At 34.8% G+C, this 71,161-nt stretch overlaps 7 protein-coding genes across 8 annotated transcripts; 5 read left to right on the top strand and 2 right to left on the bottom strand.

Moving 5' to 3' along the window:
• The first annotated feature begins 3,283 nt into the window (after positions 1 to 3,283).
• LOC149400801 (E3 ubiquitin-protein ligase ATL42-like) lies at positions 3,284 to 4,363 on the top strand. Its single transcript, XM_089610510.1, has one exon. The coding sequence runs from the start codon at positions 3,479 to 3,481 to the stop codon at positions 4,361 to 4,363; it is 885 nt and encodes a 294-aa protein (XP_089466636.1). The 5' UTR covers positions 3,284 to 3,478.
• An 11,186-nt stretch (positions 4,364 to 15,549) lies between these two features.
• LOC149400802 (protein phosphatase 2C and cyclic nucleotide-binding/kinase domain-containing protein) lies at positions 15,550 to 22,578 on the bottom strand. Of its 2 annotated transcripts, none has more exons than XM_089611313.1 (16): positions 21,841 to 22,578; positions 20,546 to 21,724; positions 20,009 to 20,140; positions 19,685 to 19,915; positions 19,453 to 19,578; positions 19,098 to 19,160; positions 18,900 to 18,982; positions 18,504 to 18,735; positions 18,095 to 18,411; positions 17,905 to 17,992; positions 17,751 to 17,817; positions 17,232 to 17,506; positions 17,054 to 17,119; positions 16,821 to 16,942; positions 16,429 to 16,585; positions 15,550 to 16,335 (listed from the first exon to the last, which is right to left on the bottom strand). In XM_089611313.1, the coding sequence occupies exons 2-16, from the start codon at positions 21,590 to 21,592 to the stop codon at positions 16,090 to 16,092; spliced, it is 3,252 nt and encodes a 1,083-aa protein (XP_089467439.1). In that variant the 5' UTR covers positions 21,593 to 21,724; positions 21,841 to 22,578; the 3' UTR covers positions 15,550 to 16,089. The 2 variants fall into 2 exon arrangements, with proteins under 2 accessions (XP_089467439.1, XP_089467438.1); XM_089611312.1 differs by having other exon boundaries at positions 17,232 to 17,509; positions 21,841 to 22,575.
• A 9,871-nt stretch (positions 22,579 to 32,449) lies between these two features.
• Positions 32,450 to 38,030, top strand: LOC149400803 (LMBR1-like membrane protein). Its single transcript, XM_089612187.1, has 14 exons — positions 32,450 to 32,710; positions 32,815 to 32,891; positions 32,974 to 33,120; positions 33,216 to 33,435; positions 33,536 to 33,622; positions 33,706 to 33,845; positions 34,642 to 34,722; positions 34,845 to 34,909; positions 35,030 to 35,199; positions 35,322 to 35,452; positions 35,897 to 35,993; positions 36,381 to 36,594; positions 36,696 to 36,796; positions 37,103 to 38,030. Exons 1-14 carry the CDS (start codon positions 32,543 to 32,545, stop codon positions 37,592 to 37,594), a joined length of 2,190 nt encoding a protein of 729 aa, XP_089468313.1. The 5' UTR covers positions 32,450 to 32,542; the 3' UTR covers positions 37,595 to 38,030.
• A 1,584-nt stretch (positions 38,031 to 39,614) lies between these two features.
• Positions 39,615 to 42,703, top strand: LOC149400804 (putative lactoylglutathione lyase, chloroplastic). Its single transcript, XM_089612107.1, has 9 exons — positions 39,615 to 40,115; positions 40,631 to 40,835; positions 40,963 to 41,087; positions 41,192 to 41,256; positions 41,358 to 41,570; positions 41,660 to 41,707; positions 41,900 to 42,007; positions 42,212 to 42,352; positions 42,457 to 42,703. Exons 1-9 carry the CDS (start codon positions 39,965 to 39,967, stop codon positions 42,496 to 42,498), a joined length of 1,098 nt encoding a protein of 365 aa, XP_089468233.1. The 5' UTR covers positions 39,615 to 39,964; the 3' UTR covers positions 42,499 to 42,703.
• A 16,041-nt stretch (positions 42,704 to 58,744) lies between these two features.
• On the top strand, positions 58,745 to 61,540 carry LOC149400805 (S-adenosyl-L-methionine-dependent methyltransferases superfamily protein). Its single transcript, XM_089612328.1, has 8 exons — positions 58,745 to 58,990; positions 59,459 to 59,573; positions 59,978 to 60,025; positions 60,113 to 60,341; positions 60,425 to 60,512; positions 60,617 to 60,682; positions 60,848 to 60,916; positions 61,030 to 61,540. Exons 1-8 carry the CDS (start codon positions 58,871 to 58,873, stop codon positions 61,117 to 61,119), a joined length of 825 nt encoding a protein of 274 aa, XP_089468454.1. The 5' UTR covers positions 58,745 to 58,870; the 3' UTR covers positions 61,120 to 61,540.
• Positions 61,541 to 63,697: 2,157 nt separating this feature from the next.
• On the top strand, positions 63,698 to 65,620 carry XTH26 (xyloglucan endotransglucosylase/hydrolase 26). The gene is made up of 4 exons (XM_089611935.1): positions 63,698 to 63,911; positions 63,998 to 64,098; positions 64,301 to 64,494; positions 65,038 to 65,620. Exons 1-4 carry the CDS (start codon positions 63,746 to 63,748, stop codon positions 65,444 to 65,446), a joined length of 870 nt encoding a protein of 289 aa, XP_089468061.1. The 5' UTR covers positions 63,698 to 63,745; the 3' UTR covers positions 65,447 to 65,620.
• Positions 65,621 to 65,956: 336 nt separating this feature from the next.
• Positions 65,957 to 66,696, bottom strand: LOC149400807 (uncharacterized). The gene has a single exon (XM_089613021.1). It carries the CDS (start codon positions 66,496 to 66,498, stop codon positions 66,097 to 66,099), a length of 402 nt encoding a protein of 133 aa, XP_089469147.1. The 5' UTR covers positions 66,499 to 66,696; the 3' UTR covers positions 65,957 to 66,096.
• Between the last annotated feature and the right edge of the window lie 4,465 nt (positions 66,697 to 71,161).

Raw genomic sequence — 71,161 nt, forward strand, 5'->3', positions numbered from 1 at the left:
TAAATCCTATAACAAATAGATATTTTTAAATAACCAAATATATATATATATATATATATATATATATATATATGTCATGGAATCCAAATTATGAAAATACAAAATCAAATACTACAAAGTTCACGACAAGCACTTTCGGATCTCGGTTTGAACCTCGGGAGGAACTTTTGTGCATGTTCTCGTATTTGTATCGGGATCGTTATCACTCAAGTGTTATTTCATTTGAGTTATCCCGCCACCTTTCATTTGCCAATCACAATCACAATCACAAGTTTTGATTCGTAATTTCTAAAATCACAATTTATCTATCCTAATTTCAATATCACATATTCCCGTCCACAATCATAAATTCCAATTCACACGTCAGAATATCATAATTTCTATAATACCATAATTTCTACACTAACTTCTTTGAAATAAAGATTCTGGAAATTTTCTACTCGCCGGAAAATTCGCCGGCCGCCGTCAAAATGGGTGGCGGGTCGCCGAAAAATTGAAAAACCGCCGGAAGTTTAAAAAAGTTGGGGATCTGAAAAATAATCAAGTACTAACAAATATGGAAAAAAAATTCAACAAAACTTGAGTTAAATCAATGTAAAAATGAATAAAAAAAATTCCACAATCATTTTCAAATATCCGAACTTTATACTTATACCAGAGATATATCGGCTGATATCGGCGATATGGCATAACAATCCTTCGTCGCTTGGCGATTTTTCACGGATATATAGGGATATAACGATATATCGCCGATATTGCATAAAATTTGCACAGACCTGATCGATATAGGACTGGTTCAATTCTGACAATTTTTTTTCAAAATATATCTGATATTTTGCTATTTAATACACTGTAAATATCACGATATTTTCATAAAACGGCGATATATCGCGATATTTTGTGGATATTTTATAAAACGATAACGTTTATTGATGATATTTTATCGAGATATAAAAAAAAAAGATATCGACAATATATAGAGATATACAGTGACGGAGCCAGGATTTCAATCAAGGGGGCAAATTTGAGAAATATTTTTTAGGAGGGGCATTATTGAAAAAAAAACTTACAAATTTGGGTCAAAAACATGATTATTAGTAAAATTTAAGGGTAAAATTATAAAAAAAATATAAAATTTGGGATTAAAAAAAATCATTTTCAAAAATTGAGGGGGGGCATTGGCTCACCCTGGCCCCCACCTGGCTCCGTCACTGGAGATATATCGCCTATATTTTGATCCCTGATTTTTCCCATTATTTATAAAGCCAACCAAACTTTTCACATTGGAAAGAGAAATAGAATTAACTACGACTTATAAAATTGTAAGTTACTCTCTCGTTCTTGATTGTTGATTGATGTTGAAATGAAATATCATGATACATATTAATCCATGTCTATGGGTATCCAACTCCATTTCCGGGATATGACAGTGAATGCAAAAAAGCGATCACCTTAACTGGTAAAATTGGCCATATACAACCTAAGAACTGTGATCACTTGTCTCATCCAATATTTTTGCGGGAAACGAGACTTCCAAAATTGTAAAAAAAAGGGTAATCTAGCGACGTAGCCAATTTCAAACATGATTTTAAGGATGTAGCTAACGTTTGGTAAATTTTGTAATCTAGCCATTTACAGAAATAAACGGTTAGAAAATATCGAAAATACCCTTATGTAACATAAATCATAGAAACCAAATACTAGCTAACGTTTCAGTCAGCCGAAGTTTATCGTGCGTAAAATAAACGAAAATTAACAGAAATTAACAAAGCATCGAATATTAACAAAAAATTAGAAAGAAATATACGCTCAATAACCAACTTTGCCAAATATAGAATTTTTTTTTTAATTCTAAATATATACACGTGTATTAACTTTGAAAATTTTGGTTGATCAAACGTGGGCTACAAGTTTTGTAAGCAAATTATAGTAGAGGATATTATAGTAATTAACATCTTACATAATTAAGACACGTCATCATTTTTTGCTAGAGTGAAAATTTGGACGAAACGTTGACTAGATTACAATTTCAACGTTTCAAGTGGCTTAGTTCGACTAATTTTTTTTTTTAAAAATGGTACTAAAAATTTATTGAATCATTTTCTCAAGAGTGCGAAAATTCACGATCCCATATCTTCTTCTAGTTACAAAAACATAGAGACAAAAAGTTCACGAACCATATCCTTAAAAGAAAAACTAAAACGATACTAAACATGGACTCTAGCTAGTTATGTTCCGTATGTAAAAGACATAGAGACAAAAGTTCACGAACCATTTTTTCAAATTTTGGTTAGGGCCCATCAAGATTCATATCCCACCAACACCAATTTCAAAATTCTATAAATACCCCGTTCGGCCGTACCTTACCATTTTTAATCTAACTCTCTCTCACTAAGACAAACTCATGCCAAATTGCTCTCTCACTTTCCTCTCTTAATTTTTCTCCCACAAGCACATTTGAAACCAAAAACAAAGAGAAATAATTCACTTTCATTCTCTCTAACATGGGAGAATAAATATTATCTCTCCCTCTCTCTCTCTCTCAAACATTTTCTTTCACAAATAAATGCTAAAATCAAGCCAAATTACATTCTCTCTTTAAATATGTCCAAGAACTTGAGAAACATAATTATCATATTCTTCACTTAATAAAAGGAATATTCCACCACCACTCTCAAATCTCTCTTTAGAACAATGGATTGAGAGACGTTCCGGGTTTAGATTCCAAAATGATCTCTCTTTCTTGGCTTCAAAAAGAGTTGATTCATCCTCCTTTGTCACGATTCGAAAAACCATCGGAACTCTTGGATATACAAGTTCTTACCCCGATTTTCCTTGAGCCTCCCTCCCGGAGTCTAGAAAAGTGATTTTGGACTCATCATGACAAGAGACGTGACTAAGTCTACTCATGTCACGTGTTTATGAAATATTAATCGAAAAAACGCATTCATAAATGTCACCGGAAAATAAAAAATTGAATTTATATAGCTGATGAATCGTTACTCTCAATAGTGAAAAAAAAAATATATATATATATATATATATATATATATATATATATATATATATATTAGATAGATGGAACCATGACACCTAAAGAATTAATAAATAGCCAAAGTAATTCCTCCATCTTGTCATTACTTAGTTTATATATATATATATATATATATATATATATATATATATATATGTATATATATATATATGTATATATATATATAACAACTTATTGAAATTCACATATTTTGAAACATTACAAACTAAATAAATATTTGCAGAGAAACTCTGACAATTTTCCAAGATATATAGAATATAAATCAGTCAAACTAGTACTCTCTTTGAGGAAACGTGAAATGTTAATAAATGAATAAACAAACAAAATAGCTCTTCATTCAAATCGTCCTCAAAAGAAGCCAAGATTCCATTTTTCCCAGCATTACATCATAGTTCCAAGTTTTTCCTCAACAACGATCTTCCAATGCTCAGACTCATAATCATCACCGTGATCGCGACCGTACAAATCCCCATCCCGTCACGCGCCGATGACGACGCGCTTCGGGGACCGGACTACCCTACGCCGGAGTACTACACCAGCCTGAAGCCGGCCAGTCTCGCCGTGGTGATCGGAATCCTCGCCGTAATGTTCGTCCTCACATTCCTCCTCTTAGTCTACGCCAAGTTCTGCCATCGCCGATCTCCGGCGCCGGATAGAAACGCCGCCGCCGCCGAGGGAGAACGGAATCCGGCGGCGATCTCGTCCAGCGAGAGATTCTCCGGCTTAGACAAGACGGTCGTCGAATCGCTTCCGTTCTTCAGATTCTCGACCCTGAAAGGAAGAAAAGAAGGCCTGGAATGCGCTGTTTGCCTCTCCAGATTCGCTGACGTGGAGTTCCTGAGAATGCTTCCGAAATGCTCCCACGCGTTCCACGTGGCGTGCATCGATAGGTGGCTGGAGAAACACGCCAGCTGTCCGCTGTGCCGGAGAAGAGTCGGCTCCGACGACCTAATCCGAGAAGAAGACGAAATCGAGGAGGATTATTTGGAGCTCTTCGTGCGACGAGAGGATGAGAATTTCTCGTCGTCGAGGTTCAGTATCGGAAGTAGTTTCAGGAACAACGATGTTAAGATTGATCACAGACCCGACGATGGAGCGGAGAGAGATGAATCTGATGATCAGTCGAAGCCGATTAGGACGATGATGAATAATAGTAGGCGGTGGAGTGACGTGGCAGGCTCTTCCCGGGCTGAGCTTCTGAGTTTTTCGGCCCAGCAGAGATCGGTGTCGGAGATCACCACGGTTCCAAGGACTGAACCGAGACGCAACCAACTACGATTGCTTCAAACACAGTCTTTAGATGTGTAGTTTTAATTATTTTGTATTTTTTTTTCTATTATCGTTAGTTATACTTATCATATTAATTAATGACATAGTATTTTTTTTTTTTTTTGGTAGAGAGAATAGAATTGTTTGTTCCAGAAATTACATATAGATAGAGAAATAGATTTTTTTTTGTTTTGTTGAAAAAATGTACGTGTATACACATATATATATATATACATATACATATATACATATATATATACATATACATTTGTAGTATAATGTTGTGTTCAATTTTATGAAAACTATGAAATTATATGTTTGAGTCTCACAAAATTTTAAAAATCTAATTTTGTTCTTAGTTATTTAATATTTTAAAGAAAGAAGAAAATTATAAACGTAAAAAATCTCTCTCTCTCTCTCTCTGTAAGAGAAAAAGAAAATTTCTAAATTATATCAAAATTGAATCTTTGGCTTTCCCGCTCTAAATTTCTGGCCACGCTTCTCAAATCCGAGAAACTCCTCCAGCGACAAAACTTCTGGCGCCAGAGTGGGAGAAGGAAAGGAGAGAGAGAATTTTTTTTTCTTTAAATTTGTTTTAAAATATTGAATAGGTGAGCGCAAAATTGATTTTTCTAATCAAATTCATAATTTTGTCGCACATTTTGGAAATAAAAGAAACGAATGAATCATTTTACTTAAATTCAAAGTGTGTATATATATATATATATATATATATAGCATTTTCTCCTTTCTCTTTTAATGTAAAGAGTTTGAATTAATTATGTGCCTCTCTCCCTTTCTCTTTTTCCTCTCCTTTTTTTTACTATAAAAAGTATAAATGTGTATTTGTTATGCATTTCATTTTTTTTTTTAGTATATTGCTGGCACTAAGTTCACGGAGTTAGAATGTTTGCTGATGTCGAACCAGGTTCATATAAAATGAGTAAGTACTCTTTGAATAATGGTGATACTTGAATAATTTTAGAGAAATTGTCTCATTTGTCACCAATTTTATAATTTTTCCACTTTCCACCAAAAGACTAATTTTTCCTAAAATACCACTGAGATGTCAACACTATTGACATCTATATCAACAATGTTGACATCTCATAGTGAAGCGCAAAAATAGATGTCAACATTGTTGACATAGATGGTGGTATTTTGGGAAAAATTAGTCTTTTGGTGGAAAGTGGGAAAAAATTATAAAATTGGTGACAAATGGGGCAATTTTTCATAATTTTAATATTGTGAAATATATTTAAATAATTTAAATTAGGAAGGGAAAGAATTGCAAAGAATGAAGTGGGAATTGAAGAGGCACGAGACGAGTAGCCAGGCTGGTTCCGTGATACAAGCAAGCATGCTATAGTTGGTCAAAGCTGTCCATTTTTTCCTTGAATAAATTAAATATACGTACGCATTGAATCTGCCTCATAATTCGCTTTTAAATTAATACACTACTAAAACCATATCTAACATCTAAATAATTAAATAATATTGATAAGGATCTCACTCAAGAAGGCTAACAATATACACCTTGAACAATATATTTATACATATATATACCATGTTATTTCACGACAGCTAAATTGTAGACTAAAATTACAAACTTTGAGTGTGTAATGTATATAATATACATCTTTGCATATTCTTGATTCTTAAATATTCGTGAATATAATACCTATTACTAACTTTGTGATGGCGTGATTTAATGAATTTAGGAATACATTTAGGCGTGGATCGTGGGCACATTCATATTTCGTAGTACATAGTTTTTTCCATTTATAATGTTTTATATATATATATATATATATATATATATATATATATATATATAATATTGATAAAAATAAAATAAAAAAGTTTAGATTACATAAATTAGCTCAACAGAAAATTTAAAACTTAAAAAAAAATATAAAATGAATTACAAACATAATCACACTATTATAATATGAATTGTAGATTAACAGTATTTTCAGGTGCCTATCACCATTTGTTGTTGATTGAGTTTTAAAAAACCTTGTCAGTTTGAGTTTTATGCTAAAAAAACAAATTATATCTCAGATTTAAGATTTAGATATAAATAATAGAATATAAAGTATAATAATTAAAGATTCGGTGGTACAAAAATCATTTATATATATAAGCTCAATTCAAAATTGGATACAAGAATTTAGATCCTAATTAATTAAATTTAAATACAATTTCTTTGAAATTTTATGTCTGTTTGATGAGAGAGATCTCACATCAACACTTACATAAAACTAAATTGAGTAAAAATTATTTAACTATCTACAATTAAGCTCCCATAATTTTTTTTTCTATGTTCTCAATCTATAATCTTTGTAAAACTCATCAACTTTAATAATGTTATTATTTTCAATTTCCACTTATAGTATATAGTTATTTACAAGATATTAGAAAATAAAGTGGAAGCTATTAGAGTGGAATAATCCCACATTGGTTGTGTGTGCGAATGTGCATGTGTTTATATATCGGTTGGACCTCTCCACTTGACACCAATCGATTTTAAGATGAAATAAACATGGTATCAGAGTCTTATCCATTCAAACAATTTGAATTTGGACCGGCCCATGCGAAGCGTGAGGGGGATTGTTACTCGGCCTGATCACACTATGCGTGAGGGGGATTGTTATAGTCGTTGCAGCCGCTGAAGCCGCTATTGGACCCGCTATTGTATCGTCAATTTATCGTAATTTGTGACAGCTACCCATCTCAAAATTGCGAATCAACAGAGTCCCAATTTATTCCATCTTTTCGTTGGGATTTGTTCTGGTTTCCGGTACGTAGACCAAATGATACAATGCAAGCAAAAGTTCCTAGATTCATGGAGATAGACTTTTTTTCGGGACCTTTGATTAATAGAGTTTAACCATAGATAATCTCTTAACCATCCCATCAAATAAGTGGAAGACTCAGTAAACTGTGAAACGTTTTGCTTGTGCTTACTGTTTTCCTATAAAATTTTATAAAAAAAAAAGAACTGTATTAATTGTATTTGGATTCGTTGATGTGACTGAGGGGGTCGAAGACCAAGAAGTGAGTTATTTTATTTATCAGCCAAGCATTCTTCTTACGGCTAGATCTAATCTCCTGGTCCCTGAGGAAAGGAACTGGATTAAAAGGATCTGTCATCCGAAAATTAGGATTCATTTCTTGTCGCAAATATTCACTTCATCCTTTTCCTTTTTCTTGTTGCTGGATATCTCGTTCGTACACATTTTCTTTTTGTTTCTCCGGCCTATAGTGAGTTACAGAGTCGTTGTCATCACAACTACTATGATACTATCTTTGTCTGGCGTAGGTCGATCACGTCTCCAATTAAAGATTTTTCTAGTTTTACTTTTTTATTGTTTTATGTTTCAATCTCCATATTTACATCTGATTTTTGTATCATCGGATCTTTGACCGGCGTTATTTTAGTTCCATTCTTTATATCTAAATCTCAGATAAGAGAAATAGTTTTTTTTCTTATGGACATGGATTACAGTCATGGGATCGCTCGCCAGCTAGGAAGATTGGAGCAACCTTTTTTTTAGAATATATTCCCATACAAGAAGACTAGCCGGTAAGATATTTCCCAAAAACTCAATCACAACAGGTGAAGTCCACAATTCTTGCTGTAATTTGAATTTTTCTTTGACCATCAATTTATGTTGTTATGTTGATTGGCTAGTTTTGTAGTTTGGAAAAATTATTTCCAAGATTTTATTCGTCATGTTCTTAACATCTTGGTATGACATGTCTTGTTTGGCAAGATCACAACAGATCCAATTATGTTTCTATCATGTGCAAGTTCAACTTTTAATTGATACGATTCTGGATTTTTTTTACAACGAATCATATCAAGGTGTTCAATACAGAAACCGTAGCAAGCCATCAATTGCTGGGTTTCAACTCCTATAAATGAGATAGTTTGTCCTTAGGAGTCTGGTTACACACTGAGTTTTTGTAAGAGTATTCAGGGAAAAACACATTTGTTTGTGTGGTTTAAACTCCGTCTTGTTCTTTTGTTGTTCTTGCAATTGACAAAGTTGGGTTTTTATTCGTGGTATTGTAGATCACGTATAATTATAAGCGTTGATCAACCACTTGGTGAGTGAGTTAAGTGAAAGTGAGGGGACTCTGATTCAGGGAGAGTCTGAGTCAGAATTCACTAGCGTAGTTTTTAAGAAAGAGTATCTCAAAGGTGATCATTCAAATTTGACCAGGTTGTACTTATTTTACCATTGATAGTAAAGCTCATTTTCACTGAGAATATCATTCATCCAGATGTAATTATGATTTGACAAATTGGGTTATCAATTTTGTCTCTTTATCTACAGTTTTAATTATCTTATTAATCTGATAAACCACTGTTGTTATTGAAATTGGTAATAACTATAAGGGACATCACGAGATACACTTTTTCAATTTATTTGTAACGAGAACGATTTTGGTTTTAATCTATGTATTTTCGTTGATGAGATTTTTATTTAAATAATAGTAATCTGGAGGAAATTATATCATATATAATTTTTTTCGTGATGTCTTAAAAATAGGGGGGCTTCTGGAGTTGGTTTTGGCAAGTTTCGGACCGTTATTAATCTGTCTATAAAATTGAAAGTGCTATTCCGCGTATGAAATAAACTAAAAGCCAGATATGAGAAAATAATGACGATAAATTGATTTTAATTATTCTGTCTACTATTGCAAGTTTACTACTTTTGTTACAAGAAGTCGTATACGTAACAGTAAGAGTTACATTTGTGGCGAAAGTGTTGTGTGTTTGACGTAAGAGATGAGGTTGTTCTAATTTTCTTCACATGCAAGTCTATCGCCTATTTTTCTTTTTCATTCCTCTTTCGTATCTGTTATATCTTTAAAATTGTCATATTCATATCATATGTGCACTATATAGTAACTTTTAAATGCTCAGTGAAAATTAGTCCAGATTAATCGTTTTTAATACTTATTTATAAAATAAAAAAAAAATTGTTATTAATAAAAGTAAAACAGAGATAAAGAGATGTGTGGAATTGATATTTTCTCATTAGCATCAGACGTGTATTTATACACATTACAAGGAAAGAGAAATAAACAAATAAGGAAACCTAATCCTACTATATAAGGAAACAAATAATCAGCTGTTGACAACTAAGGACAGCTAAGAAAAACGTGTACAGCTAAGGGAATTGATCCCACACACTAATCAGCTCTAACTAACAAGGAGAAAAATAAAGCCCATCTAACAATCAACCTAATGGGCCTTTTAACAATGTTACACGTTAATTAGACTATTCTGGAGAGTATACACTGAATTAACATAATACTTTAACACTCCCCCTCAAGTTGGTGCAAAGATATCTATCATGCTCAACTTGCTTAAAAAGTCTTCAAACTTTGTCTTGTAAAGCCCTTTGGTGAGAACATCTGCTAGCTACTCTGATGTTGGAACGAATGGCATGCAAATTTCCCCCCTTTCTAGCTTCTCTTTGATAAAGTGACGATCTATCTCCACGTGCTTTGTCCGGTCATGTTGAACCGGATTGTTGGCGATGCTGATGGCAGACTTGTTATCACAAAACAGCTTCATGGGAGCTGTGAACTTAACCCGGAGCTCATTTAAGATGCCTCGGATCCAAATGATCTCACAAATACCTTGCGCCATAGCTCGGAACTCTGCCTCTGCACTACTTCGAGACACAACAGCTTGCTTCTTACTTCTCCACGTCACAAGATTACCCCAAACAAAGGTACAATAGGCTGAGGTTGATCGCCGGTCATCTGAACACTCGGCATAGTCAGCATCTGTGAACACTTCAATCTGCCTCCCATCATCCTTCTTGAATAAAACTCCTTTTCCCGGACTTCCTTTGAGGTAGTGTAGAATGCGATACACAGCCTCTAAATGATTCTTGGATGGATTGTGCATGTGTTGACTTACAAGGCTCACTGCAAATGCAATGTCTGGCCGTGTGTGAGCCAAGTAAATCAATTTCCCAACCAGCCTTTGATACCTTTTCTTGTCTGCCGGATCCTCATCATCATTTGTCGTTGTGAGCTTATGATTTGGACCAATTGGAGTAGAGGTAGGTCTGCAGCCGAGTAGACATGTTTCCTTGAGTAGATCGAGCACGTACTTTCGTTGTGAGATTGCAATCCCCTTTGAGGACCTGGCCACTTCCATACCTAGAAAGTATTTGAGACTTCCTAGGTCTTTCACTTCAAATTGCTGAGCTAGGAATCTTGTCAACTTGCTGAGTTCAGCCTCATCATCACCTGTCATCACAATGTCATCCACATAAACAATCAATATGGCGAGTTTACCATTTAGAGAATGTTTGTAAAACATGGTATGATCACTGTGGGCTTGCGTGTATTGCTGATCCTTCATCGCCTTAGTAAATCTGCCAAACCAAGCTCGTGGAGATTGCTTGAGTCCATACAGTGCCTTCTTAAGAAAGCACATTTTCCCATTGGCCGTGTGATCAAATCCCGGAGGTGGCTGCATAAAGACTTCTTCCTCTAGTTCTCCGTTGAGGAAGGCATTCTTGACGTCAAATTGTCGTAGTGGCCAGTCAAGATTCACGGCAAGAGAGAGTAGGACTCTGACGGTGTTTAGCTAGGCAACCGGAGCAAAGGTCTCCTCGTAATCCAGCCCATAGGTTTGAGTGAACCCACGAGCAACCAGCCTTGCTTTGTACCTGTCAATTTCTCCCTCGGCATTATACTTGATAGTAAATATCCATTTGCAATCAACTGTTCTTTTTCCTGCAGGCAACACAGTCAGTTCCCAAGTCTCATTCTTTTTTAAAGCTCTCATTTCCTCTAAAACAGCCTCTTTCCACTTAGGAATACTTATAGCTTCATAAATAGAACTAGGTATCTCATCAATCAACAAATTTATGGTAAAGGCTCTAAAGGCAGGAGACACATTTTTATATGAGACATAATTAGACAAGGGGTACATGGGAAACTTCTCGGCTTGTCTAGTGGTGCAATTTCTGGTTCCTTTTCTAAGGGCAATTGGCTCATCTAGAATTTCAAGTGTACCTATACTCTCGGCTGACTCATCAAGAATGGGTGAATTTGAGATGAAAGGAGAAGAATTACCTTGATCCGTGTTTGGTTCTGATGATGACAGTGCTGCAGTTTCAACTTCACTTTCTGATTGCACTCTTGAGTTAACACGGAAATCAGATATTGGTTCCTCATTTGAATCAGTTCCATTTTCATTATATGATGACATTTCATTTTGATCATTTGGAGCATTTGGGACATTTTGTACACGGCTCGAAATATTAGGCAGATCCAAAATAGGCAGAGAATGATTTAAATCCCAAAAACACTCTTCAATATTATTCTCCCCCTGAAGAGGGATTTTGTCAAAAAAAAGGTTGGTTTTCAAAAAATGTGACATCCATACTTACAAAGAATTTACCCGAGCTAGGGTCATAACATTTAAAACCTTTTTGAGTTGGTGAAAAACCAAGAAAAATGCATTTAATTGCTCTAGGATCCAATTTTCCTCTAGCATGATCATGAACGTGTACAAAGGCAGTACACCCAAAGATTTTAGGATTTAGATGTGTGAAACATTTGTTCTCCGGAAAAAAAAAAATTTAAGTGTAGAAATGGGAGTTTTATAGCTAAGGATTTTGCTTGGCATTCTATTAATTAGATATGTAGCATTTAACAAAGCTTCTCCCCAAAAACGTTTTGGAACATTCATAGAAAACATTATAGCTCGAGTAACTTCAAGTAGATGTCTATTTTTCCTTTCGGCAACTCCATGTTGTTGAGGTGTATAAACACAAGAACTCTGATGGATTATGCCTTTTTCATTTAAAAACTCACCAAGGATTTTGTTAAAATATTCTCTACCATTATCAGTTCTCAAAATCTGAATACGGCTATCAAATTGAGTTTCAACCATTTTGTAAAAAAATTTGAAAGTGTTTTCAGCCTCGGATTTATCCTTTAAAAGGTATATCCACGTGTTTCTAGTGTGATCATCAATAAAGGTAATGAACCAGCGAGTGTTGGTTAAAGATTTTACACAAGATGGCCCCCAAATATCACTATGAATTAACGCAAAAGGTTTAGAAGGTGTATATTTCAAAGTAGGAAAATGAGGCCTTTTATGTTTTGCCAATTGACAGATTTCACATTGCAAAAAATCAATATTCTTATTATGAAACATAGAGGGAAACAAATGCTTTAAATAACCAAAACTTGGATGTCCCAAACAAAAATGCCATAACATAATGTCATCAGATACGGAAAATAAACTAGAACAAAGAGGTTTCTGAATTTGTTTACTCAAGGTGGTCTCGGATGTGAAGTAGTAGAGCCCTCCATTTTCTTCAGCGCCAATCATCTTCCCCGAACTTAGATCCTGAAAATTACAACCAGAAGGAATAAAAGTGAGTTTGCATTGTGAATCAGTTGTCAATTTATGAACGGATAAGAGGTTATAGGCAAGTTTAGGAACATGGAGAACATTAGAAAGAGTAATGGATGGTGATAAAATAATTGAACCTTTCCCAACGATGGCTGAAAGAGATCCATCTGCAATTTTCACTTTTTCATGACCAGAACAAGGATAATATGTATGGAAAAGATATGATGAGTCAGTCATGTGGTTTGTAGCACCAGAATCTAAAATCCAAGGATTGGAGTTTTCTAAGGTTGTTTTAAGGGCTGCTACATGAATACCTTTTTTAGCTAAGGTTGATGTTGATTGATGAGAGGACCACATCTTAAGCATTTGCTCTAAATCTCCTTTAGTGAAAGAAGACTGATCTTGAGTTGATGAAGAGGCTCTAGGGCTGCTTGGCTGAGACTTGGGTGCCGTGGACTGAGAGGCTTGAAAGGCACCCTTGTTGTTGTTGTTGAAGGGCTGTGGAAGATCATCAGGTTTGCCGTGAAGCTTCCAGCACTTTGCTTTGATGTGCCCTATCTTTTTGCAGTACTCACAAGTTGGAGCATTGTTGTTGTAGCGGCCAGAGGAATTTCTTGGGTTCCGGTTGTTGTTGTTGTTGTTATTGTTGTTGTTGTAATTAGGCTTGGAAGACACCATTGCACTCGTTTCTGAATGTGTTGGTGCAGCCTCATTCTTTCCGGATCCCAGCATGACTTGGCGACGAGTTTCCTCTCTCCGGACTTCCGAAAAAACCTCCCGGGTGCTTGGGAGAGGGTCTCGGCCAAGAATCCTTCCTCTGACTTCATCAAGATCTGCATTCAAGCCAACCAAAAATTTAAAAACTCTTCCTTTCTCCACGAGCTTCTGGTACAAGGCGTTGTCCTTTGGGCAGCTCCACTCGTGGTTGCAATAAAGGTCTTCCTCTTGCCAAAGCATCTTCAGGTCGGTGTAGTACTTTGTCACTGACTTCTCGCCTTGTCTAGCCTTGCTCAATTGAGTTTCTATCTCAAAGAGTGTGCCAGCGTTGCCAAGATCAGAGTACGTCTCTCTAACCGCCGTCCAGATGTCACTTGCTGTAGGAAGAAAAAGATACGTCCTCCCTAGACCTGCATCCATAGAATTAATGAGCCATGACATAATCATGGAATTTTCAGCCTCCCAAACGCCATATTTGGCTGCATCTTCCTTCACGTCTGGTTTGGTTGTGATTCCAGACAAATAGCCAAATTTGCCTCTCCCTTGAACGAAGAGTTTGACTGATTGAGACCACTCCATGAAATTACTCCCATTCAATTTATGGGAAGTGATGGAATGAGAAGAATTGTCAGCTGAGATAATAGGATTAATCCCAGGTTGAGAAGAAGAAGAATTTCTAGTAAAACTGGTATTATTGGACTCGGCCATGGTGTATGATCACGAGTACCTATATGTGTTTTAGGGTTTTGTGTAGCTCTGATACCATAAAAGTAAAACAGAGATAAAGAGGTGTGCGGAATTGATATTTTCTCATTAGCATCAGACGTGTATTTATACACATTACAAGGAAAGGGAAATAAACAAATAAGGAAACCTAATCCTACTATACAAGGAAACAAATAATCAGTTGTTGACAACTAAGGACAGCTAAGAAAAACGTGTACAACTAAGAGAATTAATCACACACACTAATCAGCTCTAACTAATAAGGAGAAAAATAAAGCTCATCTAACAATCAACCTAATGGGCTTTTTAACAATGTTACACGTTAATTAGACTATTCTGGAGAGTATACACGGAATTAACATAATACTTTAACAATTAAATGCCATATTTTTTTATTATTTTTATTATCAAAACGAACAATCGATTATTCACTAAAAATCTCTGTGAAAATTAACCTACATTTATAATAAGAAAAAATGATAATATAAAAAAATTATTAAAAAAATACCTTAACTGGTAACTTATTCTACCTCTTGAAAATGTTTTAAAAAAAAATGTTATATTGTGCAAAGCAAGACAAATGAGATGCCTTCACACGCTTATTGTTTATATTCAATTGGACGCGACCTGATCTACGAGTCATTACTTAATTTTAGTAATATAATTATAATTTAAACAGGTTGTGTTTGTATTTATCTATAATAGTGTACTATTTTGAAGGAGTGATCCGGTCATTGTCTTAGTACGTTAGCTTTTAAATTGTGGATTAGGTTGATTTATCTTAATTGTCATTTTCCTGTTGTATATATTTACAAAAGAAAATAGAAAGATTATATTTGCAGAGGTTATGTATATACATATATATATATATATATATATATATATATCAATATATGAATGTCAATCCATGCCATTGTCTACCGACACTTTGGTATATATATAAATAAACAATGCAAGCACATATCCGGACATCAAGACGGCCAAAAACTACAGTTTGAAAGAGGAGAATATTAAAGAATCGCCGCCAGAGGATAGCTATTGGATTTGAAAACGCCATATTATTTCTATTTTGTTTTATCATATGTGATACAAATAGGGGAAACGATATTTCTCTGAAATTTAGACACGTTTGTCCCTATTTTTTTCACTGGTTTTTGTCCCGTTCCAAGTTTATTGTCAAATTAATATCTATTTTGAATGTAAAATTATATACTGATTAATAAACGTAGTTACGAAGCTGCATAAAGGGAATTAAAGAAATGCACATTTTTTCAGTATTTTTTTTTTTAAGATTGAACTTAACCATTGAAGTTTTACACAAACCGGCGCTCAAAAGAATAATAATTCAATGTATCTACAATAATGAACACATGGAGACATTTAAAGATCCGCAGCATATTTCCTTGAGAAAATCCAACTCAGGCAAAGCCAATCAAATTAATATCAGCTACCTTTACATAAGTTGCGTGTGAAAAGCAAATAATTTGCATCTTAGGAAAGAATAGACAGTCAACAATCATTTTCTCATGCATTTACACGTATATGCATTTATATTATATATATATATGAATGTATTTACAGAACTAGATTTATAAAACAAATCAATCGAACTAATAACTGACCTCTTTTATTCGGAGTAACTCAACTAGTTAAATGAGTAATTGATATTAAGCATTTTAGCTGAAGCCGGTGATCCCGAGACGAGAGAGACACTCTTCAACACTTATGAGGCAAAGGCAAATGAATGGAAAATGTAAAATTCTGTACGACCCGCGAGCAAAAATCAGATCCTTAGACAAACTTCTCTGCATATTCTCTGTGAAATTTTGGGGGCACTTGGGTTCAATTTGTTTCGCAGATTGTAGAGAAGAGAGAACTCCATAAGAGTACGAACGTGGAAACTCTTCTTTACTTGCTACCAATCGTCAAGCCATTCGGGAACATCGGTGCAGTCAAGATCTTCAGAGAGAGAGGGACGGGGAACGGAAGATTCATTGCCATACGTCTCCAAATGCTGAGCAATGCGAGATGTGATCTCCTGTGGAACGCCATAACTGTGGTCCTCTATTCTTTTCCAATCGATACCGCCAAACCAAGGATGACTTCTGATGGAATCAGAGCCCTGGTTTCCAAGTCTAGTTTGTTCGTCAACGTCAAGTAGCTGTATAATAGAAATAAATAAATAAAAAAGTATTAAAACAAAAGAGAGCAAGATCATGAGTACTTATGAATCATTTGGAAGTTGTTGATTTACATTGGTAATGAGATCGATAACTTCAGGGCTGAAAGTTTGAGGAAGATTGAGCTGCCCTTTCGCTATCTTGGCAAAAGTATCATGTTCACCATCTCTCCATGAACCAAACGGCTTTTCACCTTCTAGCATGAGATAGATCAGAACTCCTAGTGCCCACCTGGAAAATAATAATCACAAGAAGCATAAAGGAGATACCCTAGATCTCTCCCATAAACTCAAATCTTTTCGAGACATAGATCATAGACAAAGGAACCAAATTCTCTATTTGGTGGATCCTTTCCTAATCTAGTATTATCCAATAATAGTGCAAATCAATCACGACTTTCATGAATTTCATCAAGCCTTGTGATCATTCTGGGAAAAGTAAATGTTATATAAATTGACAGTTTTACCAGTCAGCAGCGAAGCCGTGGCCTTTTCCCTGGACTATTTCCGGAGCTAAGAAATCTGCCATCCCACAACTTGTATATGTCCTCTCGCCAGATAACTTTTTCCCAAATCTAAAGTCCACCACCTACAGAAATGGCAACAATAACAAAGCATAAGCTCAGAGACTTTTACCTGCTCACATCTGAACCCAAAGTCAAAGTCAACAAAGTGCACCAAAAAAGACGATAGTGTAAACCTGTATATATCCCGCTTGATCCAACATCAGAACATCAGGAGACACTCCTCGGTAGAGAATGTCATTCTGTCATCAAAGTAAAAAAGCCAAATGAATGTTGTAAATACAAAGCCCGTAAACCGGTTTTTTTAAAATAAAAATAAAAAAAACTGTGAAAAGCAACTTCATGACATCGAACCTTATGCAAGTGCTCTAAGGCACTAACAACACAGGCGGCAAAAAATCGTGCAGATGGTTCATCCAGTGGAGTGAGAAGAATGGAGGTCAAAGGGCAAGCAAGATATGTGTTAAGAAGTATGGCAGCGTGTGAATGGTCAACACAAGTAGACAGAATCTGTGGCACATGGGATGAGTAACTGAGACTTGTTATCAAATTTTTCTCTTTCAGAACTTGTGCCTCCTTTCCCAACCTTTTGACCTTCTGCCTTGAAAATCTTTTCAAAGTAAGCAAATCTTCTGCCAAACAAGAGTTTTATCAGCATAGTTACTAATCATAAACTAATGCAACCATATGCTCATTTTTATCGGCATTTATTTTCTCATTGGATGTCTTAGCTGTTATCTGTTACCCTAGTGATGTCTTTTTAAAGCAAAAAACGAGATATGGTACAGGCAGAGGAAAATTCCAGTTATAACCACTGGTATCATCAAAAGTAATGTAGTAACCAAATGACTTGTGAATAGTAATAATACAGACCTGACTCGCTTAACACAACGAGTCCAATTTCACTGCAATCAGTGGAATACAGACATTTCTTCCATTCCTGTAAAATAAAAAATGAACCCACTTAATATCTTCCAGATTTGAGTAAGGAATCATAATTGTGTAGCGAGAACACACAATTTGTTACCATGTCAGCAAGTTGAACTTCAGAGATAGTAGAAATATCAATATTTCTAGCCGATTCATTGGGGAACTCTGAATAATCATCCTTCGTCCTATTATCGATTCAACCATTCAAATGTAAGTAAATTTGTTCCTTTATCTTCAACTTCAATGTAAAAAAACGCAGTTTTACCCACTACGTAATTACAACATACATTTGATCATCCTGAGAGAACTTTCTCAGAGGGCCAACCACCGATTCAAATGTTTCCTTGGTTAAAACAGCACAAACAACATCACCTACTGCAACTGCACTTATGGAGTCAATGTTTTCGTCAAGAAGTGTCCATTCACCGAAATAACTCCCCTCTGTCTTCTCTACTGTACGCTCCTTTCCGTTTTGTGGATCATCATCACCTTCTTTCTGATTATCGGATATAAAACTAGAGATATTTGGACCAGCCACATCCGGGTCGTATGTAATCCTCACTAGTCCCTTCTGGATAATGTATAATGCGGATAGGGCTTCGTTCTGCATATGTGATTTTTTTTTTTTTTTTTTTGGTAAGATGAAAGGGTTCTAGTGAAGAGAATAACATGTCTAAGAATGCAAAGCGGTTCTACCTTTGCCACTATTGACTGCCCATCTGTAAAGGAAACCTCAGTTAGAGATTCTGCAATGTGACTCAGCTGCAAGATTGTCAACCTTGACAAAAGATCAACTGATCTGAGCAATTTCAACGATGACAAATTAGAAAACTCTGACATGAGAATTCCACGAAAGTCTTCTCTTTTCAAAGCCCAAAGAGTTCCATTTGTCACTGCACGAACAGAAGCCTGTAGTGGTTTGTTGTACCTGTAGCACCTCAGGCATTCAATACCCCAATAAAATCGAATTACATAAAACAGAAAAAATATCCTGGTACGGTCTAGAAGGAAACACAAAAGGAGCAGCATAATCTAGATGCCTAACTACTAGTCAGGAAAAGAAAAGAAATGAAAGGGAAATAAATATCTCACATTAGTGCCAGCTCTCCGAAGGATGATAGCTTCTCAGCTGTATAACGCTGGAGAACCTTGGGAACTTCCCCATTACTCTCTTCCTGTCGAAACCATACGATGTCAACGTAAAGTAAATAAATAAATAAATAAAACACAAAGAACTCAGAGCTCGAGTATCTTCAAGTAAAGTGAAATGACATAGCAGAATGTATGAACCTGTGTAGCAAAGACTTCAAATTCTCCGCTTCCAACAACGTAAAAGCAGTCCCCTTCACCACCCTGCAAACCACAGAAGCTGTCAAAGACTTATAAATTTGCATACATAAAAGCATCAACTCCTCAAAGACCAAATATGAGATTTGAATCCTTAATTTTGCTGCAGATCATCTTCGAAAATGGGGACCTCAACACAAATTAATCATACCCTGTGTTTGAGAGGAAACAAATTCTGGCAAACCATTTTAAAGTTAAATTCTTAGAGTAATTACTTTAGGAACTATCATATGGGTCAATCACACCTTCTAAAACTAAAATGCTTAACCGATAGAATTAAAGTAGAGAAAGATTGAACCTGTTTTACAACAACATCTCCAGGCTGGACTTCAACTCTTTGCATGCAATCCAACAAAACATGACACTGGGAATCAGTAAGTTTCCTGAAGAGGAAATGATCGTGTAATGCTTGTTCAATGTGCGCCTGTAAATAGCACAAAAGCAAGTAGATTTTAGATACGTTCCTCATTACATAGACAGACTAAAGCCAAATATAAAGAGAAAAGAATAGGGCATGGATTGAAGTTTACTTCTTCTTCCCAAGTTTTTCTATGGGAAGGCGATGGAGGAACCCAAACTTGTCCATTCTCAAGAGAGCTTTCAATGGCACGGAGGCGTGCCTTTGATATATCATGTCTCACACGCTGAGCCTTAGAGCTCCAGGTAAAGGTTGAAGGAGATTCGGAACCCGTAACCTCCACAACTTGAGGAACCGGCGGCCGTAAAAAAGCACCCGAAATCACAGGCTTACCAGTAGCAGACTGACCAAGAAACATGCAAGTAATTTAACACCACGATCGGGAAGAAAAAAAAAATTAATTGCCAGAACACAATACAGCAGGAATGAACCTTACTTCAGTTAATCCTTTGATATGCACAACAATGATGGTAATATCATCTGTGCGAGTTTCAAACTGTAACCAAAGTCGATAAGATTCTGCCACAATAGCAGCGCAAGCATCTCGGGGTTCTTTATACTTGGCAACCTAGAAATGAGCACGCAAAGAATGATTATCATAATAGCATACCAAAAACTAGCACGTCATTGATTCTTAAAATTAAAACATTGAAATCTGCAAGCTACGAAATATGCGTTGTTCAGATCATCAGCATTTGATTATTACTATAGAAAGCTTGCTAAGAAAAATATTAAAAAAAATAATAATTATTACTATATTCTTAATAATTAATTCCACTTAAATTATTGTTTTCACATTTCAATACATCATAATATGGTATTACATAGATCAACAAAACACTAAAACCCCATATTCTCAAGAATCTTAATAATAATTTAATAATTAATTATCACCAAATACCATAATGTTGCGTTCCTCTTAACTATATAAGCCAATGCAATCTCAAGAAAGTGAAAAAACTGGGTACCTTACCATCTCAACCACGGCTTGGCTAGAAAGAAACTCGAACACCCCATCGCTGGCCAACACGAAGAAAGGGTTGTCCGGCGTGAGCTCCAATACCACGATCTCAGGCGTTGCAACGACACCGATGGACTCTGCAACGGAATCTCCGAGGCTCCTCGTGAAGGCAGTGCCGGGGTACATCCCGTTCGGGACCCACAGCCTCGGGGGATCTCCATCGTCTCCTTCCTCGGTTCCCCAGCACTGCACATCCGGGTCCTTCAGACCTTCGATCTGATCCAGAGTGAGCACTCTCGCTCCGCAAAGCCTCACCCTTTCGACCTCGTCTTCTCTGTACGGAGTCTGGTCGATCGAGAGGTCCACCGCCACGACACGATCCCCTCTCTGCTCGGCGATCACGGCCCTCGAGTCGCCGGAATTCGCCACGTAGATCGTCCGGCCGCGAACGAGGACCGTGATCGCGGTGGTCCCGCTCATGGTGTCGTCCAAGCCGTCGCAGTGGAGCTGCGTGTTCGTGGCCAGGAAAGCAGCGTGGCAAGCCTCCACGGCGTCGACCTGGAATTTCGGGTCTCGGAGCAGATTCTCGCAGAGCTTCCGCTTCACGAACTGCGAGCACTCGGTCCCGAACTCGCCGTGGCCGTCGAAGACCCCGAAGAAGTGGTCGTCGGGGTTGGTCCCGAACGGTGTGTGGATACAGAAGCTGTCTTGGTTGGCTTTGTCGAGCGCGTCGGGGTAGTAGCCTCTCTGGGAGAGGTACGAGTACTGCAATTCGTAGCTCGCCGAGGGGATTTTCACCGTCCTCGACCCGTCCGGAGGCAAGAACTGCGACGAAACCCTAGAGAGCCTCGTGATTCCCACCTCGGAGTCTCTGTTCTGCCCCAGCTGATTCAGGCGGTCCCTGCCCTCGCCGGCGTCGCAATCGGGAGATTCCGGCGAGAACACGGCGATCTCCGTCGACTCCGCTGCCGTCAGCCTCGGATTCTGTCCATTCTTGACTCGCGAGTCTCTCGGAGTACAGACCTCGCCGATGCAAACCCTAGAGTACACACAGCCCATTCTCACTGTCACTACCACTATCACTCACTGGAGGTGAATCCAAGCCGAGTCGAATCTCGATTCATGAGCGAACCAAGCACGGAATTCCGCCGGGAAACAATTCAATGGAAGATTTTTTTTTTACTCTGAAGACTGACACGAACGAAAGAAAGAGTGTGAGTGTTTTTTCTTTTTTGGGGTCAGATTTCACTGAACAAAAAAAAAACTAATAAAGAAAGAAAGAGAATGAATTCGAGAAAATGCTTAACCTTATCTCTTCTTTCCAAAAGGAAAAAAAACAGTTTCTCCTTTCTTTCTTCTACTGAATTAAATTCCGGAGAATAGCTCAGAGCTTTTAATGATTTATTTTCCTTTAATTCTCGAAACTGTCTGATTCCGAAAGAAAATAAATGCGAAAACGACTCGCTCTTTTGATCTGTGGTGCCTCAGAACCGTTACTGCCAAAACTATAATAATTATAGAAATAAAATAAAATAAAAACTACCAAATATAAAAATACTAATAAAAGAGAGGGAGATCAAGGACTGGAGGTTAAAAAGTCAAAGAAAGAAGAAGGAAAACGAAAGAGAGAGTTGTGGATTGTCTTTTGAAAACTGAAGAGAGCTGTTTCGTAGGGAATGTGAAAGCTCTTTTCTATATGGTGCGTCTTTGGTGGGACAGTTTTTTTTTTTTTTTTTTGTGGATGAGGATGTGAATGAAATGAAATGAATTATTGGGGAGAAGAGGAAGAAGAAGAGGTATTTGGGGAGTGAACTTTGAAGAAGAAGTGAAGTGTTGATAGGGGAGACGTATCACACCTTGCATTGCAATGCATGTGTGTCTCTCACCTTTTTGTGGACCTTTTTTTTTTCTCTCTCTCCTCCTTTTTCCCATTGTTTTTTCCTTTCTTCTTCTTCTAAATTTCTAACAAAATAACCAAACAAACGAACAAAAGCAACGAATTTTCTGGTGCGGAGATCGTTGTTGTGTTGTTGTGGATGATATCTGATCTCTAACAAGAAGTTATTCTTCCGGGTTTTTTTTAGGGACACTAATTTGTAAACGTGACATGTGTATTTCGAATCTTTTTTTTTTTGTCGTAAAATGTTTGGGCTCAAATTTTGTAGATAAATTAGAGAATCTTCGGAAGTAAAAAGTTGAAAGTCAAAACTCAAATGATTAAGAGCATTCTGAATCGAGATTCGAGCTATAAAATTTAATACCTCGATCTAGTAGCTACCTATGTCATTGGCTAATTTTTCATTTTTTTTACTATAAAAAAAATATGATCATGAATGGAAAATTAGAAAAATAACAAATTTAAACGTTTGACATTGCTAAATAGTCAACGTTTGGTAAATCTTAAGTAAGTATCCACTTTCAGACGTAAAGTTTATGTAAACAGTCAATGTTTAATATATGAAAGTGGCTATTTACATAATATTTATGTCTTAAAATGGTTATTTACTTAAGATTTACCAAACGTTGACTATTTAGCAATGTCAAACGTTTAAATTTGTTATTTTTCCAATGAACCTATATATATATATATGTATATGTTCGTTCATGGGGCTTTTTTTTATAAAAAAAAAAAAGAAGAAGAAGAAGAAGAAGAGGGATAAAGCTACAAATTATTATTTTTTCTCTACGAGTTTCTATCTCTTGAAAATAATTTATAATACTCTCATTGTAAAGAGAATCAAATATTTATTTTCAAAGTATGCATCTCCCATTCTATGTATAGTTTGTTCTTCAAAAAATGCATAACGGAAATTGTTCTTTGCACTACAACGGTAACAACATGTACAATCAAGGCTGATGTCATAAATCGCTAAACTAAATGATGTACATCATTGAACTATTTTTTAGCAAACTCACCATTACTTTTTAATCCTAAGAACTCATAATCAAAACCAACATTCAAAATGTAAGTCTCAAGTTGATCCTCAAAACTTGTATGCTCGGAGGAAGAAAAATCCTTTGGATAGAACTCGGCATATTTAATTAACTATCTATGATCACGAGTTCGAATGAATCCTTTGGACTTAGGCATGCTAGACAAAGAATCAACTCAGGGTTTACCTCGTTAAATCGGTCATTGAATTCAAAATTTGCATATCTATGATTGCATAAAATAACTTCACTTGAAAATGATGCATATTTGTGATTTGTTGAACTTTACGGCCTCGAGTTACAAATGGTTCCTCCATTTTTGGAACACCTATGCCGTGTTTTCAACAAAAAGTGGAGACTTAATCAAATAAAGAAGCCCAACAATTTTCCCTCATCGTTTGTAGTCGTTTCTTGCAAACTCTCACCAAGCTCATAGCATTCACAATATCTTGATCTTTTCTTTGGAAAGCTTTCGTCTATAGCCCCAAGAAAATTTATCATTAGATAGAAGTTGAATGCAAAATCAAGCGATAACATCGTCTCTTCGGAGACCCCCAATAGTTGTGTTTCATACACAACTAGATATGAGTGCAAGCCTAGTATTGAGCCAACTCTTTTTAAAATCAAATGACAACATCACATCTAATAAATTAGTAGCTTCCAATCTTTGTTCAAAGGTTGTACCATCTTGTGGGAAAATATAAAGATTAAACCTCTTAGTTGAAAAATATCCAAAATTAGACTTTGATCCAAATTCAGACAAAGATGCCCTTTTAGCCAATTTAAACTCTAATCTTCGATAATTTCCTATGAATTTCACCGTAACTCATCGGAATTCATCGGAAATTAGATGAGTTCCGATAATTTGGGCAAATTTGACCAAAAACAAGTCTTTAGACTTCACTCTATAAGAAAGTGATATTAAATCTTTGTAAACCATAGAATTTAAAGTTATAATTGACGTTATTTTTTTAAACAATGACTTTAAATAGTCAATTCTGAATAAAAATTTCATACAAACATTAACTAAAAAATTTATTTCTTGAAATATTTTTTTTAAACATCTACATTCATTTTTTTACACATTTTAAATATATATTATAAGTTTTAAATTATTAATTTCATGAAAATAATAAAGTAGACACGTTTTTATTAATAAGTATAAATCTACTATTTTATTAACATTACATTTATACTTTTTTTTAATTTTACTTATATATTATGGATTCAAGAGCAACTTAAATGCAAAATATGTTTCTCTGGGATACATTCCTTTACAGAAAAAAAAAATATCTTCGTTTACACACACACACTATATTTTTCTTTATTAATATTGTCTTGATCCTCTCTTATTATTTTTCTCTCTTTTTGTTATTATTGAATATATATTCTTTAGGAAATGATTTCGATATGGTGTCATTTTATATTGGAGATAGTCTTACTAAAACGATGTTATCTTATTAGTTGATGAACTTATTAAGATCAGATTTCAACTACTAATAAGGTCGATATACGTGCTAGCTTTAGCTATATATATATATATGTATGTGTATATATATATATATATATATGTATATCTTGCGGATGTTTCTATATATCTCAATTATAAACACAAAAAGGGTGTTTAAAATATCTTTCTAATTTTATTTTTCAATAAGAAATAAATTGTGTGCCATTATTATTATTATCCGTGGAGGTAATAAATTAATAGTACATCATACCATAGATAACATGTCGGGTAAACCTGACTTTGCAGGGACATATCTATCATGGATTTCTTCACCATTGGTTTATTCCCTTTCATATAAATAATGTTTCTCCAAACTGATTTTGAAACGAAAAAAAAAAGAAAAAAAGATAGGGAAAGAATAATAGAGAAATATGGAATGAGGAAAAGTACAAAAGAAAGAAAAGCTTGTGCAATTATATGAGGTTCTTTGTCTCCTGGTTAAGGAAAGAAGAAACAAGGCTAGGGATGAATTATTGTTTTTTCTTTCCTTGAACATTATATGAGAACTTAAAAAAAAAAAAAAAAAAAAAAAAAAAAAAAAAAACGCGCAACGTAATATGAAATTTGAGATGAGCTAAAATAAACTATTGAAACAGTACATCAACTATTGATTTTTAAAGCGGTCTGATTTATAGTAGTTTGGTCTCGCAGTTTGTCACACTCACTGACTCACACATGAATTAAACCCGGAAATTATTCTTAAGAAACCAAATAGTATTGATTATACTTATATATTATATGTGTTAGAGAGAAAGTACAGATACTATAATAATTTTTTGGTTATGATCACATAGATCGATGACGTATATCTGTTTTAGGACTTTTTTTTTTTTTTTTTTGTTTATTTACACCAATCATCCTTGAGTTTTACGTATTTAATTGATTGAGGTTTTTTTTTTTTTTTTTGGGTACTAACTGTATATTTACAACTTAACACCTACGGCCATGTTGCGTAAACTCCGTCTATTTTTTAAGGAATATCAAATGTACGATCCTCGTGATGATATATTTTACGGTAAGATAATTAATTCATGTGAATTTTTATTCAATTTTTTTTTTTTTTTTTTTTTTTTTTTTTTTTTTTTTTTTTTAATGTTTCTGCAACTCATTGATCTCTATATTATCTTGCAAATTAATTCAAGCCCACGCACTTGTATAAAATCATTTAAATACTGAAATGTGAATATTTTTTTTTCATTATTTACTTTCCACCAACTTTATTGTCATGTGTTCGTTGCCAGCTCCGACTCAGACAAATAAAACACCCAATTGGCACCGTCCACTTCTTGCTTATTTCTAAAGTGTCTATACTTGATATTTTTATTCATAAGTTTAATTACTATATATTGTGAACATCAAATAGAAATAAAAAAATTTAGATACGCTAACATAGAAAGCACCAACCACAAATAATTTGGTTTCTTAAAAGTCTAATATATGTTAACTTGATATTTAATACTGCTCTTTGTTGTCAATTATTGTTGCTATCATCACATTTTGATTTCTTCCTATTAGTTGATGTACTATTTTATCCTCTAACGTTGGCCTAATGTAGGATTTTTTTACTGGATGATTTTTAAATTATTTTATTATTTAACTATACAAACATCAATTTTTTGGGTTCATTGCATTTGGTCCTTCCTAGACCTTCTATAAAAAAAATGAACGAAAGGCAACTTATGTTTTATACTTTTTATTCCTAAATTGTGTTGTGGATATTGGTCTAGTCAGAACATAGGACCTACACGATAAAATACAGATGTCATAGCTGTCATCTACTTAAAAAAAAAAAAAAAAAAATTGTTCTGTACTAAATATGGGGTTGCTTTGGCAATGTTATCTAGAATTCTGATGCTTAAATCAAATATTTAATGAGTTCACATAGAATATATAAACAAAATATATAAATAAATAAAATTCAAACCCCTCATAAAATCTAAAAAAGTTTATCTATACTATGCCATGCATAATCTTTCGAGGGACTTTTTTTTTTTGGGAAATGAAAGTTACATTAAGCCAAAATTTATGCCTTGTTCGACAAAATTGTTGGTCGAACTTATGCAAGGAAAATCACTCTCCACAAGGATTAGAGAGATAAGGCCAAAATAACATTTCGTCAGCATATGGACGTGAATAAGGAACGTAAATTCAGTTACAAAATTCAAAAACATAATATGAATCTGCTCTATAATATGTTAAAGTTGATTGTTATGTACAATTTAGTTGTTGAAGTCTGAAATTCTGAATTATGCTGAAGCAAATAGTTGAAAGACAATCTTCTTCATGTCAAAGAGTTGGGCTTTTTGTGTGGATAATCAAAAAGTTTTTTTTATATAGATGAGAAAGAGAAGCCAAACTCAACTAGATAAAAAAGAGGATTATGATTGATGATTGATGAGTTGAGCTTTTTTTAACCATTCATTTCAAATCATTTCATCTATATCAAAAGGAAAAGTTTTTTTTTTTAATATGTGCAACAAAAATTCCATTTCAAATTATTCCTTATCTATTTGAAGAGAAAATAACTTTTTTTTCCCTTTCTATAAGTGCAAAGAAAATGGCTTTTATATCGGCTGAGAAAGCTGAGGAAGCAGCATCGATATCCTCATATTTCAAAATTTCAGTGAAATTAACCATCATATGTACAATCTAATAATGAAAAAATGATGTTGGCGAAGTTGACTACGCTATTTGGCGCAATATTACCTTATATTTTACACTAACATGGAAAAACCCTATATTTTTAGCTCAGTACAACAATCCTCCTATGTGTTGTAGACTCTGTAAAAAAATCCTTCAGTTTCATGTTCGTTTATATTGCATATATATATATATATATATATATATATATATATATATTAACATAAATATTTGTCTTGTAACTTAGCTTGGTCTATGGTAATTTTACACCACCTTTGAAGTAGAGTCGTGAGTTCAATCATCACTAGTAACAGATTTCCTTAGAAAAACATAAATATTTGTTAATTTTTATACAAGAACATTTTAAAATAGCCGAAGTGTACATTGTATTTTTAATTAACAACCTATATTCCAACATTTTGTTGCGTTTTATTAAAAAACATTTTCATAACAAGAAGTTATTTACTATAAAAACTTAGACAAATCTTAAAATAAGTCATTGCAATTTTACTGTTTTATTCATATTTGTAAGATGTGATTATTTTAAGATTTATAATGTTTATTTTGGTTATTTTAATTTTTTTTATGGTGTTTGTTTTGGCCATTATACAAATATGTATGCATAATAATCAACAATATTTAAATATAGGGTTTTTTTCTAAAAAAAGAAGAACATTGAATTTATAATTTTTTGTAACATAGTGTAACAAAGATTCGAAATGCCGTTTTCGAACCACCTGATTTACGGAAAATCGTCACGCCGACGGAAAATCGAACGGAAAAATTGTGAAAAAAGGCAAATGATATGCCGTTTTCGATGGAAAACCGACATGCCGATAAAAAATCGAACGGAAATAGTGTCGCAAAAAAATGTTATATATATATATATATATATATATATATATATATATATACACACACATGTATCTTTCAACATTTAAGTTATAGTAATAGGAATACATTTAGTACATAGTATCTATTATTTAATATATATATTATCATAATTTTATTATATTTAATACATATTCTACATAAAATCACTACTTGGTTACATTTATCATAATTTTATTATATTTAATACATATTCTACATAAAAATTTATTTGTTACATTTATATGCATGAACTTTTATCTTATATATAGTATGTCTACATAAAATAAAAGTAAACAATACTATTGCAAAATTAGTACTTGGTTGAATTGGTCAGGGCATTGAAGTTATTTGTGGGTGACTCCGGATCCATTCCTAGCTGAGCTATATTTAATTTTCTTTAATTTTTGAAAAAAAAAGGGAAAATGATGACAAAAATACTCAATATTTAGACAAAACACTATTTATATACTCATTCTTTTTTTTTTTCTTGGGAAAAAATGCTCAAAGTTTCAAATTTAGTTACACGTAAATACTTTGCCGTTAAAATTTATGTTTGAACTTAACGGACCGAGTAATAACGGATCCACTATATCGTAACATGTGGTAGATTTGCCAAAGAAAAAAACTTTGAGTATATATATAGTATTTTGACCAAACATTAGGTATTATTATCACCATTTCCCAAAAAAAAAAACGACATATTACAACGAAATTCGGCGAAAACAATAAAAAAAAAAAACGAAAACAACAAAAATCGACGAAAAACGACGACAAATGAAAAAAATTGTTTTTCGCCGGTCGTTTTTACTCAGGCAACGGTGCCGTCGCCGATTTACGGCGAATTTCGCCGGCATTTAAATCCATGAGTATAACTGTAAACCATGTGGGAGAATTGAGTTTTTTATTTTATTTTTTATGATAACATATTTCATTTGTTGAAAAGAAAATAGTATATCACGTACGTAGCGGTGATTTCAAGAAGGAAAAAAAAAAAACTTACGTAGCGGTGACATGCTAGCAAATAAAATATTTTTAATTAAAAATACATTCGTGGTTCCAAAAAAAAAAAAAAAGACTATAAGTGGAATCTCATGACTCATGCTATAAATTCCCGAGCACCAGTTTCTAAGTGGATTACTACGTACATCACTTCTAATTCGTAATATAAAAAGGTCCAGTTTTGTGACCTAATCTAATTATAATCCCAGCTTTCTTTTGTTTTTCTTTATTTAAGGAATTCATTTTACAAAAGATCTTATTAAATTTTGTTTTGCATTTTTTCAAAAAATTAAAAGGAACATTTGGATTACTTTAATAACGTGACGTAGATGTCTTGGGAAATTCAGTGTCTGCCAAACACTTTCCATTCATTTCTGGAAATCTAGAAAATATTTAATTTTACATATATAAACAAGTTTTTTTAAATATATTTTTAAAGTTTTTTTTTTTATTTCATTTAATTCTCTTACATAAGTATGGGTTAGCAATATTATATATAATACATACGGGGATAAAAGACAATTGCAGTTTTTTTATTATAAATAATAATTAAAATAATTTGATAAGAAAACTAATAAAATAAAGTATTAGATAAGAGAAATGGAAACACAAATAAATTCGACCAAAACCTTAACCGGTATTATAAGGATCGAAAAAAAGAAGTAAAAAATGTCGAGGCCCTTTGGGTTTGAAGCTTTCATCCCATGCACATGCATGCTATAATATTTTTGCGAGAGCCTCTAAAATACAACGATAATGAAACAAGTGGTACATAATAATATTTACATTTTCGATGAACTAGAGCTTCACTGCCATTAATTTTCACGATCAAATAGGAAGGAAAATGGACGGGAGAAAGGAGATGATTTCATTGAGAAGTACAAGCTTCAATATGTCTGAATGAGAAGAAATGCTTTTCTATCGGCATATACCACAAGCGGTACAAACAGTGTCATCTTGACTCATTAATGCCCAGTAGCAAACGTTCACTTCGTTACTACGTTTAATGCTCGGTTACAAAAATCGTCCATGAATTTTGATTTAAACTCTCACGCCGGTCCGTCCGACTGGATAGATGAGCGCGTGTGGTGGAGATGAGCTGTGGGAATCCTAGCCTCTTTCTAAAATCAGATTATCCTTAGGCACAAAAATCCTTGGTCAAAAGAAGTCTATAATCTATATATGCACTACAAAATCTACATATTTATTTCATGTTAGACTTTTGCATATTTAATCTCAACACAACATATATATTCATTTTCTTGTGGTGTTTTTTAATACAGTTTGAGCACAATTTATCATTAATCTTAATTTTTATTTTGGCAAATAATTAATTAATCTTGTACTTCTCGTCACGAGGAATATGAATAACAATGCAATTATACTTTACCATTTGCCTCTTCAAATATTACCACAAACGAGCCAAATAATGAAAATAAATCTTCTTTATTTCATTCTTTCCAACAATATGATGTATAATTTATTGCCCCAAAATACTTAAACTACGGGTGCGTGGAATAATTTACGCACTTGCACAAGATGAGATCATTATTATGCAAAATGTAACTTTTGCAACGACACTCCCCTAATTGATTTTGTAGACGACATTGGTTTTGTAAACGATAGAATTTTAGGCCGAAGGACTTGCATATCAGACAAAATCACCTACAAAACAAAGTCAATTAATCTTAACCGACTGTCACGAATAACAAATTATTCATATGATTAATTGGTCATGAATATTTGAATACAAATATTTGAATTTCGTGATTGAATTTGACACTGACCAATGATATTATAGTATTTTCACAATTTATTTGCTAAAAAATCTGAAACTATTTGTTTTATTATTGATTTTGATAAAGTAACATCGCAATCGTAATTTTCATTTAATGTTTCCTAAAATAAAAACATCACAAACTCAAATAATAAAGAATTTTCTAACTAAATAGGTCACATGAAACTTTGGGTTTTCATTGTAGCCAACATTTTGAAAATGTGAAGCAAATAGTCAAAACGCGGAGTTGACAGTTGACGCGTTAGTTTTGATCTATTGTGTAACAATTAATTATTTTTTCAAATGAAATACGATTTAATTAATTTTAATGAGATTTTTTGTTTCCTTTTATTTGAATTTGAATTATGCCAACTCATTTAAGCGCTCATTATCCCACAATTAACTATATTCTTCTCCGCCTTCTCAAAAAGCCTTTTTTTGTGCTCGTTTAGTACTATTGGCCATTAATTACCACTGTTAACAGAAATTTACAGCGCCAAATACCAATATTTCATATAATGCGTTATCAATCCAACTTTTTCCACTCTAAATATTGAATACATCAGTTATGGATGTCATAATAATTAACAAATATTGACATAAATTAACTACATCATACAATAAAAACAAAAACATAAATGATAATATGCATGCATTCATATCAATATAGGGATTTAATTATTGAAAATATTAGAACCATTTAACACGCGACAGTAATAGTATTTTTTATTAATTAATATTTGATATTATAAATTATAACAGTTTGTAACGCGATTTAGTTAAAAGAGTAAATTAGGAGAACGATATTAAATTCTTTTGAACGTGTGGCTATTTTTCCAATTTTTTTCAAATGTTGGTTATATTATATCTAAATATTATGGTTTCATTTGGGCTACTTAGAGATAACTCTTTAATGATGTTATTCATGATCTTCGTTGCCCAATAATAAATAGTTTATTCCGACGACTAGGTCTACTAGAACCTTACCGGTCACCACACAGGTCACAGTTCACTGTTTTAATTGCTGAGTTTTTCTTTACCTTAAAAAAGAAGAGGGAAAAAAAAGTTAAAATGTTTTACTGTGTATTTAAAACGGTTAAATATACAATACACCTTGACAGAAATTAGAAACTAAGGTTAATTAAGTAATTTGAGACGAAACTGAAGATGAAAGAAATAATTACAAAAATAAAATATTGTCCTACATTCGGGTGCAATCGGAGTATATTCGGTAACAGCAAAATTGGGGGCGGAGGAGGAAAGGGGTTGTCCGTACAAGATGTGGGTGTTTTACCTGATATCGCTGCCATTGACGACGGCGATGGTGGTTCTCACGCTCAGATACTTCGCCGGACCTGAGGTTCCTCGCTATGTCCTCCTCACCGTCGCCTACACCTGGTTCTGCTCTCTCTCCATGATCGTCCTCGTCCCCGCCGATATCTGGACCGTAAGATCCTCAAATTCCCCTCACTTTGATTTCTGGTTATTATGATCTATGATTCTGAAATTGACTCGGAACGATTGATTGATCGATCGTTGGAATTGAATTAGACGATGCATCATATGTGGAACGGCGGAATCTCCTTCTTCTGGAGCTGGTCCTATTGGAGCACGTTTTTGCTAACATGGTAACGCCATTGATGAGCTAAGCTAAGCTAAGCCAAGAGTTGTTTCTTTCGTTATTCATCATCGTCGTTCTATTGTTTCCAGGGCTGTTATCCCCCTAATTCAGGGCTTCGAAGACGCCGGTGACTTCACGGTCTCACAGAGATTGAAGACCAGCGTTCATATCAACCTGATATTTTATCTCATCGTTGGATTTTTCGCTGTTATTGGCCTCATTCTCTTCTCCATCAAGTTAGCAATTTCATTTCTATGTTTCTCCTAATTCCTTTTCTTGATTTCGAATCTTTCCGTGTGTTCGTGTGTGTCACTCTATCTGTTCCTCTCAGGAACAAGGACCAAAGCGTCCTTGGTTTCGCCATGGCTTGCTCCAACACTTTCGGGCTTGTCACCGGGGCTTTCCTGCTGGGTTTCGGCTTGAGCGAAATCCCAAAGACAATTTGGAAGAACGCCCTTTGGACCACTCGCCACAAGCTTCTTTCCCACAAGATTGCCAAAATGGCACTCAAGCTAGACGATGCCCACCAGGATCTTTCTAACGCGATCGTCGTGTGTTCTCTCTCCATAATCATGCCCATGTACATGCATACATACATAAATCTATATGTAACATAGCCAATGCATTTGTTTTTGTTTGTTTTCGAAATAGGTCGCTCAAGCCACGTCCAACCAGATGTCAAAGCGTGACCCTTTGAGGCCATACATGAATGTAATAGACGATATGGTCGCTCATATGGTAAATCACGTTTAATATAGTTGCTACATTCCATCCATTCTCTTTGTAAACACACGCTCAGACATTTGTTATGGCCTCGCCAGTTCAAGCAAGACCCAGCGTTCAAGCCCCAAGGTGGTCGCTTGGGAGAAAATGATATGGATTACGATAACGATGAGAAGTCTATGGCCACACTAAGGCGTCATCTGCGTGGAGCTCGCGAAGAGTATTATCGATACAAAAGGTTATAATCATCTCATCTGCTTCTCAGCCCTACTTGTTGAACACTGATTTGCACCAATGTTATATTACTGGGATAGTTACATAATCAAAGTTACCATTGAAAATTAAATTGATGGTTACACCTTATAGGCCTGCCGTACGAAAGACATGCCAATCTCTTCCTCTATACAGATCTATTATTAAATTAAGTAACTCACTTGGTTCTCTCATCAACCATACGGACCTATTTTTGCTAAAATAGAATGAAATTTATAATTTTCCCTACTTAGGAATCTAACACAATCACATGCTAACAATTTTTGTGATTCTAAACTTCAGGTCTTTTTATTATCTTTTATTAAAAATATAATTGAACTTAAGGTATTTTGATAGGGTGTTTTACATTTATAGGATTCTCTACTATAAATTGTTTGCTCAATTGTGGCTGGGATTGAAGACTTACTTCCACTATATCAAAGGAAAGAAGAGCAAACAGATCTATGCAAAGATTTCTCACTATTTCTATGTGACAAGCCTAAATTATAAAGACAAGTCTATACCACCGCCTTGCCTGCTTGTTCTAAATTTAATTCTTCATTGGTGGTAACTGGGTGTGGAATGTTTCTGTTTCTTTCCTTAATCTTTACCTCACAATCGATATGACTAGTCATTTATGATATCACTTAACAGAATTTTGTGGCTAATTGTCCATTAGTCCTGCCGTTGTGCTTGAGATCTCTTCTGTGGTTTACTCCACATTCGAACTCCTTACACCTCCTTAGAGGAAGAGAGTCCTTACACATCCTTTTCGTGTGCAGTGAGTATTTGACCTATGTTACAGAGGCCCTTGAGTTGGAAGACACCATAAAAAACTATGAACGGCGAAGTTCAACAGGATGGTGTGTCTCTAGTATTCATCCTCAGCCCGATTTAAGTTTTGTGTGCTGTAAATTTCTCTTTATTTATGCTGACATATATATATATATATATGTTATATATATATATATATATATATATATAGGAAATATGTTTCAAGTTTCAGACCCACTCGAACAGGCAAATTTGGGTCTGTTGTCGATTCTATGGGTGAGATTAGAAAATTCTGCAACTTTTGCATCTCTTTCTGTTGCTTGCTTGTCACTTAATCTTTTACTCCGTGAAGAGCTTAATATGTTCTCAAAACCAATTTATTTCTTCTTTCTATAGAGTTCTTTTGGCGCTGCATTCTGAAAAAGGAAGTTGAGAGACTATTGGCAATTATACTTGGCATTATTTCAGCTGCTATTCTATTAGCAGAGGCAACCTTACTTCCGAAATTGGATTTATCTCTTTTCTCCATCCTCATTAATTCAGTTAAAGGAGAAGTTCTTGTACAGGTGCTATGAGTTATGCCATTTACTTGCTCTCTAAGTTTTTATAAAGGATTTTTATTAATTAAACTGCCATTCCTTTGCTTTACCATGTGTGCACACTAAGTATAAAACTCCCCTTGTCTCAGGTATTTGCTTTTGTTCCTCTAATGTACATGTGCATGTGCACATATTATTCCCTGTTCAAGATTGGGATGCTGACGTTTTACTCATTAACACCGAGGCAAACTAGTTCGGTCAACTTGCTTATGATATGCTCGTAAGTTTTATTTAATTTCTTGATTATTATCACTTCAAAGAAAAATTTGAAATTCAGATACCCACGTATATACGAGTGGTTTGATTTACTGAGATATCGGCTACCGACATAAATCTTTTTCAAAAGTTGAAATACCTTTAGAAAATTACGGTTATTTACCAACGGAAATACCGACAAACATTCAGATCTTTCACCGGAATTTTTATCTTTCCACGGGTTTTTAAATAATAATAAAAAAAAAATGCACCAGAATATCTTCTTACAATCAGTTTTCACCAGAACTTCGATGTTTTGCTGTTTCTCGGGAAAATATGTTCTGAAACGAAGAATCGGGTACCGGTTTACTGGCAAGATACCTGTAATTTTTACTGGTATTTAAAAAATGCTACGAAGGTTGTTGGACTAATTTTTAATGATACTACTACATTTTTCTCTCTACTGCAGCATGGTTGCTCGGTACGCTCCTCCAATTTCATATAACTTTCTCAATCTTATCCGTCTTCGCTCTCTTGGCAAAGAGAAGGAGACCATTTTTGAAAAGGTAATTCTCTTTTGACGCACACGTTATCATGATTTTTTAGTTTATTTGCAAAACTGAATTAATGATGTCATACAATAGGGACATACAATATTATTTTTAGGCCAGATAAATATAAATTGGTAGCAGTGTAACTTATACACTTGTCCTCGCCATATACGTTCGTGGTCAATGCTTATTATTTTTGGTAAAATTAAGAAAGTTAACAGTTGGATAGTCATGAAGTCAAAGTATATTATGTCCCAATTGACTATGACTTTTCTTTGCTATGGCCTTGAGTCGCGTTTGTTCATCAAACACTTGAAATTATAGTGTTTTAAACAAATGTTTTTCTACTCTTTGGCTTCTAATTTTGGCCTTCTTACATAACATCTGAAATTCTCGCTGCAGCGGATGGGAAATATCGACACAGCTGTCCCTTTCTTTGGAAAAGAGTTTAACAGAATCTATCCGCTTATTATGGTTGTGTACACACTATTAGTTGCTAGCAATTTCTTTGACCGTGTGATTAGCTTTTTCGGAAGCTGGAAGAGATTTAGATTCCAAACAGAGGCCGAAGATATGGATGGTTTTGATCCTTCTGGACTTATGATTCTACAAAAAGGTAATTGGTGTATGGACTTCCAATGAATACAGCTGTGACCTCCTCTTTGGTTGGACTTTATTTCAACAAACACAAATGAAACCCATTTTAAAATTTTCCAGAAAGATCCTGGCTTGAACAAGGCAGCAAAGTTGGCGAACACGTCTTTCCGTTAGCGAGGAATTTTACCAATGCAGATGTTGAATCTGGGAGCAATGGCACGGTGCGTGAATTAACCTTCAATATCTTAGTTTGTTAAACCTGATACTACGTTTTGTTTAAGGGAATTATACCCATCTAATCATTTTACACTTAATTTTCTGCAAAATAGTCAAGGGTGCACAGTTGTTAAACAACTCACCAAACATAACCAAAACACGCCTTACCACATTCAAAATTAAATATGCAGATAGATTTCACTAATAGGTTTGTCCAACATGGCTATTTTTCTATATTTCTCTTTTCCAAATTCAAATCCGTGATTTTTGGTTTTCTCAACCAAAAAAAAAAAAAAAAATCGAATGTGCAGGATAGGACTGCAGTTGAACTGAAGGCAACAACGACCCTTACCAATGACGTGGCAAAAGGAGGTCCGTCAAAAGAAGAAACTCGTAAATACGGTTCACATAGAGAAGCCATGAGCAACAAGTACGCAGCCATAAGAGAACAAAACAAGCAAACACCAATGAATACAAAGAAAGCATCGGTTGAGCAGAGTATTGGATCCACCAAGGTCTCGTTGCTTGAAACGGTCGAGGCTCAGGATAGTAATAACTCGCCTTCGGGTCTAGCCTCAAAGTGGGCATCGATGAAAACCGGGTTCCAGAGTTTCAAGGCCAACATAGGAGCCAAAAAGTTCCTTCCTTTGCGCCAAGTTCCCGAAACTACACTAGTGTCCCGCGTCTCGTCTTCTGAATCGCTGGACGAGATATTTCAGAGACTAAAACGGCCATCGGCGGATCACGAGAGTTACAGCGAAGAGGATGAGGAAGGGTCTGAAATCAGGAAAGCGGGCTCGTGAAAGTTAATCTTCTTAGAAGCCAGAGAATATAAAAGCCACAAACAAAATGTACAGGTCCGGAGCAAGAGGGTTAATACCATCATATTACAGAAGCCGAAACACTGGTTTGGTAGCATCTAGTGTGACAAATTTATTGGCAGTACCAAAAATATAAAATACATGTCGAGAATAAAGGATAAAGTAAAAAAAAAAAAAAAAAAATACGAACCAGGCGGGAAATTTTGTAATTTGATTTATATGGTCTGTCATGTAACACAGTGTAGTCACTTTTGGTGCTTGGCTTTCCCTGCTCTGATGATTTTAGAGATTTTGTAACATTTACTACATTTCATTTATTTGGATTCTCTGTGAAGCGGTTCCTATACGAGAATCTTGGAGTTGTATCAGTAAATTTTGAGCCTTATCATGCTGAAGATTATTTCTATTTTATTTCTAATATGATCAGTAGAGACAATGCAGTGGAACACTCTTAACAGATGGTCTCTCAGAAAAACGACACTATATTTGTATGATATGATATATAATCTGCAAGAATTTAATATAGTATGGCTTACGTATTGTTTTTTTCCTTCTCGGAAAAGACTGGATGAAAGTAATTTAATATAGGGATATTTTGAGCCACCATTTTGGATATTTTTGAGACCCAGTTGTTAAACTCTGGTACTCTTAATTGAAAGCTAAAGGTTTCTATCCAAAAAAAAAAATTGTTTAAACATAGAAACTTGACAGGGCAGAGTTATAGAGAGTCCGTGTTGTTATTTGGTATCTTATGTGTGCTGTAAAGCAAGTTTTATTATTACCTCTTTTTTTGTACATAGAACTTTACATATTTATGCACAAATTATAAAGATATATTTTAAATTTTAATAATAAATCATTGGAAATTGAATTCACATCAAAGAGACCGCTAAAATGAGGTGATTTCACTCGAGTTAAGTTTAAGTAATTTTAATCCCTTTAAGGGTTCCTCTGAGTTTAAGCTTATAAAAAAAAACATCATAGCAAATTTATTGAATTGCCACTTATTTTTTTGTTACTTGAGGCGCATGACCAAGTAATATGAATATACTTTATTTTAATATATAAGACAGTAAGAAAATTTGTCTTTCAACAAAACACTAGGTGAAGGGCAAACTAATTCTGACCGTTCGGTCGGAACTGCCTTTTTAGTTTTATCCAAACGCCACTTCAGGCTTTGTTAGCTAATAAGGATAAGAAGTTTTAATTGTCCGGAATGAAAATTTTGGATTATGAAACAAAATTTAATAACAGTTCATGGATCATTTGCTGCGGCGAACTAATGAGCAAGAAAAAATATAAACCGATCTCCAATGACCCGAATTTAAGAAAAAAGACTAAAAGAATTACAAAACCTGTCAATACACTCTAAAAAAAAATTCTTCTGGATGGTACAGTCACTTCTGATCCCTTTATGGAACCGGAAGTACTGGTATCAATGCTCGCTTTTTCTATCGGATTTATGAAAGAGTGAAACTGTAATGATTACAAAAATCAACGGTTTGTAATGCATATGGGAAAATGATAAATTCAATTGTTGGTTATTGCCTATTGGCTATGAAGACTATTGATTAGGTAATATCGGGGACTCGCAATAATGATATAAAGATTGATAACACAATCGTTAATATTATTAACGGTAATGGTAATGTTGTATAGTATCTAAAGTATATATTGGATAAAGAACATTGGAAGTTAAAACATCAAAATCATCATTCAAAAGATATTTGAAAAAGATATTATAATATCGACTACTTTTTGAATTAAATGATAATTTAACTATAATTTTATTTGCTCCCTTAAAAAATGGCTAAACGCTCGCAAATCTCTAAATTTTAAGATGATGTATAATTTTAAATATCAATGTATTTCCTTCCTAAATTTATTAGTGATTTTTAGGTGTTAATTTTATTAAAATACATGAGTATTCACTTTGGTTTTATTATATCTTTCTCGATTTATAGTTGGACTAAGTTATTAGCTAAGAGTGTGGGAAATAAGTTATTCCTGAAATTAATGTGGATTATCGTTTTTTGATCGGAAGAAGTGGATTATTGTTATCCCATAAGAAGATAACATAAATCCAAGCGAAAATAACACTAAAGTTGTAGCGAAAGAGAGAGAACAAGAACAAACACTCGACTCCACAGCTTCCTCCGTTCCGGCAATCTCTCTCTCTCTCTCTTCCGATTCTGTTTTCACTCAAATATAAATTAATTAATAAATAACCAAATAAATCACAGATCGTCCACTTCATTTCTTCACCATCACTCACAAAACCGACATAGATAGATACAGAGAGAACCAGAGCTTCTAGAAAGAGTAACGTTGCTTCTAGAGCAAGAGAAAGCGATGGTAAGGATAATTCCCATGGCGTCCTCGATCAGACCATCTCTCTCATCCCTCAGATTCTCATGCGTTTCTTCTTGTTCTTCTCGCACCGGCGTTTCAGTCTCGTCCCTCGACCATTCTAGGAAGCTCTCTCGCCTCCATCTCGGGAGTGGTATTGTTCGAGCTCTCTTGTCCTGTTCTTTTTTTTTTTTTTTTTAAGGTTTATGTTCTTAGGTTGATTGCTGTTAGTATTTTTTGAGGTTATAATTTGATTCAGTTTATCATCTGGGTTTTGAATCAAGGGATTTTGATTTTCGTCGGCGCAAATGGAGAAAGAATTCGTTTGCGCTTTGATTACAATTTAAGCTCTTTAAAAATGAGTGGATTTCTGTTTAATGCCTGTTTTCTGTTGAATATCAAAGAAGAAACTCATTTCCTCAGAGAATTCTTTGATTTAACAACTTAGGTGCGTTCTAGCCCTTAGTATGGATTTTCAAGCATTTTTTTCGTTTGCATCTCAAGATGAATAAGCTCGTTGTGATATAACTGTGATTGTTATATCGGATTCGCATTGTTCCATGTTTTTGAAACGTTGAACAAATATGCTCGCAACAAGCTGTTCAGTTTGAGCCATGATTTGCAAGATTGTGCATTTGGACTTATTTCGTCTTTTTTTGGAAAATTCAGTTGTTCCACAATCACAGTTGTTCGGTCTGAAAGTTTCAACGATACCGAGATCAGACGGAAATGGCCGGAAACTGGGCTATGCTGTCAATGTGGCACAAGCGAGTACGGCTTCAGCCACTGAGAATGTCCTCGAGTGGGTGAAGAACGATAAAAGGCGGATGCTTCATGTTGTATACCGCGTCGGAGATTTGGATAGAACCATCAAGTATGCTCTTCTTCTTTCTTTTTTTCGTTCTCTTTTTCTGCAACCTTTTCTGCTTATTTTGTGCATTGTCATCGTGTATTGAATAGTTAGGCTAAACGAATTTAACGCACGTGTATGGTCGCTGCAGATTCTACACAGAGTGCTTGGGGATGAAACTGCTGAGGAAGCGTGATATACCGGAAGAAAGATATACAAATGCATTTCTTGGATATGGACCTGAAGATTCACACTTTGTTATCGAACTCACATACAGTAAGTAAGAAGAAGATGGGATTCTTGTTTTTGATTTCCGCGTATCGATATTGTATGTTAATGGTTATTTGTGTTGATGTTTTTTTTATTTTATTTTTTTGCAGATTATGGGGTTGACAAGTATGATATCGGAACAGGATTTGGTCATTTTGGTGTGGCGGTGGAGGATGTAAGTTATGAATAATGATGTGAAAGTTAGTTCATCAGAAATAATAGTGCGTTTCTAATTTCTGGTTATTAAAAAGAGCGGTCGCATTTGTTTTTGTCTAGGTTTACAAGACTGTGGAACGCGTGAAAGCAAAGGGCGGGAAAGTAAGCAGAGAACCAGGTCCCGTGAAAGGTGGTAAAACAGTTATCGCATTTGTTGAAGATCCCGATGGCTATAAGTTCGAAATCTTGGAAAGAGGGCCTACTCCTGAGCCCTTGTGTCAAGTAATGCTTCGTGTAGGTGATCTTGATCGTTCCATCAACTTTTATGAGAAGGTGAGATTTCGCTACAGAATTAGTTAGTATCGATCGTCTATTGTTTAATAATAAATTTTAATCGCCATTTTTGTCTCTTCCTTGCTCAGGGTTTTGGTATGCAGCTCCTCCGGATACGGGACAATCCCGAGTACAAGGTAACACTTTTGTCTTTTTCCCAGCTATATTACTAATGATCTCATAGATAGCATTGCCTTGGATATCATTTTAACTGCTTTTTATTTCGATTTGTATTTGTATTTTACACCCCGAGGATGGAATGAAAATTGGGAAGATATCATGTTATTATTGCTTATTTCGCCGTGCTAATTTTTTTTTATTATGTATAGTACACAATAGCAATGCTCGGCTACGGCCCCGAAGATAAAAGTGCTGTTCTTGAGCTGACATATAATTATGGTGTCACTGAATACGAGAAAGGAAATGCGTATGCCCAGGTATTAACTTGACCATCATATCACCCGTTCTAACTTATTATAAAAGTTTATAGATTTAACTTGGTAGTAAATACTTGTTGCTCAACATCGAGATCAGTTTGAGGATTGTTAAGACTAATATTAAATGAAAGCTCCTCCCAACAAAGCTATTATTGGCAATGGTTTTCTCGGATGTTTTAATTTTATATGATTTGGATGATGCAGATAGCTATTGGAACAGACGATGTGTACAAAACCGCAGAAGCAATAAAACTCGTGGGTGGGAAGGTTACCCGTGAACCCGGGCCACTTCCCGGAATCAACACCAAAATTACTGCTTGTTTGGACCCCGATGGCTGGAAAACGGTATGAACACCTCTCTAATGATTTCATAGAAATGCTTAATCAATCACATTTTGTTTCTTTCATCACTGGATTGATTGATTTTTTTTTTTTTTTTTTTTTTTCAGGTTTTTGTAGATAATATTGATTTCACCAAGGAGTTGGAATGAGCCTATGGAAAGAGCATGGGAAGCTTGAAACACACTCTTTCCTAGTGGCAGAAGAAGAATTGGCCTTGCTTTCGTTTTTGTAGATAAAATAAAAACCGGTACAATAATGACTTCAGATCCACCGTTGTGATAAATTCTCTCTCAGCTGTTTAGTTCAAGATAGCTCTGTTCCTTTATTGTTTCAAAATTTTACTTTTCTCTGTTATTTTTTACTTGTGAAAAATTAGGACCGCCATCGCCGTTGGATGCCAGACCGAGAAATGAGAAAAATTAGCCATGGTGTTCCTCGTCTAAAAATTAGTTGGCATATCTTTTTGTATGAAAAATGAATGGAGAAGAAAAACAAAAACCACAATTGTTTAGGCCTTTTCTTTCTGTGGGGAAGCGTGAGTGGTAGAATTTTCTTCCGCTAGATGAGCGGATGTTGTCGGAAACTAGCGGAAACGGTTTCTTCCGTACTAGCGTAAGGTTTGTTTTTTTATATTTAAAAAAAATAATGAGTCGTTGGATTGGATTTGTGACAGTTGCAAATTCAACGGCTCTAAAGTATGTCGAAAATAAATGTACTATGACCGGAAGGGAATTTATTTTCACTTACATGGAACGGAAATTCGCTTTCCATACCGAGCGGAATTCTGGTCAACACTTAAAGGAATTAACCCGGGATTCCATGACTCAGCGAAATGGAAATACATTTCCTTCCACAAGCCCAAGATTAGTTATGCTGCCGTATCAGTTCCATGGCGATCAGAGAGCGTGCCCCACACACATCTAGAAAGGTGCCATTGTAACACCCAAAGCTTCAGAGAGACGGAGACCAATAAATAATTTTATTTATTTATTTATAAAAGATAACAAATTTCTTTTCAAGTTTATGAAATGAGAATTATGGGTATATGAGTCTTTGCAGAAGTGAAAGAGTAATAAATGTGTCAAATTTGAGGTTTAAGTTGGTTTTTGATAAAGTGGCATAAAACTGATGATATTAATGTCAAAATCCTTTTTTAAAACAGAATTCGATTCTATTTGATACCACCTATCATTGTTACATCTTTGACATATTACATTATATTAGAATTAAACAAAATCCATTTGTATATGTAAAAAAAAAATTGAACAACATCGACCACTTAAAAATGAAGAAGATGCTTCACTTTTTATTTATTAATACTTGAGAATTCATCAAGCGACTCGCGAAACACAACTATAACCAGAACACTAAATATATAGACGAAATACATAGATTGTTGGGAATTAAATATGTTTCACAAAGACGGAAATTAAAATATTAAATGATTTAGATTCTATCAAAACACGAACAACAGATCTAGTTTCTATTTTAATTAAACATATCGTTGAGCTACTATAAAAAAAAAAAAAAAAAAAAACTAATAAGAACTATTCTAAATAGAATGATCAAGGAAAACTCGCATGAAGTCCCGCTATTTGAATTTACACACCAGTTGACAATCTTCAAGTCTTCGAGATCCTCACTTTCTTCGTGGATTGATCGACATTAAATCTTCCGAGCCGTTCTCCGGATGAACAAGGATCAAGGCGAGGGCCAACTCTTTGCTTACTTAATTATTCTAACAAGGTGTTGGAATAATTCTTACATTCTTTTCTCTTTGGGAAGTTATATGATTGATTTTCTCACTCTTGGGATAAGAGGAAAAATGTCCAAGCAGGGGAGAGGGAGTGGGCGAAAATTTCAAGCATGGAATGCCTATGTTGGTCGAAAATACCACTATCCCAAGCCCCTTATTTATAGTCTTCTAACTTACCCGAATAGAAAATACATTTCTTAATTTGATTTGATCTTATTTTATTTAATATGAGATATTTATTGTATTTAATATGAGATATTATTCTATGAATAGAATAAATCAAATATCTTCAAGATACTTTAATAAATAAAATATTCAGATCGAATATTATTCAGGTAACTGAATAATATAGAAAATCTACATGATATTCTCAATAAAAAAATATAATTAATATATTATGGGAAAATAACACATTTATATCCTGTGTTTTAGTGAAATGTCGACTTTAACCTTTGGTTTTCAAAAATGTCGAGATCATACCTTCTGTTTAACTAAAATGACGAAATTATACCCTGAAATGGATAATAGTGTCAGAAGTCTCCCTTTCATTGATATTAACTCTTATATAAGAAAAACATAATCATATCCAAAACACTATCATAATTTTCAAATTTCCAATTTTGAAATAAAAATATCCTTAAATTGAAATTAAATAATAAAATTCATATCTGCTAAGAGATGACTTCATTCTATGTTCGAATGCAACTCTGAATCATGGGTTCTCTTTTCGAATATGTAATTTTGATGACTATCACCTGTTGATTTTTACCCTTTTGTCTCTTTTTGCGTTCTTCACGATTAAGAAACTGTTGTTTATTTTTTTGTTTTTAAATAAATTACATATATAATGCGAATGAATAAAGATAATTGGTGTTTACATATAAATATTATAGTCAACGTCAATGAAAAATCAATTAAAAGAAGATTTGTGGCACTGTTGTTTATTTCAGGGTATAATTTCGTCATTTTAGTTAAACAGAGGGAAAACCAAAAGTTAAACTCGACGTTTCACTAAAACACAAGGTATATATGTGTGTCATTTTCCCATATAATTATTGGTTTCTCAAAATAAGATATATTGTTATATAAATAGAATAGTAGATAATATCTTCATGATGCTCTCATAACTAATTCCTATATTAAATATTCACCAAATCATATCGTATTTAATAGATAATATTTATTTCTTATTTGAGAAAAAGCTCAAATCCAATTGGGCACTGATGTACACGCCTAAGACAAGCTTTATTGGACTTTGTGGGCTGATTTAAATTGCTCTTTTCAGGCTCATTTAAATCTTAATGATATTCCGAAATTACTCAACAATTAATAATTTGTGCGTAAAGTACCTTATTACGAATGCGAAAGATGTTGCAACTAAATTGCGGTAGTAAGCTTGTAGTAAAGTCTCATATTTACTACAAGAATATCCTTGTCCATCTTGTCGGAGCCGACTAGGAGACAATGGACCTAATAACTCAAAGCTAGATGAACACAAGCGAGAGCGTATATACTGTTATTGATATAATCCAAGAGAGAAGCTCTCGGAGTTATTATAATTGTATTTACTTGATCCTTTAAATAAAGTGTCCATTGATATAACTAGTACATATAGTCTACCGTCCAGGTTCAACTCATGATACGAAATGGTCAAATATACCATTATATCTCGAGTCAATTATGAGCTCTGAGTTCCACCGATTCCCCAACGAAAGATTCCTTAGCTACTCATAGTGCAAATGTGCATGTAATCTAATGGTTCTGAAATTGACTATTAGGTGAGCAAACATTGACTCTCCTTATTAAGAGCTGGATTCTTCTTTTGATGTTTCCTTTCCATCATTGATTATACCCTGGACTCCCAAAACATAAGTATATAAGCATCTCTGTAGCTGTGAACGGATGAATCAAAAAGCCAAATATATAAGTCTAACTTCCAGGAGCGCCTCGGGATTTAGGTCGATCTATATCCACTGGCGAGCCGCATGTATGATCTCAAATTTAGCTATCCACACATAGATTGATCGCTGACTAGTTTAAGTGCTCCACCCGAGACTTATATTCCTCACATCACATGTAGAGATATAATCTCAATTAATGCAGAGAGCTATAAGAGTTTAATGAATGTTATTATACAATATCATGAACTAACCCATCTAATGTATTATTGATTATGTCTTTATCTCATTTAGTTAGAAATCTAACGTAATTACAATATTACCCTTAAGAAAAAAATTACCATAATACCATTTTGTGGGCAAGATTCCTAACAAAGAGGCGGCCAAACAAAAACTATAAACGACTAAAATAATAATATGGAAATGAAATAAGACGCGAAAGACAACGATACTAGAACACAAAGACGAAATGCGTGAATTCACGACCGAATAAACTAGCATAACAAATTTGGGCCTCAGGTACGTCGCGCATCCAATTTGGAAGTGGACTTCCTCCGAGATGGACGAGGATCACCTTATCACCACGTTCCATTCAACCTAAGTTAATTGTTGAGCATTAGTTTCGGTCAAAGATTAATTGTTAACCGATATTATTTTAGCCCAATTAACCGAAATTAATTGATTTAACTGAGAATAGTTATGTGTGATTATTTGCATTTCGAAGTTAATGTGAATAGCATTTAATTATAGAGATTGTAATTGATAATGCACTATTAAATGCATATTTGAAAAGAAAAATATCATCATTACGCCAGTATTAATTAGAAATAGAATGCTCATATATTACATATATGTATAAAAGCGAAATACAATGTATTCTATTTTTTCACTATATGTAATTGAATGCCTAATTATAGCAAAGATTGAATCCAAGTATAATTAGTATCAAATAGCAAATTGTATTATAACGATCACTTTCATTCTATTTAGTATTTTATTTCTCAAACGGCCAAACATGATTCAAATAATGAATGGATTTTTTTTAAAAATTAATTATTCTTGGTTAACTTAGGTTAACTGTAATTTTACTCGGTTAAAGTTAATTGTACGATTAATTTTAGGGAAAATAACACATTTATACCATGTGTTTTAGTGAAATGTCGAGTTTAACCCTCGGTTTTCAAAAATGTCGAGTTCATACCTTCTGTTTAACTAAAATGACGAAATTATACCCAATGTTTAACTAAAATGATGAAATTATACCCTGAAATACACAACAGTGTCACGAATATTCTTTTTATTGACTTTTCATTGACGTTGACTATAATATGTATATATAAACACCAATTATCTTTATTCATTCGAGTCATATATGTAATTTATTTAAAAACTAAAAAATAAACAACAGTATCTTAATCGTGAAGAACACAGAAAGAGGCAAATGGGTAAACATCGATAGTTGATAGTCATCAAAATCGCATATTCGAACAGAGAATCCGGAATTTAGAGTTACAATTCGAACACGGAATGAAGTCATTTCTTAGGAGGTATGAGTTTTATTATTTAATTTCAATTTAAGGCTATTTTTATTTCAAAATTGAGAATTTGGAAGTTAGGGCACTGATTTAGATTTGATTTGGTTTTTCTTATATAAGAGTTAATATCAATGAAAGAGAGATTTGTGACGCTGTTATTCATTTCAGGGTATAATTTCGTCATTTTAGTTAAACAGAGGGTATGAACTCGACATTTTTGAAAACCGAGGGTTAAACTCGACATTTCACTAAAACACAGGGTATAAATGTGATATTTTCCCTTAATTTTATCGGGTTAATTTTAATTAAAAAACAAATCAAAATTAAAAACCGAATTAACACTTTTAGTTCTTAGGAACAACTAGCAACTAGCTCTTTGGTGTCCTGAATCCCCTACACAAAATTATCCAAATGAAATTGCTTGTCCAATGATTCAACATAATTTTTGGCGATCTCCGCCATGTGCCCTCTGAGAAGGAGTTGAAGACGTCTCATCTGGCGCGACAAAGTGTACGGAGCAGTAGCAGTGGATACGGCTCGTCAAAGTAGCGAGTCACGATCATCATCTTTACTAGTTTTAGAGTTGTTGTAGTGTGGTATGCTATAATAGAGGGAATGCCTTTTATAGGGATTATTGTAAATAAAAAATAAAGTTGGTACTTATCAAGTTTTATAGTACTGGCCCAAAAAGATTAGGCCCACACGATTACTTTAATGTGTAGCAAATTAGATTTGTTTTAGTGTTCTCATCTTATAAATTTGGTAGATGCAAACGATGTGTGATTTCTTTGTTTTTCATTTGGTTCAACTCTTAAGTTAACATAGAGTGAGTTTTTTTCATCTATAAAACAAATGGGTGATACGGCTATTTAACCAATTTGAACTTTGAGTTTAGCAAAATAGCCATAATTTTTAAAGTTTAAACTGATTAGTCAAAAATATCTAAAATCACTAAAATAACCCTAAAACACATTGAAAAGCTATATTTTGCGCTCTTCCTTGACCTCCTCTTGTTGAATCCATTTATGCGTTGCGATGAAATCCTTGATACTCTTATTGAAATCCTCGCCGCTCATCCGATTCACTGTCTTCGATTTTTCCGTCTCTGGCGTCGATTTTCGCCTACGATCGCCGGATTCCTCCTGCGACTCTTCTCCGACAGCTGTCACCAAAATCGTCGTCCTCAAGTCGAAACTCTCCGATTGAGTCCTCTCATGAATTCCAAAATGAATCTGAGTCTTCTCGTTCACCAACACCACAACCAAGGCGTTCTCATTCTCGATATTGTTCTCAGCCTCGATTTTCGTTTCTTCTTCGACATTTTTTGCGGCGATTTTTTTCGGTGAGGCGATTATGAAATCTGACCTCTTTGTCATGAATCCCCGATCACCGCTGTGAATTTTCTGATCTCTCCACTACTAACGAGCTCCAAAAATCCTTTCTCAGCGAACTCCGTGCCCAATTCTTCTTCCTCTTATTTTTTTTCCTGCTTCTGATTTATCAAAGAGTTGATTAAATTTTTTGAAAGCATGATTAATTTTTTGAAATCTTCTTCTTCTTCTTCTTCTTCTTCTTCTTCTTCTTCTTCTTCTTCTTCTTCTTCTTCTTCTTCTCCTTCTTCTTCCTCTTTTTTACTTCTGGTTTATCGAAGACTGGATTAAATATTTTGAAAGCATGATTAGATTTTTTTGACATCTTCTTCCTTTTTTTCTTCTGGTTTATCGAATAGATGTTTAATACAGAAAGTGCAGTGGATTACATTTTTGGAAACTTATATTAATTATTTTGAAAATAATTAAGGGTATATTAGTACTTTTACATTATAAATGGCTAAAATTCACTAACTTATGAAATCTTGGCTATGTTGCTAAACAATAAATTTGAAATGACTAGTTCATACAAAAAATCCTAAAATAAATGTATGTGCACATTATGTTATACGTGGGACATCTTAAAAAAAAACAAAAAAATTGGCTACGTAAGCCACCTAAACTATAGGAATTGTAAATTAGCCAACTTTTTTTAAATAATTTGTAAATAGCCAATTTGCATACGTGGCAGCCTACTAACTACCTAAAATATATGTTTGGTTGTGTTAAATAAGGCTTTTATTAATCTGTTAATAAGTTTACTTGGTTAGTTACAAGAAATTAACAAAATGTGGGCTATATCTCAATCCACTATATCTGTGTGGCTATATAACTTAATAACCCTTAAAAAAATGATACACGTTGGACAATGGGAGTATATGCTACATAATGAAAAGTGAAATTTGTTATCAATAGCCCATTTTACACTTCTTATTAGGGGAATAACCCAAGTTTCATTTAATTAAGGAAATAGCCCATTTTTTCTTAGCGCACAATTATACCCTTCGCGAATCAGTTAATTAATTAACAGACTGAATTGAGTTAGGTAATTAATTAACTGAATGTTTGGATTTTAAATTCACAAAAAATCAGAACTTTATTCAATTCCTATTCAAAGCATTCAATTAATTAACCTAATTCCTAATTCATTCAGTTAGTAAATTAATTTTACTCAAAAAAGAAATCAGAACCTAAGCTAATTCTTAATTCAACCAATCAGTTAATTAATTAACCTAACTCAATTCAATTGGTTAATTTATTAACTGATTCGCGAATTACCAATGAATCAACAAAATAGCTCAACAATTCAACAAACCGATCGATCGAGGGTAGATAGAGCTGTAACGGACTCAACAGCCCATGGGCGGGAGATCAGAGGCGATTTTCTCGGTATCGCCGCTATGGAAAAGACGGCTACCGAAAACCACGAACCCAACGACGTGACCGGCGACAGCGACGAGGAAGACGCCGCCGTTGAAAGACATGACGACGAGCATAACGAGGTAGGCGAGGCCGACGTGCAGCGCGTGGAGGAGCATCTGGGCGTAGGCAGCGGAGGCGGCAGAGAAGCGCGTGTTGAGGAGGCGCGAGTGGGAGAGCCACTCGATAACGATGGCGAGCGCGAAGACGAAGACGATAGTGAGGAAGTACATGGGGGTAATTTATGTTGTTTAGATCAGTTGAGCTATTCCCTTAATTTAGGAGAATTTGGACTATTCTCCTAATATTAGCGGGCTGATTGGGCTAATATACAAAATAGACCTAATGAAAATATCCAATTTTTTTTAAAGTTTATTAAGAAAATAAATAGTATTATTCGTAAGTTTCTTAATTAATAAAAAATAAATATATTGGACAAGATATTCAGGTTAAATATACTACTTTATAGCATCTAAGAATTATTTTATAATTTAGAGTAATTGTGAATTTATAATATATATATATATATATATATATATATTGTAATAATAATGTATATCTAAAAAAATGTTATATATACATTTTAAATTTGATTATTTTATAAGAAATTTGAAAATATAAATAAATAAATTAAGGGCCGGTTAGGTATCTAGCCCAAATTGGCCACCTCTTTTAAAATTTTAGCCAAACTATTACTTAAATTAGGTAACTAGCCAAATCCACTACCAAACAATATTATATTCATATCTTACCCCTCATCAAATACACACCAAAATTTTCGCATCCGACTCCAAATCCTTCAATCCTCCGATATTGCCTCCGAACTCTCCGTCGATTTCGAATCCTTCAATCCTTTGATATTGCGTCCGACCTTATTTTTCGTCACCAATTTTCTTATTTCGCCACTTCCAAAGCCGACGAAGCGTCTCCGTTCTCAAACTTGGAAAAAATGGTAAGTAAATATGATTTCCAATTCGATTAACCCATAGAACACCATAATCGAAACCCTACCCCGCATCTCCGATCAATTCTGTTAGATTAACTATAAAATATGGTAAATAATATTTCCAATTCGATTAACCCATAGAACACCATAACCGAAACTCTAGCACTTTAATGGTAAATAATATTTACAGTCGGACCATTCGATAATAAATATTATTTACCATTCGAAAAAGTAAAATACTTGTTTCCGATTTGGCGAACGATTCCATTATTCAAATCTGATGATGAATAACTGGAAAAAATTTGGAATTGACAAACAAATAAGAACGAAGTTTTAAGAAACCAAAGAACCTAAACACCTACACTAGACAAACATAAACTAATAAGGATTAAATGACTAACCTAGACGAACAGATAATATAAGAACAATAGAAGAACATCTACGAAATCGACGATCCTAAGCATCTATTCCAAATGAGTCGTCAAATATCCTGGTTGCAAATTTAGGATAATTTTAATGGTAAATAATATTTATTGTCGGACCATTTGATAGTAAATATTATTTACCATTCGAAAAAACAAAATACATGTCTCCGATTTGGCGAACGATTCTATGATTCAAATCCGATGATGAATAACTGGAAAAAATCTAGAATTAACAAACACATAAGAACGAAATTTTATGAAACCAAGGGCAATTTTGGAAGAATGAGAAATATGAGCTATTTCCCTAATTAAATAGATAGTTAGGATATATTTTAAAAGTCCCATTTATAAGTAGGCTAGTTGTTTATAAATCTCATAAATTAATCCCAGAAAACTAAACTTATTTGTTTAAAAAAAAATCTAAACAAAACTTCATTTTATTAAGAAAATAGATCACTCGGGCCAAACTAAATTAAATTAACTAAAACATTTCATTTAATTTACTTTGGCCTCGTTGATTATTTTCTTAATAAAATGAAAATTTAGCTTTTTTTTTAAAAAAAAATGGTAGATTATTGGCCTACTGACCTAATTCTCCCAAAAAATATGAAGAAATTGTTATAACTAGTTAAATGACAAACTTCTATTAAAATTATAGTCCAAGTATTCAAATATTAAAAAAAAAAAAAAAAAGCTCAACTTATGTCTACATCTCTAGTATGACGCATGTGTCTTGCTTTAGTTTGAGGTATTTTTTTATTTTTATTTTTAGATAGTTTAACTATAATTTTAATGTAGGTGTATAATATATTTTGTATGACTAACTCTCTCAAAAAATATCATACCCACGTACAAATGTAAAAAATACTATGATCTCGCCCAGATCTAAACGAATCACGCGTCCAGAAAACGATGCAGATTGTTAAAGCCACCACTTTTTTAACGCCTTTATTGCACAAGACATATGTCTGATGACATGCAAAATCTACTAATTTTCTACATGTGTATTATAAAAATCTAACCTAATATATTTATAACATCCAAAATTATACTTTTAATTTAAGTTATTTGATCAATTAAAGTTATTTTTTTAATCAAAATTAAAGTAATTTCTAAATGAAGTATATAGATAAAATAAACCAAAATAAGTAATAGAAATGAAGAAATTATATCTTATAATTCGAGGTCCAATATTAACACAGTCTAATTAAAATAAATTATTTGAATAAAATTTGATGGTTTTTATTTTTTTATTTGTAACATAATATTGTTTCAAATTGTAACATAATCCATTAAACTTTCACTATTGTGTTTACTAAATTTTTATTGCTAGATGAATTCATTCATTCAGAGGGTACATATATTAGTTAACTCATTTCCAAATATTTGTTAACAATTTTTTTTAGATATTTTATAATATATATATATATATATATATATATATATATATATATATATAATGGGACTAAGAGATTAATAATGAGCCGTGCTGTGGACATGGCCTCAAAACCTCAAAACTAGTTTCAATAACGAAGCACAGACCTCTCGAACTAAACAAGCAAGCGAAAAAACGAAAAAGTTTGAAGAAATAGTTAAACAATAATAAAAAAGACGAAAAGACGTGCCGAAAGATCAAAACCCTATACTACAAATAAAACATTAAAGAAAAACTCATCAAATCAACGAAGATCAAACAATGAAAGCCAACTCCGAATACGAAAATTGAAAAGAAATTGAACGAAGATCAACGAACCTTGTTTGAACTTCGAACAAAAGTTAACGAATTGAATTTGTTTTATAGTGTTTTCATCTTATAAATTTAGTAGACTCAAACAATGTGGGACTTCTTTTATTTTTCATTTGATTCAATTTTTAAGTTAATATTGATTTTTTTTTTCATCTATAAAATAAATGTATATGCGGATTATGTTACACGTTGGACATCTTTAAAAAAAATGTTATACGTTGGATGCTACGGAATGAAAAGATACAACTTTTCAATTATATTTTTTTTAATATTTTACGAAACTAAATAGTATTATTCATAAATTTCTTAATTAATAAATTATAAATATATTGGACAAAATATTCAGGTTAAATATACTATTTTATAACATCTAGGGTGTCACGAAGTGGATCTGGAAAAGTCGGGAACACAACAAAAAAATACCATTTTTGACAAACTAATCACTCACAAATGCAATGGAACCTATTTCAAAATGAATCAAAACAATTAAACATGTTCTTATATGTTAAAAACAGGATGAACTTACCAAAATATGTTTGAAGAAGTTTTGGATCTTGGATTTGCAGGAAGAAGAACCTTGGATCTTGAAGTTTTGAAGAACAAACTTGGATTTGCAGGAAACAAACTGTCATTTGGATTTGCAGGAAAAAAAATGGGTTTAAGATGGGTTTATGATTATTGGAAAATGGTTTTAGGAAACAAACCGTCGACGAACAAGATTCCGGCGATCCAAGTGAAGAAGAACTCCGGCGACCATCGTGAAGAAACCTCCGGCGACCCACAGGCGGAGAAGACTTTGTATTACGAAAACAAAATCGGCAACCTAGGTATTTTGAAGAAAAAAAACTCGGCTAGCCTTGTGTGTGTTGAGTGAGTGTTATTCATTAGGGGAATTGACACAAATAATAACCTTTCAGTGTCACTTACTATATTTAGCACAAAACCAAAAAATTGACAAAAGTAATACCAAAGTTTAGTGAGAGAAACTGAGAAGTAATACCAAAGTTGACAAAAAATTGACAAAAGTAATACCAAAGTTTAGCCCAAAATGTTGACCCAACTAACCCCCAACCCTATTCTCAACCCCTAGAAGTTCTCACGCCAAAAAACTGAGACCCATTTGTTTTCCTTCTTCTTCCTCACGCCCAACAAAACTGAGATGATATTTTTTGTTTTCCTTATTCTTCCTCTGAAACTCATTTGAAACCCAACGTTTTTCTTCTTCTTCCTCGCCAGAATCTGCACATGTTGTCGCTGGAATCTCTTCTTCTTCATCTGAAACCCATTTGAAACCCAACTCTCAATGTAATAATGATAAACTTATCTAAAACCCAAGCTTGAAGTTTGTTTTCTGAAAATCAAAAGTGGTTGTTCTATATTAAAGATCCAAGCTCATCTTCGTTCAAATCAAAGATCCAAAATTCTTCAAACAAATTTTGGTAAGTTCTTCTTATCTTTAACATACAAGAACATGTTTAATTGTTTTGATTCATGTTGAAATAGGTTCCATTGTGTTTGAGTGTGATTTGTTTGTCAAAATGGTGTTTTTTTGTTGAATTCCCGATTTTTCCAGGGTGTCACGAAGTGAATCCAGTTCGTAACACTTCTCGATTTTTCCAGGGTGTCACGAACTGGATTCACTTCGTGACACTAGTGTCACGAATTGGAAATAAAAATTTTACCATGTTGTTGATGTTTTTTATTCTATTCTTTCAGAATTAAATAATAGTTGATACAATCATGATGGAGTCGAGTGATTGCAGTTCGTCAACACGTCGGAAGTATTAAATACTGGTTGTTGTTGTTTTGTTCATAGGTATTGTGTTATTGTTCAAATGAGTCGGAGATGTAATTACATTTGATTTGGTTTGACTTTTGTTGGACTCGGGTGTGTAATGTGATATTGGAATTGTGATATTTCACCTCATGTGTCACGAAGTGATCTCAGTCCGTGATATTGAGTTTATTGTTAAGAATGGTTTATAAAACACAACTATCACGAAATGAGGTCACTTTGTGACACATATTAATTGATGTCAAGACAATACATAAAGTTCTAAACTAATAAATTGATGTCAAGACAATACATAAAGTTCTAAACACACATATATACAGTTATAAGCACATACATACAATCATAAACACATAATTTTAAGTAGCATCAACATTGAAATTTCCACGCGTGTGTAGTTTTAGCGCTCCGTGTCGGTATAATTCGGTGGTCATCTTCTGTCGATACATGAGCATGTCATCTTGTTTCAAATCAGACAATGGAAGGTCGTGCGCCAAAAACTCGGCAGTCTTGATCATAAACATGCCACAATCATTTCTGAAGGAACAAAAAACGCATGCTTTAATTAAAATGGGTGACACATCTATCACGAAAGTCAGCGAGTTCGTGACACATATGTCATGAAGTCAGCGAGTCCGTGACACATCTGTCACGAAGTGGGTGAGTCCGTGACGCATCTGTCACGAACCAGGATCAAAATGAGTTTGTGACACTCACCTTTCGGGAAATAATAGTGGTAGGACTCTCCGAGGCGGCCGCAACGCCCGAGGACTCAGCCTTGTTTTTTGTCTATATCAAACACAAAACAAAATCAAATAACCATACAACCATACATTGCTCTAATTAAGTCACTTAATTTTTATTCGATACCTTCTTCATCTTTGGTGGTGCGACGATGAACGCGTCGTCATCGTCGGAACGCTTGGACGGCGAAATTATTTTCCTTTTCGAAGCCGTCCTAGGACTTCTTCGGACACTTTTGGAGGCCTCCTCGACCTTGGTTCCTTTAGACTTCGTCATTGAATATAAAACCTAAAACAAATCAAGTCACCAATTTTCAACAACTTCAAGACCAAACACAAACATTCTTCGACCAAATATACACACGAGCCCGAAACACACACAAATACACACAAACACACCCTCGCCCAAACACAAATACAGACAAACACACACTCGCCCAAACACAAATACACACAAACACCCAAACATCACACCCGGCCATTACTTGTAGCTAGCACAACAGAACATCACAAGGCTAACCAACGAAACAGCCAGCAATACCATTGAACCAATTTCACATCCAACCCCAAACATTCACAAACGCAAAACAAGGAACAACAATATCAATTTCTCAAACCACATAGTCGGCCAACAGAGGACAACGAGGAACAAAATGGAGAACATAGCATAATATCACAGTTGGAACTTTGGAAGGAATGAGAGACAAACATTTCAACTAATCTTGACATCAAAACACATAAATCATCATCGAATCGTAGCTAGAACACCCCCAAACGAAAACCCCCAAATCCAGTTCCAAAACCCTAGAATCCGAATTAAGAATTGGGGAAGAAGAATTTCCTTTCCTTGCTTCCCCGAAATCTGGTCTCCTCGGCGGCTTCTCCCTCTTTTCTCGGCGTCTCCTCTCAGTCCGGCGTCCTCGGCAGCGCGCGGTGGTTCTTTTCCTCGGCTGAAACGCGCGCGCGAGTGGTGCTTGGTCTCGGTTTCTCCGCCTCGCTCTCTCGCCGAGCTTCCTCTTCTTTCTTCCTTATTGGTTTCGCTCAGTCCTCACCCTTTCTTTCCCTCGGTCTCCTTCTCTCGGCTCCCTCTCTCTCTCTCCATTGTTCTCTTCTTCCTCTTTTCTTTTCCTTCTTTCTCTTTCTTTTCTTTCTTTTTCTTCTTTTTTTTTCTTTCTTCCCGTGGGCTGGTGTTTTTGGCCGAGTGATACTTTTTGACTGAGAAACAATGGGGGGATCGTGCGAGAGAGAGAGAGAGAGAGAGAGAGAGAGAGAGAGAGAAAAGATGAGGGGTTTTTTTTTTTTTGGAAAAACATGAAGAATAGCCGGGAATGAGTTTGCATGCGTTTAAAAGATTTCTGAGGGTATAATTGTCTTTACATAATGGCCTAGGTACTACATGTGTCAATTTTTTGGTTTTGGGCTATATCTGGTAAGTAACATGGATATGGTATTATTTGTGTCAATTTCCCTATTCATTAATGGGTTGATGGTAGTTATGGAAAAATTAATTTCTCCTACAAGTACTACTTTTGTCAATATTTGAGTTTTGGGCTAAATTTGGTAAGTGACATTGATATGGTATTATTAGTGTCAATTCCCCTTTTGTAAGGAAATTAATCCCAGAAACTAGACTTAATTGTTGTTTTTTATTTTATTTATTTTTTATAAAACTAATCCGTATATTGTTCTCTAAAATATACGAAAAAAATTGTTTCAACCAGTTAAATCTCTAATTTCTATGAAAATTATAGTCCAATTATTCAAATAATAATAAAAAAAGCTCAACTTATGCATACGTCTCTAATATGACGCATGCGTCTTGCCTTAGTTTGAGTTATTTTCTTGATTTTTAGATAGTTTAACTATAAGTTCAATGTAAGAGTATGAATAATCTATATGAATAACTCTTCCAAAAAAATATCATACCCAAGTAAAATGTAAAAACACTATGATCTCGCTGGGAACCAAACAAATCACGCATCCTAAAAAGCCTAATCGAAACCCTAAGAAATGGTTTTTATGTTCTTTCTTACGAGCAATGAAAGACTAGCATCAATAATTTTAGTGATTTGGGATTTCAGAGAACAATAAAATTTGTAGTAATATATAATTAGTTATTTTCATGTGGCTAATGTTTAAATAATTTTGAGCAAAATGATTTTAAATGATCTTTAAATTCGAACTTTATACATGGCATTCTGTTCAAAGATAACACCGTAGGTAGTTACGTGGAACTATAAATAAACAATTAGTATTTAACCTGTTGAAAAAAAAAATTAGGTAACAGATTACGAAAACTTTAGACGTTTATGTTGTATTTTCTCTAATATTAATTGCTATAAAACCAACTACTCTGGCTAAATTAAAAAAACAAAAGTATGTGTTGTAAGCAACTAGCCAATCTTCTACTTTCTGTTAAAGATCTAGCCCAAATTTCCTTTTATTAGTAAAATAATCCATCATGTCGAAATTAATTAAATTAATTTTTCAGTAGTTAATTAAATTAACTGAGCAGTTAAATTAAGTAACTTCGGTTTGATGAACTATATTTTTAATAAAATAAAACTTGAGCTATTTTTTATAAGAAAAATGTGCTATTAAACTATTGACCTAATTGCCCCTTAAAAAAATATTTTCTTCTTCCAAGACTTCTCTTAAAATGTTATTTTTGTCAATTTTTCCAAGACCATACATAAAAACGACAGGCGAGTTTGTGAAAGCGACACGTCCAAGGAACGTCATGTAAAAACTAAAAATCAATGTTAAACCCTTGAGCCCTAAAACCATTTAGCAAAAACCCCAAACACTTGGAAATATACACACATGCAATAGACTTGCTTTGTCTCTCTGCCAGGCAAAAGAGAATAAGAACGAGTTAGAGAAAAAAAAAATGGAGAAGAACAAGAACGAAGGCAATCGCGCGCAAGAAGGAGATCAGCAGAAGAAGAAGAATAAGAAACGCAAAGAGATATTCCCGTATGGAAATTACCGAAACTACTATGGCTATCGGGTAATTCCTTTTTTTTTTTCTTTTTTTTTTTTTGGTTCTTCTTAATCCTTTTACTTACCTTTAATTCGATTCTCAGGTTGCAAAATTATCTGAAAAGAAACTTGAAAGTCGTAACCTTGTTGCGTTACTCTATTATTCCGTGTTGTCCTTCGAATTTCCTAATTTGAGAGGTTCTAGCTCTGTTCGTGAAACTCAAGCGTTTGTGTTTGAAAATTATAATGAACCAGTTTACCTCTCTACTTGGAGGTCTATAATTTTTCATGAGTAATAATTTTATTTTCTTATTTGTTCTAGTATTTGGAAGCATGTAAGTAGACTGGTTGGGTTGAGATTGGGCATCAAATTTTCATGAGAACTGTGAACCGAGAATCTGAATTTTATCATGGGTGTTACGTTACTATGATTGATTAGGTTAGAAACTATGAAATTTGAGTTAGTGTTGATGAGTATTTTAATGTCATATTCCAGATTGGTCAGGAAATGGAGGAAGATCCTAGACTGAAGGTGTTCAATAGAGAATGGTTCGAGGGCAAGGAATGTCTCGACATTGGCTGCAACAATGGCAGTATAACAATCCAGATCGGTACTTATTGCTAAAGTAATTTCTTTCATGGAATCTGAGCTTATGTATTCAGTTTTTTTTTTTTTTCTTCTTATTCTTCTTCTGTTTGTTAAATTTGCTTAGTCATGAATTACTTACAGTACTATGGAGGCAAGTTCTAATCTGATAGCATTTGTACTAGGAAGCAAATCAGTTATTCTATTCACAAAAATATAGTTATAAGTTAGGTCATGAGGCAGTTTGTATATTAGTTTATTAGAGACTCGGCAGAGAGAAAGAGGACATTTGTGTCGTTTCTCTTTCTACTTTGGGATTCGAAGACTTAGCTGGAATATAGTATCAGAAATTTCAAACTTATTTCGCGTTCAGCCTTACATTCTGAAACAATATTTGCACTGGTTCTGTTTAATGTTTATGATATACAGCCAAAAAGTTCAATTGCAAGAGCATTCTTGGAGTGGACATTGACTCGAGTAAGAATCTCAATTACAAAGGAAGATAGAGCAAAAATTCATCTTAGCAATCATAGGATAATTATTTAAATTGTTTCTTCATGCTAGATCGGATTGAAGATGCAAATTGGCAGCTAAGAAAATTTATTAAAATGGAAGCTGACGAGAAGCATAGAAAAATCTCGAGATCCAAGATATCGAAAAACGAAAGTGATTTGTCTTCAGATAATGAGGTAAAACAGAGAGACACGGATCTATCTGACATAGTGTCATTCAGGCAAGAAAATTTTATCCATGGACGAGACGCTCGGGAGAACATATACGACACAATTCTTTGGTGAGCTTATTGCACATCACCACTAAGCTTTACACTGGACAAGGATAGTAAATTTTCCGTGTTTTTTGCTCTTTTATTTGCAGTTTAAGTGTCTCAAAGTGGATTCATTTGAATTGGGGCGATGATGGTTTGATTTCACTGTTTTCAAAGATTTGGAAACAGCTTAGTCCGGTAATATTTGCCTCCTTTTTTTTTTTTTTTTTTTTGGTGTGTGTGCACCGGAATTAATCCATCAGAGAAGTATTTTACTAATTTACTTTTATTTCACAAAGCAGGGTGGGATATTTGTGATGGAACCACAGCCTTGGAAATCCTATGAAAAGAATCGCAGGACATCCGAGGTAAAAATACCATTTCTTTTTGCAATTAATAAATGAGAAACGTAATTATAGCAACCTTTTTCTGTTGCCTGCTTTGATTTGGCGTCTCGTCTATATATGCATTATTGACCATCGTAGTAAATTCTCGCTAAGCCTAATAATGCAAATATCCCCAACACTTTTCAGACAACCGCGGCAATATATAAAGAGATTACTTTTCGACCGGCTTGTTTTCAAGAAATACTTCTCGATAAGGTATGCCTTTATCATGTCACCAACGCAATGAGATTTATTTATTTAATTCTTTTTTTTTTGGGGTTATTTTATGACCTGTATTTTGAGATTTGGGTGTTCTAATGAAATTGCAGATTGGGTTCAGAACGGTGGAAGATGTAACGTCTAGCTTATCGGGCTGCACAACCGGGTTCAACCGACCCATTTTGGTCTTTCGCAAATGACACGAAGCTTCTCAAGTACATACCATGTCAAACCCACCACAATGTAATAGAACGTTGTCACAATATACTTGTGGTTTTATCGCCGAAAAATCTAAACCAACACCGGAGATTTGGAGCGCAGAAAATTTTGGGTTCTTCGTGCTTCTGCGATTCCTTAAGTCTTATCGGCAATCTTTCGAAATGATATCTGTCATGTGATGAATATATATATTTTTTATAAAATTTATTCAAAGAATTGTACACATCACAGGCTATGAATTATCAGCTGATTAATGAAGGTAAACGAGTTGAATGAAAGCTGGAACCTTCTTAGAAGGTTGGAATGTCAACATAGGACTTTTTGCTGCCTTCTTTCCTGTTGTTACCGTGTTCTAATTTGTATGAGATTGACTAATTTTATTATATGGTATTTTTGGTTAGCTAAACTGTCTTAATTTCAGTTGAAGTTTTAATATCTAAGAGTCTACATTTATATAATCTGAAGTCCAAATCCCCTTTTGTTTATTCTTTCCGAGAGACAAGTTCCATTTGACAAAATCATCTGGTTATATCTCTAGAAAATATACAAACAGATTCGTACAAAATATTCAAATAAGTAATTTGAATCAAGGTATTTGTGAACAACTTTGAAGACAGTTTAAATCCATTAAAAAGAACTATGTTTTCTCTCATTTGATTTAATGAATACGAATTCATCTCCTAAACAGCAAGAGTATTTTTTCCTTCCACTTGGCTGGTTCTGTTGAATGTTCTATATCCTTGTTTAATTCACAATTCCATCGTCTATTGAATCTGCGTACTTAAAACCTTTCAAATGGCAATAACTAGTAAGCAAGTTGCTTGAAATATAGTGCTCACAAAATTGAAAAAATAAATGGATGTCACATTTCACCATAGCTAATCATGTTAAGCAAGTAGTTATGAGATTGGCTTTGCTCCACTGAACACATCATAAGAAAGTAATAATAATATGGTATTACTTTACCTTAAATGATAAATAGACTTTCTCACAAAATACAGGGGTAACATTTGTCTTCATTATTCTCAAATAAAGCTGCCATAACCTCAAGAAATGAAATTTTCTAGTCCACTCCCATATATTACAGAAAATGGGACTCGATAAAACGTGAAAATGGTACTAGAAATTTTTGGAACAATTTCATTGGACCTAAGGGCGGAGTTCAGAGAAGTTCATCGGGGAGCTAATTATTATTATTTTTTTTAGAGCTAATTTGTAAAATTTTAAAGTAAAAAAATGTAATTTTTTTAAAAAATGGATCAAAACTGTAAAAAAAATAAATAAATAAATAAAATTTGAGGCGAGGCTTGAGCTCCCCCTGGGCTTACTGTAGCCCTGTCTTTTGGACTTTAATTTATTTTATCCAATCTTCAATGATTATAGGATCCCATATTTCATATTTTTCTGAGAGAAAAAAAACAGATCCTATATTTTATTTGAATTTATAGTATTAACTTTAATTTCGAAGGAACTTACCTATAATAAGTAAAAAAATAGTAATTATAGCAAACCTCAAACGAGCATTCTGGTATCGGGACAAAAGTATAAAAACCATTTTTAGAATTTAATTTTTTTGCCCATATGGTACTAAGAACACAAAAAACAAAATTCCGTGAAATCTCATATGGCCAACTTTACTCTCAAATGGCCTCAGAAAAGTTTATTGCAAAATTAAGATGCCATTTATTGAAAAAGTGTAAGCTTAATGCTAGAAGTGAAAAACACCCATGTACCATAAGATGGATTTCCTTTTGTTTTACGTTTTCATATCATATGTCGATTATCTTTAATGGTATTAGTCATACACTATTGCCTGTCACATTCGTAATCATAATCAAAATCAAACATTCTCTTCTGCTAATTACCAAATACGCATTAGCGAGACCTATGTGCTTTCATCTCAGTGTAGTTGTTTTCAATTCAATACCATTCTTAAGCAACCAATACAAGAGAATATCCAAGGTTTCGTATATTAGTTTCACACTTTCAAATACTAGTGCGAAGCACGACATTTGCTCTTTTTTTTTTTTTTTTTTTTTTAAATTTAAATTTAATTCTATCCGCGTCCCAGCTAATGTCACAAACACATTCATCCCACTTTTTCATATTCTTATTACGCTCTTCTCACGTTATTATTTATGGCACCTATTATTGTATATACAACCAAAAAAAAATTTATACACACAAAATAGGTTTTACTTGCTATTTGTTCAATTTTTTTAATATTTGAATATGTCTTACAAGGTGGAGGTAGACCATGAAAAATTCGTTTGATTTTTTGCCGTCCTATTGAATATAAGCTCAACAAGTAACTATGATTATAATAACAGCAATATAATCTCATACTAAATACTATATGCACAAAAATAATACGAATATTTCAAATACCAGCTATGTCATACAAAAAAAAAACACGAAAATTGTACCTAACTATCATCAATACATTTTGAAAATCGAAATTAAGTCGTTTGAAAAATTAAAGGCCACTATTTATTCCCGTTTGGTTACATTCAATAGGTACCTATATATAAACCCTTTAAAAGCCCTACTTACAAGACACAACAAACCATATCTCACTTCCCATCTCTAAAAAGAAAAAGGAAAAAAATGGGGAGCAAGATATTAGTAATTGCATTGGTTGCACTGTGTGTGTTATCAGTTGAGAATGTTTTAGTTGATGCAAAGATATCGAAGAGCATGTACATCTCATGGGGCAAGCAACACGCTTCTATGAACGGTGAAGATCTCAAGCTTGTGCTGGACCAAACCTCAGGTGATAATACTTTTTTCTATTATTATCTCTTTTCGTTTTTTAGTTTTTGCATGAAACTGAGACTATTGTGTTTATTTTTGTTGCAGGTTCGGCTGCTCAATCGAAGAGAAACTTCTTGTTTGGAAGCATTGAAATGCTCATCAAGCTCGTCCCCGGAAACTCCGCTGGAACTGTTACAGCCTACTACGTAATACACTTTATGATAAAAAAATACCGGTTGCGATGATGGAAACTTGATAAAAATTTAAGAGAAATTTTGAAGTCTCGATTTGAAAATTTCGTTACTAAAAAAAATCACGAGAATTAATATCGAAATTTGGGTATATTTAAATTTTAGTGGTGAAAATTGGGCGGTATTTTAGTTTAAACAAAGAATTGTTGTGTTTCAGTTGTCTTCGAAGGGCGATAAACACGACGAGATCGACTTCGAGTTCTTGGGGAACGTGTCGGGGCAGCCGTACATAATCCACACAAACATATATTGCGAGGGAAAAGGCAACCGCGAACAACAATTTTACCCGTGGTTCGACCCCACCGCCGACTTCCACAACTACACCATCCATTGGAACTCCAACCACGTCGTGTAAGCCTCGACCCAAACCTTTTTTCGGAGGGTAAATTAGTCGTGGGACAATTAACCGATTAATAATTTAACCGTGCCTCATTAACCAAGCATCCACGGTTAAAATCTAACCACATAGTTACATTTTACGAGCTATGGCATGATTAATGCGAATACAATAGAATTTGAATAACACCAATAAGTTGGGACAATTGGTTAACCGCAACAAAAGTAAAAATTAGGTTCCATTAGATATATATGATTATTTACAGTTTTGGTTTGCCATTTAGCTAACCTTTAGTAAATTTTTGGTAAATAGCAATGATCAAATATTTACATGCGTAAATTGACTGAAAAAAAAATCCATAACAAAACATCGGCTATTTACCTAAAATTTACAAACCGTTGGCTAATTATAATTTTTTTCTAGTTTTAGTTGGCTAGTTTGCTAATTATTTATAAAAATTAACTGCGTTTAACCATTGACGGGTTTATAGGGGAAACTCGATACGAGCACAAGAGCACCATATAATTCATCGTTTTCATTTTTTCCTCCCCAATTAGGTGGTACGTGGACGGGCTTCCGATCCGGGTGTTCAAGAACTACGAGAAGGAGGGCGTGGCATTCCCGAGCAAGCAGGGGATGAAGGTCTACACGAGCCTATGGAACGCTGACGACTGGGCCACAAGGGGCGGCCGCGACAAGGTCGACTGGGCCAAATCTCCCTTCACGGCCGCCTTCACGAAGTTCAGGGCCCGCGCCTGCAAGTGGGATGGCCCCACCAACACCGCCACGTGTGCCTCCCCCGGCCCCGCCAATTGGTGGGCCCGGCCCATCTACGCCAGCCTCGGCAACACCGACAAGGGCCGGCTCAATTGGGTCCGGTCCAAATACATGATCTATGACTATTGCAAAGACACCAAGAGGTTTAGCAGCCAAATGCCTCCTGAGTGCTCTAAGCCACAGTTTTAGTTTTTTGACCAACTCTTTTTTTCTCTCTTCTCTATTCAATTATTCCATAGCTATAACTTTTAATTTTTTCTTTTCTTTTCTTTTCTTTTCTTTCAAGCATTGTAATTCATTTGTTTTTGTCTTAATGGCAACCTCTACGTGATTTCTTATCATACAAGTTCCAATTTATTTGAATCGATCATGATCGTTCTCGCAATTATTAAACTCTTGCTTGCGTGTTGTTTTACAAAAATACGAAGATACAAAAAAAAAAAATGTAATAAAGTAGAATAATATCACATTACAATGCATATAAGAATGAGATTAAAATTGATAATAAATAAGCTAAACTGGTTTGATAAATATATGCGTTACTTAACCCCATCTTGGTACATTAACAATAAAAAAAAGTCAATAAAGACGTTAATAGATTAAATGACAAATTATAAGAATAACGATAATATATACTTTTCTTATGCTCGTTTAAGTGAATTCGCATGCGAATGAAAAAAATTGTAACCATTTAGAAAATATAATAACTTTTAATTAAGAATATAAATAAAAAAAACATTGGAATAATAACTTTTTAATTTCAATGATAAAAGGCAAGTAACAATAGAGAAGAAGAGAAACGACAGAAGTCAGGGAGAAACGACAAGACGCAAACAGAGTCAGTTGGGGTGAGACTGAGAGATGCAGAGGTAAACGCCGAGGACGATAAGCGCGGTCCCAAGGAGCGCCGGGCCGGGACGAGTCCCCTCGCCGAGGAGAGCCCCGAACACGGCGGTGGCGGCGAACGTGGTGGCGTTGGTGACGGGGACGGCGACGGAGATCGGAGCGCGGCCGAGGGCGGCGAAGAAGGCGGCGGAGGCGGAGAGGTTCAGGGCGAAGGGGAGAGTGTACTGCCAGATCAGCAGCAGACTCGCCCACTCCGCCACGGCGTTGGATCGGCGGCGGCGGCGGAGGGCGGAGTCCCAGAGGAGCGCGCCGCGGCGCATGAAGGCGTTGGTGGCGCCCCACACGATCCCAACGGCGATCATCTTCGGCGCGTCTCCCGATCCCAAGCTTTCCATTTCTGCTTTAGTTCACGAGTCGATGATATTGGGGATCTTCCTATCAACTTTTACCCGAATCGAACCATCAAATTTATTTATTTGTCATACGCACTAATATAAAATTATAAATCATTCATTCCTAGTAAAAAGTTAAATGAGAAATTTCTACGTAGCCACGGATTCTACGACCGTATATGTACGTGGGTCGAATAATGGTGAAATCCTCTGACTCAGAAATTTACTTCTCACTTGTGTGGAATAAGGTATTTATGGGAGCCAATAGACCGAAGACGCTTGAAACAACATATGCGTCACTTGGGAGTCCTCAGTCAAAAGGTGCCCTCGGCCAAATGGAGTCTTGGCCAAAAGGGAGTCCTCGGCGAAAAGGAGGTCCTAGGGAAAATGTGAGCAATCTGCGAAATAGAGCCATCGGCCAAAATATTATTGGTTAAATGGGAGTCCTTGACCAAAGGAGTCCTCAATCAAAAAGGGAGTCCTAGGCCAAACGACCCTCCTAGGCCAAACGAGAGCCCTCGACCAAAATAGAGTTTTGGCCAAATGGAGTCATCGGGCAAAATTTAGTACTCAACCATATGCATTCCTCGACCAAATGAGATTCATCGGTCGAATGAGAGTCCTCGGACAAAATGGAGACTTCTCGGTCAAATGGTAGTGTCACGACCCGCGAGCGACAGCTCGCCCACGAACCGCGACTGATCAACTCAAATATGTACATAACTCATAATATAAACACATAAATTAAACATAATATCTCATAAGATTATATAATAAAATAGTTTGCGAAAATTCAGGGAAATTTTTCGCTTTTATAACATAGAGTCTTATAGCGACTCCTATACAAAGATGTTCCGGAACATTTTATCATAAGATACTAACCCCCAATTAAGAAATCCCATAGCCTATAGGTCAAGGCAATACGTGCTCGGTCTCGGTCTTCAATCTCGTTTCCCGCTTACCAACTTTTCTTTTATCTACATTACCAAGGGACATAAAACTATGAGTCGAATGACTTAGTAAGCGGGAGTCTAGCCTAGGAAAGAAAAGCAAGCTAATGCAAAACATATGACGTGCGAACAAGCAAACAACAATGCAGGATACAGCTATCACCTATAAGTGACTAATGAGCGCGCATCCTAGAATACTAGCCGTTCCGCAAGGTTATACACTCCTCACTGCTATAACCTCCGGTCCGACTAGAGACCAGTTTCAGACTTCGAGCAGCAGTCATCAGTTGATCTAAGTTTTAACACCTGTCTGGGATCCACTAGTGGTACTTTCTTCATCATGACGTCAGCGCCACTGATCTCTGGCATAGTGAGCTCGCGAACCACGACCTTCACCCACTAAGCCCCGGTGTGCTCAAGGCAGCTTCCGGTGAGTCTTCCAGCTAGCAATGAGCTCGCGATGCGCGACCTTCACTCATTGCTTCGAGTACTCAGCGCACGGACCGGCATGGCCCGCTAAGCACAAGTCGTGGACTTGTGAGTACCACCGACACGAGTTTTAAAGTTTGGGTACACTGCAGCTAGCAGCGTACACGTTAAACTTATATACGGAAGAGCGTAACGGGATAAACCCCGAAAGAAATTATTGTTTCCCTTTGAAGCTCGTTAAGTGTTTTAAGTTGAAGGCTCGAAATGTGACTTCCGAACTCTCTACTCTCGATCGAATTTGAGAGTCTATTGCTCTTCCGTCCTCTCGATTCTAACCTACTTCCTAGAGTTAGAAGAGAAGTCTAACTATACACAAAGCAAACGTGGCTGGTTCAAGTTAGCGTTTGAACCTAACGGGCGTACCCGAACTAAGTTTTCAAGCAAGAGTGACCGAAGCCTTAACTTTCGAGTTTATTCATTTTAGGGTTTTCACCTACTCTTGTTTACTAGCAAGCAAATGCACAAACAAACAGGGTTATCCCATTGGTAAGCAGTTGACTTATGTCTCCTCACTTACCCGAAAAAGATCGTCTGAAAATTTGTTGACTTCCGGAGTTTCCTTGCTTTTCACGCTTCCCGAGACTCTACACATCCTGAAGCGTTAACACGTCCTGAAGCGTCGAGAAACTAAAACCTGAAGTTGAAATCTTATTAGTCAATGATTCGAGAGAAGCTGACGAGCTTAAGGTTCGTTATCGGGATTCACTGCGAGTCGGTTCAGGGGTTCGAGAATTTAATTAACTTATTTCTCGGCTTTTCGGAATTTAAACTTATTCAAGACTCGTGCGAGTTCGTACCAGAGAACGAGTACAAAATAAAATCCAAATAATTATTTAACGAGTCTTAAATAAATTAAATGAATAATCCGAAAAATCATACAAATCGAGAATTCTGAATTAATTAACCAGAATTTAAATTCTCGAACATTCTTAAATAAATAATTAATAATCCCTGAATACAATCTCAAATCCAAAATTAAAACTCGAGTCTAACGCTAGAGAGCGATAAACGACTCACGAGTGAGATCGAGCTTTAAAATCTTTTTCTGAATTCACTACTCTTCGGCTTCGACGCGCTCAGTTTCCGCCGATTCTCGCTCGCTTTGACTTGATCTGTGACTGAGCTGTGAAATTCAGAAATGAACATCGAGTCAATTCCTAAAGTCCAACTCCCGACTCAAACCTAGAATCCGAAAACGAACAACTAGCACGAATCTCAATTTGTCACAAATTATTCCCGACTCATCAACAAATACACAACAAGCTCAATGTAAATCATTCCTGAGGCTTAGAGTTTAGCAACATAACTAGTGAACCAAAACACATAACCGAGACCAAACTCACGGCCACAAACAGCCCTCGGCCAAGACAACACTCGGCCACGATAACAACCAAATCTCAAGTATCCAAAATTCACAAACAACTCATCACGGCCTCAAAACAATTTCAAATAACCATAAATCCGAGCATAAATCAATCCAAGAACATTCAAATCCGTCCAGAATAAAAACCCCCAAATCTCATGAACACATAAACCTAATTCATCATTTTCGTCCAAAAATTCATGAGAAATTCAAACAATTGCTCTCAATTTAACAATTCCGAGCACAAATCCATACTATTCGGTTACTAATCCATATCAAACTCACTTCAATTTCACAAATCCATCACAAACCAAAAACTCCCAAATCTGAAATCATAAACCCTAGGTTTCAGATTTCAAAACCAAGTGAGAAATCTCACCTTGTTTCGTTGTTCCCGGAGCTCACACACTCCTTCTCCGGCGATTTCCTCTCAGCCGGCGTCACGGCGAGCTCGCGGCAGTGGTGGCTCGTCTCGGTCGGAGCACGCGTCCACCGCTGGAGCTTGGTGATCACGCGAGGACGAGGCTCGTCCAAATAGCGAGATTCACAGCTTTCCCTTCCCCGACGTTGGTCCTCCTCGGCGACGACGTTCTCGGCGAGCTCGCGGCAACGGTGTTTTCTTCACTCGGTCGGCGCACGCAGAAGGGTTCTTGATAGAAGACGCGCAAGGAAGAGCAAGAAGGTTGAAGAAGACGATGGAGATTAGTGATAAGGATCGACGATGTGATCGTTCATCTGGGTTTGTTTTTTGTTTTTTGTTTTTTTTTTTTCCGTTTGTTCGTGTTTTCTTTGCAGGTCGCGATGGAGATGAAGGAAGCATGAGATGGACATGATAAGAAGAAGAAGAGAGAGGAAGCTACGTGGAATAATACTCGGGTCCCACGTGTGGACATGTGGCATGACCAGATTAATTGCCAAACCCTCCATTTTTCCAACTTTCTTTAACATTTCGTCCTTCATTTGTTGCACATAAGTCCTTTTAAATAAAATCTCACAATCCTGTCCTTAATTAATTAAAAATAATCTTGAAAAATAACCGAGAAAATTATTATTATTTCCCGTGATCCTGAATATATTTAAGGGATCTCGGAATTTATTTTTACTCTCGAGATTTTTAAATCTCCGAGTCTATTCCGAATAGTTTTATTCGGAAATAATATCGAGTTCACTTGAATATTCTCATTCCAAAATTTCATCGACCTTAAATATTATCATTTTCCAAGATGTTTAAAATTTAAGGACGTCTCATATGCAACAAGAATTTGAATTAAAACTTGTCCATTTTATTCAAATTCACAAGTCGAGCGTTTACAAAAGTTTATACATTACAATCCCTACCCCCTTAGAAGAGTTTCGTCTTCGAAACTTAGAACAAGGCAGGATATTTCTTTTGCATTTCGCTCTCGAGCTCCCAAGTAGCCTCTTCTGTGGAGTGTTTTTTTCCACAGTACTTTGACCAGAGGAATTGTCTTATTCCTTAAGACTTTCTCCTTGTGATCTAGGATTGCAACGGTTGGTTCTTCATATCTGATGTCAGGAGAAATCTCAACCTCTTGATCTTGTAGTACATGTGAAGGATCATATATGTATTTCCGTAACATAGATACATGGAACGCATCATGGAGATTGGACATAGATGGCGATAGCGCTAGGCGATATGCTGCCTTGCCTACTCGTTCTAGAATCTCATAAGATCTAACATATCTTGGGCTGAGGTTCCCTTTCTTTCCGAAACCTCATCACTCCTCGCATGGTGAGATTTTCAGAAAAACTTTCCCTCCTGCTTCGAACTCTAGAGGCCTCCTACGCCTGTCAGCGTAGTTTTTCTGACGACTCTAGGAGGTTTTCATTCGAGCTTGGATCT

Source organism: Urtica dioica, chromosome 4, assembly GCF_054948205.1.
Source record: "Urtica dioica subsp. dioica isolate 48M chromosome 4, U.dioica_male_clone48M_v1_H2, whole genome shotgun sequence".
NCBI classification, from domain to species: domain Eukaryota; kingdom Viridiplantae; phylum Streptophyta; class Magnoliopsida; order Rosales; family Urticaceae; genus Urtica; species Urtica dioica.

What these genes read in the sequence shown, in the direction of transcription:
- LOC149400801 (XM_089610510.1), top strand. Translation starts at nt 3,479, where the DNA reads ATGCTCAGACTCATAATCATCACCGTGATCGCGACCGTACAAATCCCC.
- LOC149400802 (XM_089611312.1), bottom strand. Translation starts at nt 21,592, where the DNA reads ATGGGCTGTGTGTACTCTAGGGTTTGCATCGGCGAGGTCTGTACTCCG. An exon ending in TTGAAGTCTTTGCTACACAG is followed by an intron (nt 18,983 to 19,097) that starts GTTCATACATTC and finishes TGGTTTCGACAG; the next exon opens with GAAGAGAGTAATGGGGAAGT. An exon ending in AAGTTCAACTTGCTGACATG is followed by an intron (nt 17,818 to 17,904) that starts GTAACAAATTGT and finishes TTTATTTTACAG; the next exon opens with GAATGGAAGAAATGTCTGTA.
- LOC149400803 (XM_089612187.1), top strand. Translation starts at nt 32,543, where the DNA reads ATGTGGGTGTTTTACCTGATATCGCTGCCATTGACGACGGCGATGGTG. An exon ending in CGGCGAAGTTCAACAGGATG is followed by an intron (nt 34,723 to 34,844) that starts GTGTGTCTCTAG and finishes ATATATATATAG; the next exon opens with GAAATATGTTTCAAGTTTCA. An exon ending in AGGAGACCATTTTTGAAAAG is followed by an intron (nt 35,994 to 36,380) that starts GTAATTCTCTTT and finishes TTCTCGCTGCAG; the next exon opens with CGGATGGGAAATATCGACAC.
- LOC149400804 (XM_089612107.1), top strand. Translation starts at nt 39,965, where the DNA reads ATGGTAAGGATAATTCCCATGGCGTCCTCGATCAGACCATCTCTCTCA. An exon ending in GATTTGGATAGAACCATCAA is followed by an intron (nt 40,836 to 40,962) that starts GTATGCTCTTCT and finishes TGGTCGCTGCAG; the next exon opens with ATTCTACACAGAGTGCTTGG. An exon ending in ACCCCGATGGCTGGAAAACG is followed by an intron (nt 42,353 to 42,456) that starts GTATGAACACCT and finishes TTTTTTTTTCAG; the next exon opens with GTTTTTGTAGATAATATTGA.
- LOC149400805 (XM_089612328.1), top strand. Translation starts at nt 58,871, where the DNA reads ATGGAGAAGAACAAGAACGAAGGCAATCGCGCGCAAGAAGGAGATCAG. An exon ending in TGGAGTGGACATTGACTCGA is followed by an intron (nt 60,026 to 60,112) that starts GTAAGAATCTCA and finishes TCTTCATGCTAG; the next exon opens with ATCGGATTGAAGATGCAAAT. An exon ending in AGAATCGCAGGACATCCGAG is followed by an intron (nt 60,683 to 60,847) that starts GTAAAAATACCA and finishes AACACTTTTCAG; the next exon opens with ACAACCGCGGCAATATATAA.
- XTH26 (XM_089611935.1), top strand. Translation starts at nt 63,746, where the DNA reads ATGGGGAGCAAGATATTAGTAATTGCATTGGTTGCACTGTGTGTGTTA. An exon ending in TGTGCTGGACCAAACCTCAG is followed by an intron (nt 63,912 to 63,997) that starts GTGATAATACTT and finishes TTTTTGTTGCAG; the next exon opens with GTTCGGCTGCTCAATCGAAG. An exon ending in TGGAACTCCAACCACGTCGT is followed by an intron (nt 64,495 to 65,037) that starts GTAAGCCTCGAC and finishes CTCCCCAATTAG; the next exon opens with GTGGTACGTGGACGGGCTTC.
- LOC149400807 (XM_089613021.1), bottom strand. Translation starts at nt 66,498, where the DNA reads ATGGAAAGCTTGGGATCGGGAGACGCGCCGAAGATGATCGCCGTTGGG.